This window comes from Haemorhous mexicanus, chromosome 6 (genome assembly GCF_027477595.1).
Source record: "Haemorhous mexicanus isolate bHaeMex1 chromosome 6, bHaeMex1.pri, whole genome shotgun sequence".
Lineage (NCBI taxonomy): Eukaryota > Metazoa > Chordata > Aves > Passeriformes > Fringillidae > Haemorhous > Haemorhous mexicanus.
The window spans coordinates 35,277,553-35,349,641 of NC_082346.1; the positions used below are offsets into that span (position 1 = coordinate 35,277,553).

The 72,089-nt window shown below is 38.5% G+C and overlaps 2 protein-coding genes across 2 annotated transcripts; both read left to right on the top strand.

Annotated features, from left to right (window-relative positions):
• The first annotated feature begins 8,061 nt into the window (after nt 1–8,061).
• Nucleotides 8,062–10,614, top strand: LOC132328401 (outer dense fiber protein 3-like). Its single transcript, XM_059848221.1, has 7 exons — nt 8,062–8,217; nt 8,577–8,790; nt 8,898–9,098; nt 9,325–9,426; nt 9,780–9,901; nt 10,266–10,403; nt 10,500–10,614. The coding sequence occupies exons 1-7, from the start codon at nt 8,062–8,064 to the stop codon at nt 10,593–10,595; spliced, it is 1,029 nt and encodes a 342-aa protein (XP_059704204.1). The 3' UTR covers nt 10,596–10,614.
• A 1,932-nt stretch (nt 10,615–12,546) lies between these two features.
• LOC132328349 (outer dense fiber protein 3-like) lies at nt 12,547–14,559 on the top strand. Its single transcript, XM_059848181.1, has 6 exons — nt 12,547–12,658; nt 12,783–12,983; nt 13,210–13,311; nt 13,664–13,785; nt 14,217–14,354; nt 14,464–14,559. The coding sequence occupies exons 1-6, from the start codon at nt 12,553–12,555 to the stop codon at nt 14,557–14,559; spliced, it is 765 nt and encodes a 254-aa protein (XP_059704164.1). The 5' UTR covers nt 12,547–12,552.
• The last annotated feature ends 57,530 nt before the right edge of the window (nt 14,560–72,089 follow it).

Here is a 72,089-nt window from a genome sequence, read left to right on the forward strand (position 1 = left end):
GCACATTAACAATTTTAGATGAAGAAAAAACCCTTTTTTCCTTGCCTTTGCATTTTTGTTAGAACTTTATGAGACAGAGTATTTAAGCATGATGGTTAATTTTATATCAAATTTGATCCTGCCACCAGTTACCTTCTACTTCTGCAGGCTGCTTACTCTGTCACCGAGTATTAGATGTATTACCCACAGAGCAGTAATTACATTTGACACATAATTATTATGGTTTTGATGACAAGAAGGCCTTTTCTTTTCCTGCTTTCATAACATATACTCCTGAAAGTGCTGGCTGGATGAATACAGTTAGTTTAAAAGCACTTGGATTTAAATTGAACCCTGGGACAAAGAAAGAAATGAAAAGAAAGAGTGAGCACTTTTGAAAATTCCAGATGATCTCACACGGTCGATTTTGAAAAGGAAAGAAAGCCTTTAAGTGTTGTTAATGCAAAAGGAGAAAGAGCTGCCGGGCTGCAGCCATGCCAGATCCCCAACAGGAAAGGAGTGCTTTTAAAGTTAATAAACTGAAGGTTTGGAAAAAACGGAGGCTCCTGGCAAGGCCACATAAACTACACAAATGAGTTTCTAATCTTGCCACATGGGCATTTTTCCAACTCTGCACTCTGAGTCACCCCCAGCTGCAGGTCTGGATGAGCAGTTTAATAATCCTTAGCCCTTTTTTCCCTTAAATGATCAGCATCAGAGTATCATGTTTCTGGAGCCTGGAGGCTGTGTGGTATTCAAATAGGGTAAGTTCTTGAAATTCCTCCAAACCTACCTGCAGCTGCCTCTGCCTCTCTGCTGAGGTTAGAAAAGCTGGACTTACACAATTTGTAAATTGCCATCATCTTCCTCCCTCATCTCCTCTTGATTTCTCACAGTGTGCAGGGGCAAAGCCAGGCTAGGAGGATGAAAAGTGCTCCTCCTGTCCTTTTTTTTAAAAAGAAAAGTTAACAAGGCATGGACGGGGTAATGTCAATGCTAGGAATCCTTCTCCAGGAATTGAGTGGCTGTGACGGAAACCTGAGCAGAAAAAAAATGACCTGACTTCCCTCTTGGATCCAAGACCTGAGCATCATCATCAGGGCAGCTTGATGTATAGGGTATCCCTCCTACTGATGTGAGATCTTCAATCAGTGCCGAGACAATGATGATGGAATTAATGTACTATAAAGCAGCTCTAATTTTAGCCTGGTTTGTTATTGTAAGAGTTCGAAGGGAAGGGTAAAGGGGGAGGTGAAGGCTGCTACAAATGACTAATGCTGCATTTCAGCCTCCTAAGCCATATTTAGTGATTTGGGATATAAACATAAGCTCTCAGTACAATTTTTCCTATTTGACTTCTGCTTCCTTTCTTCTGTTCCCTCTCCTAAAGATAGCTACTGATAGAGGTATTTATTGCGGGTGCTGTGTGGCAGGCGCAGCCAGCCCCTCCAGGGTGGATCCCAGCACCGTGCGCTGTCCGGAGCGCTCCCGAGCATGGCACGGCCCCACGCGCAGCCCCAGTGCCAGGCTGTGCTTCCACTGGGAGCCACCATGGACACACCCCGGAGTTCAGTGCCTGAACTGCCCCACCCCAAGCCTGTAGCCTGTTCAGAGTCACCAGCATGTCGTGGTTGCCCCTCTTTGCCAGTTTTGGCCATTGGACTTGCTTGGGAGTCAAGGTTCGAGTTCGTTATCTGCGTGAGGTGGGTTTCGTGTACCTCCATGGCATTCTGCACATCCTGAATTCTTTTTCTGCAGTGAGTCCACACATATACATTAAACTGCAATTCTCTGGGGCTGTCAGAATTGCAGACCAGCCTGAGGCATGGCAGTATGATAAAGTTTTCAGGCCCTGTTTAGTTAAGGCTGAAAATCTGGGACCCAGCCAATCTATACCACTCAGGGCTCTTTTCACAGTCCAAAATGATTTGGCTTAAACATTTCCAACTGTGATGAGGTCTCATTTCAGTGATTATACAGTCATTCACTTTTCCACATCAACATCAAAGTCATTAACAACTGAGTATTATTGCATTGGCTGGAATTCAGTTAAGGACTAGAGGGATGTTGCTCTTTATTAAGATAAATCATTGCCTTGGTTATGTCACCCATGAAATAATCAATTTACTGTGTTGGTTAATTTCCTCCCTCTTTGATCTGTGAATTAAATTCAGCAGATCATTGTTCCACACAACTGCAGTGGAAAGGATGCTTTAAAATAAATGCACCACATTTTCTAATGGTACAAGTCTGGTAACTGTATAAAACAAGACTGCATGTGGCCTGATCTATTTCAACACTTTCCTTTGAAAGCTTGAGAGGAAAATGAACCAGTAGCACTGATTGGGTTATACTCCCTTGAAGTTCCTGAGAAATGAACCAGAGGAAAAAGAAAAACTAGCAGAACTGATTCTGAGGCCTTCAGAGGAGTTAGACTGATTGCCATACCAAATGAAAATATTTCTATCGAAGTATAAGGCTATTTCCGGATAGCCTTCATGAGCTTTGCTTACTGAGATGCTTACTGTAAGGTTTTTTTCAAAAATCCTACTCATAACAAACCAAATATTAAAAAAATCACCAAAGAAAAACAAAGAAACAAAAAAAGACCTGCACTGATACCAACTGATATTCCAATCTCCTTTGGCAATGTACTGTGCATTCTGAAATTAAACCATGAGTATAAATCAATCCACCTTGACTGGAAATCACTATGACTATCAATGAGAAAATGATGATGAGAGCCCAAGTCTGACTCCTCATTTTGCAGAATTTCACAGCAGTGTGAATACTCACGTCTCACTTTTCTAATATTAAACTCTAACTTTTTAAATTTAAATATATTTAAATAATCCATGCTCATTAAAAGCAACACAGACTTCTTCAGTATTTCTCTAATGTAAGTTCAGATCCATGCCTCTTCTAAAACCTGAGCTGTTCTCACATTTATATCCTTTAAACTCAAGACCATGATCCATCATGAGCTTTGAAAAATAGGAACAGCATGTGATGTGGTTTTAAGGTCAGCATCTAATTTTGTTAGGCTTTGAGGAAAACAGCACGTAGCTTTCTGGTTGTGCAACCAAGATACAGAATTTCTTCCAAATTTTTACATCTTAAAGCTATATTTATATAATCTTAAAGATTCTAGAACATGTGTTGGTGAGATGAAGTGCTATTATTTTGGAAAGAAAATGCATATGAAAATACTATTGCTAAAATAGTTGAACTAAAATTCCTGATTGAACTAAAAAAATCACTTTATTTGCTAACTCCAATTCCCATTACATGAGTAAAATATTTTCACTAATTCTCAGGTCAAAGTTACAAATTAGAGCAATGGAATAAGATATAATACTGTTTTATAATAAGAATCACACCCCCAATTCATTTAAAAATTAATGAAAGCTGATTGCAGATTTGTTTCTATAGCAATTACTTAGAGTGTTTCTCCTCACATTTAACAAAAATTGTGTGTGACTTCATGAAAGAAAAACAATTTGCATTAACAAATTACTTTACTGCATTTGAAAGTCATCTTCACGAAACAAAATATACCTTAACTGAGTATGCAGAAGAATGAACACTAATGAAAGTTCAACGTCAGGACTACGTAGAAATTCGTGGTAAATCAGTCAGGATATTCAGAATATGTGAGGAGGCTTAGTATTGAACAGTTAATTACAACTGCAGCGAACCTGATTAATGCACATGGCAATTCTATGTTGCTTATAAACCTCCTCAGTTAGCAATCAAATTACTATTTTCTAATTAATTGCATTAGTTTCTACTTGTCAGTTGCTCCATATTCATCATCCTTTCGCCATTAGTTTCCATTTCTACATGAATCATTCTAAGAGCACAAACATTGCTATTCCTCAAGCATGATTTCTTATTTTGTTGACATGAATGCATAGTAACTGCAAGTTTCTTCAAGCTGTTGTGGAATATTTATTTTTAAGTTGCCATGAGGTCATACACTTGGAGTTTTAAGATGACAGAAACTCCTGGTGGAGTTTTGAACACATTTAGCTTTTGTAATTCTGCTTCAGGCAGTAGCAGGCAAGTTAAACAATCACTGATTGACTTTTATTAACCGATCTGTAAGGCTGATAGGCTCAGGAATGCAACCTATAGACAGATTCTTGAAATACAGCCGAGACAGGAATCTTACAGAAATTCCAAAAATAGGAGGTAATACTCTCCTCGCAAACTAATTTTTTTTCCTTAGATAATATTCTTTACTTTATAAGATATTATTAATTTTCTGCTTTTTATTTGAAAAGTTCATCAATAAATCTATGATTATTAAAATACCCCAAATTACGTATCACAGACTTAATTTCAAGCCTATGCTATCCTACATGAAAATTAAAAAAAAAAAATTCCACTAAGGTAACAGAGGAATTAAAGTTAAAATGTTAACTGATGTAAAGTTAATGTAATGGTTTCTTTGGTATAAACTAGCTAGAAGCCCAGATGAAGATGCTGCACAGTGAGGCTCCTAATCTGTCCTTGGATTATCCCCTTACTCTGGGGTAAACTGGAGCCAAGCTGTACTTGGCATGCATTTCTTTTCTGAGTGAGCAACTCCGTTCAGCTCAATAAAGGGTTGAGAGGAAGGGGCCAGAGTTACACCTTTCTCTGGGCCAGACACCTGTGCAGGGTGGCTAGAAACACAGAAACACAGCCCTGCTATAGAACACATTCTCCCATCCCATGCTGGTTCTCATAGTTATCCCACATATACCATGACATCTCTTGGAGGATTAGAGCTGTACAAGCCAGTTCCTGATTGTATAAACCATAAGTTACGTGATATCATAGATTTTGATGCCTGTGCAATCTCAATTTTTTGCTTTAAAGCTTTGTTTTGGATTTATTAAATACATGGCATTTATTTAATTACTAGAGATGTAAATCAAATTAGTTTCTCCTATGAACATATAGTTTTCATCTAATATTCTAAGGAAAAAAAATGTAATTAATGATTTGGCATTAATGTTTCTCTTTTATTTTTCATTTTGATGTCAAAAAGCATCTGTCATACTGTTTGGTCCAGCAAGCGTTCCATATGAGTCCCTGGATGGAAGCAGCAGTTCTACAGTTTTGAAGGGCTTATAGAAACAGCCTCAGGACCTCTAAGTGCATTTACACAGTTGACACCAAACACATTAGTGGATTCGATGTCAATGAAAATGCTTAACATTCTTCTTAAAAACAGAGATACAGCAGGGTCTGATAACTCTAGTCCGTGTTCTCTGAACCAAAAGAACCCTCATGGTGGGTACTTCTTGCCACTTCCATGTAATTAATTTTTTGAGTACTATTTCTTGGCATTGGAGCACTGCTGTTAAATGTCCACAGTGGAGTGGAACAGAAAAAAGAAAACCAGACAAATTTATCTAAGCATTTTCATTAATTGTTCAGATGACCTTGATGATGAGAGATAAAGACTCAAATTCTGTCCTTAACTGAATCAGAATGGAAACTGCACAGACATGAAAGCCCTCAAATTTATAGATATTTAAGCCTCCACCTCTTTCAAAATCAAAAGTTGAAAACAGATCAAACTTAATTGCTGACATTTTTATAATTTTTTTCCTTTTATTTGTATAAATAAGGCATCATGTGCTGCATACACTAGAGCTCATACAATTTGATATTTGACTGCATCAGCATGTATTGTGCTGGGAGCTGTGGAGCAGGGATTCTTCACATCACTGAAATTATCTCTGAAGCATACAGGTAAAAAAACTGTTATACTAATTTTTGTTTTAATTAAGCCAACTGTGTCACTTCCTAAAGAGCAGTGTACAAAGATCTTGTAACATGCAGTGAAAATGTATAGGCATCCAGTTATTTGTAAATAATATATCATACACAGTAATTACTGCTGAGGTGTTTAATCGTTTTAATAGGTCTCTTTTAATTCTGTCATCCTTTTGTGTTGATACAGGCTACAACTTCCAGCAACATTCTTCCATACTCTCACTAAACACAAATCAGTTACAGCATATCCTTTTAAGAAGTTTGAAATAAAATATGCTAAGTATATTAAAAATGTGCCAGATATGTTACGCCCACTGCCAGTTTCAATACCAGTAAATTAACCTGTTTTGCAAGTCATTGCCTATTGCTATTCACAGACTATGTGAATAAATTTCTAGCTTTCATTCATTCTAGGCTCTGGAGCCTACTGATGGCAGCTCTGGGAAACAGCCTTTGGGCTGAGGGGTCTTCATTTTTTGAATGTTCTCCACAAGGGATGGTTCAGGGGTTGCAATCAGTATGCTCCAGGGCAAATGCCTCCTTCTTCTGGGGGGCTGTTATCATTGGGCTCCAATTTTAACACCTCCAACCCACTGAAAATCTTTTATCTGTAGCTGTTATCAGTAGGTTTCAAAGTTAAAATACCATCACCCAAGAAGGCTATTTACTGGAATAGTTTTTTTATAAGTCTCCGGAGTGAAAATTATGCCCCAAGTCTGGAGGAGCAGCCATCAGTAGGCTCCAAAGCATCATCTAAACAAAACTTATTTGATAGTTTTGCACTGATACAGGACACAGAAGAAAGTAGGAGGAAAAAAATGGATGTAGAAGATTCAGGTGAATGCCACCAAGAACACAAGAACTGGAACTCATCAACTAATGCTGGCATTTCTAAACAATCCAACAAGAAATGTGATTAGCCAGCTATACTGGTAAAGTATTAACTTCTGCCTCCTCAATATCTGCTTCACCTATAGTAAGAGAGCAACCTCATATACAATTTTGTTAGTGTATCAAAGACTGCAAGTGTTATGAAAACTGTGGGTTATACTGCATGAGTACTTGACCAGTGGGAGAAAATTCCATCTGTGTGTGCCTTTGAAGTTTAAATGCCCTTCACGACACAAATCAGGTTGTGTTAAAGGATTCTTACGTCTTCTAAACTGGTTTGCCACTCCACTATTTGACCTCACCCACAGCATCTCCATTCAAATCACAATTCATATGCTTCAGAATGTATTTCCTAACTGATGCTATATTAACCACAGCCCATGTAGCACAGCAATGGAAGAAAAGCCATAAGGGTCTCAAACCATAAAAACTTGGAGACTGAAAAGCATTAAGGGTCACTAAACAAAGCATGGGTAATGAGTGGTATTACTGACAAAAAGTCAGGAAATCTGGGGAAGGAAAAACCTAGCAGGAGAACTCACAGTGCAGGCCTAGAGATTCACACACTGCTGACAAAATCAGAATAATGAAACTTTGTCCAACCCTTCCAGGGAAACCTTAAAGAATTAGTATGTTTCTGAAGCATCAACATTGCTTCAGGAAAATCCTGTTGACCATGAACTCCCAAAACAACCTGAAGAAGTGGGCATTAAAGGAGAAAACTACTTGAAGACATCAGTAACATCTGAGGAGTGATGCAGAAACTGGGGGACCTCAAATGGAGAGGGCAGAACAACTGATATTATTGATAGCTTTGCTCTCTCCCTCCCCTCTAATAGTAAGCTCAGAGCACAGAGACCTTGGAAAAGCATCAAAAGATACAAAGCACAAGCTGGGCATTGGACACTATCAACTTCCCAGCTCATTTCAGGGGATCTCCCATTGTAAATGACTGCAGGTGAAAAAAATGGCAGTGACAGCTAAAACACAAAATTTTTTCAACACCAAAGAAGGGCATTCTTACACTATTGCTAAATAAGATTAGAAGCTCAGTTGTTGAGCCTGGACTGAAGCTAAGCCACGTCAGCTGCTTGCTCACTCCTTTTCCCCCAGACCGGGAGTTAATGGAAGGGCCAAAGCAAGACAAGGGCGAAGCTTGAGAAAAAGCCTCTTTAATTCTTCCGGTTCTTGGGGAGGTTGTTTTTTCCCCTCTGGCAAACAGGTGATGTCAAAAAGATTTTACCCTAGTTTCTAGGACACAGGGTGAGAATTAGAGTGGGCAGCAATCAAATACGCTTTGAGGCAAAAGCCTGTGTCAGCTCTCTCAGCTCTGCGGCAACCAGCTCAGGCAGACACAACTCATTAGACAAGTGCTCTGTGCTCAGGCACCACTGGACTAGAAAGGGCTGTGCTGGGAACATGGGGACAAAAGCAGGTCTGTGTGAGGACAAACTGGGGCTGCCCCACACCAGACTGAGCCAGTTCCAAGGCAGGCCCATGCCCAGCCCCAGAGGAGCCCTGCAGCACGAACAGCTTAAGGGTCTCAATATCACAGTGGGCTTTGCTCATCACTGGGTGAGAATGGCCCTTTGGGATGTCACCTGGTGATGGACGTCAATGTTGATGGATCCACCTAGCAATGGATTATGATGTCACCGAGAGGCTGGCATCCCTCCCTGCACATCACCTAGTCAGTGCCACAATCCAACGGAACAAGCTCGCGTGTAGACGCGCAGGAGGCTACCTCCCAGCCAGGCCAGCGCTGCGCTTCTCCACTGCTGCCGGCCTGGCAAAAAATCATTGCCTGAGGGCACAGCAGGGAGTTCTTGCTGCATCTTTGCTTCTAACTTGCTGCTTCTCTCCATTCTGTCTTCTCTTCCATCTGCTACTCCTTGTTCTTCTTCACTTTACTTCACTTTCGTTCATGATGCTAGTTTGCTTTCTTCCTGCTCTGGGCTACAAGAAAGCTTTGTACCAGCGCTGTGTCAGAGAAGCCCTTTGGTAGCTCTCCTGATTTTCCTGTAGTTTCTCTGGCCACCAGCATGGAGGGACCCTGGGTAGGCAACTGGAGACCTCATCCTCGACGGGGCCCAATCCTTGCAGAATTCAGCACCCCAGGTCCCAAGTACTGGCTCCCTGGGTTAACAGGTAAACCAGGGGAGGTGATAGCACAGCACAGCATTTGTTTCCACTTAGAAACCTCCTTTCACCAAACAGTTGCAGGCACAGGTCCTTTCACAGACTTTTCTTCCCAGGTCATATGGCTCATGATCCCACCAGAGACAGAGCCCCTGCATACTCATTTCGAGGGACCAAAGCTCCCTCCACAGACAACTGCTCACCAGGTCCTCGATACTTCATCCAGCCATCCATCACCAAGACTGGGAAGTATGTACCACCAAAAGCACTTGTGCTGGGACGTCCCAAGAGCAAGATTTTGGTCACCCCTGGACCCAGTGAGTAGCATTTCTGCAGCCCTTTATCCAGGCCAGACAAGCATGCCTTACTGTTGCCCTGGGCCACTGGGGCACAAAGCCCTCTGCTCATGCCTTGAATGGGCTTCAGACAGTTCCAGACAGAAAACAAGCAAGTCCTCCTGAGCACCTCCTCCTGACTTCTCCTCTTTGGCTTTCAGTTGGGTTCCCAGCTTCACTTCTTTTCTTGTCTCCATCTCTGTCCCAGGTGACTACCTCACAGAGCTTGCCAACAAACATGTCTACTATACCGCACCATCCAATCACATGGTGTTCCGGCCCAAGGACTTAAAAGGTTTTCGAACACCAGGTACGGAACTTGGGGAAACAGACACTCTTACAGCCTGCGTGTCCTCCAGGGAGAGTCTGCAGCTTCTTCAACAGGCCTAGCAAAAAGCCTGGGCAGCAAGACACAGTGTGTGCTCAACAAGCTTTTAGCTGTCCCACAGCACAAACTTCTTCCATCTCACAGAAGAACTGGCAGCTCGGGTTTCAAACAGCCAAGGCACACCACATGCAACAACAGACAGAGGCACTGGGATGAGGGGCAGGATACCATTCCTGCTCCTCACAGCCAGCTTTGGCAGGCTGACTCTATTCCACACAGGCACTGCATTCTTTCCCACAGGACTGACCTATACCATCTTTCTATTCCGTTTGCAGGTCCTGGAGCCTACACCTTGCCCAGGATTCTGGGACCCCATACAGCATATACTCATGCTGAACCCTGCTACTCCATGAAGGGGAAGAGTAAATACCAGAGCTGTTTTCAAGATGTGGCAAAGGTGAGCAGTGCTTCTCGGTTCTCTCACAGCAGCAGCAGAAGTTCAGCGGCTTTGCTCAGGGCAGCAAAGCCCAAGAAGCCACAGGGCCTCTGGCCCTGCTATTACCAGTAACACCAACAACTGCAGCCCCTCATTTTTCCACACCAGCAGCTTTGGCACAGAACAGCTCACTGGCACTAACGGCAACAATCTCCCTCATCCTCTGGGAGATCTACCTCTCTTTCAAGGAGCCCTCATTCCCAAGGCTCCAAGCCTCCCACACTGCTTCTCTAGCCAGCTACCTTAAGCAGCACAGTATTCACAGACACCCAGCAAGAATCCACACTGCTTCTTGTACCCACCAACCTCACTGCTTCTCTTGCAGACACCAGGTCCTGCAGCATTTGCCAGGGTGGATCTGGATGTCTACAAAACCAGGGCTCCCAAGTTCTCAATGGGACTAAAAACCAAACTTGCTGGGAAGGATCGGTTTCCAGGTCCAGCAGACTACAACACAGGAAAGGTAAGGATGCCTCCCAACCATTATGTTATGCTACACAACCTTCACTTGAGGACAGCTCTGGAGGCACCATCCTCACCTCTTTTCTTCCCCTTCTAGGTTGCACTGACCAAGGCCCGGGATCCTGCTTACACCTTTGGACTCCGACATTCTGTTTACAAAGCTTCTTTAATACCTGCAACACATCTTGAATAAAGACAGATACCTGAAGAGATTTTTTTCTATTCCTCCTTTGCAGCAGGGTGTGTGGGTGTGCACCACTGGCTTCACTGTCTCATTTCTATGCCTCAGTCAAAACATGGCAGGATGAGGGTAAGGGGAGAGCAGTGAGATAATAGCATGAGCTAGGCTGACCTCTCCAACAACACCATTTCACCTAACCAGAGCAAAACTGTGAAAGCTTTCCAGTCCTGCCTCTCACACACTCTCACCCCATGGACCATGCTGACCTCAAGGACAAAGCCCATCTCAGTGTCCCCCTTTTCACAGTGCACATAGGTGGCATCTGCCCAAGGCGTGCCCAGAAACACATCTGCCCTGCATCCTCTCTTGCCACAGGCAGGGGCTCATTTCCACAGGCAAGTTCCCAGATCACTGAAAGCTAAGGAGAAAGAACCATTATTCCCAGTCTGAAAATGGAATCACCATAGAATCCTGCAACAGTCCAGGCAGGAAGGGACCTTGGAGGGTGACCTCATCCAGCCCTCATGCGGGAGAGGCAGCCTGGGAGAGACTAGCCAGCACCCAGCCAACCGCACACTTGATTGTGGCCAGTGATGGGACTCTTCTGTGCCCCTGGGGAGGCTGTTTCTCCTCTCTGGCTAAGTGGTGATGCCAAAAGGATACATCCCTGATTGCTAGGGAACAGGGTGGGAATTGGAGTTGGTAGCTCTCGCAGGCGCACCATGGCAGGAGCCTCTCTCACCTCTGTGGCCAGCACTTCAGTCTACTCAGCCTCTTACAAATACACTGATAAAAATATTTCAATTATAAAAAAGACAAAAGTGTTACTTATGATTGCAAGTATAAAACAATGAAGCATATGATATAGGAATGGTAGGTGTACTGTTGTTAAAGTATTCAGCCAGAGAAACCTTACCAAGAAGTTTACAGGTATCCTCTGCCTTGTTCAAGAACCTATGGAAATTGTCATGAACACCAGATAGTGTGCTTGAAAACCCTCTACCCTTCCCATCCTAATTTGAATATCAAGGATTCCAATCAGTAGATCTCAGCAGATATGGCAAATGATAGTCTTAGGGTAGGAATATTATTGCAGTTATATAACTAGTGAAACCAATCATTGTAAAGCTTACACTTAAGAATGGGCAGATGATGCATACTATGTAAAAGAACTTATGTAAAAATGACACAGTAGAAAAAGCATATAAAAGCGATGAATTTTGTTTGATAATCAGAACAAATTTGGAGGAGTTATCCCCCTTGTTCCTGGCACTGAAATATAAAAGTGTCTCCTTATTCATAACAAATTGGTTTTGGATAAGTTTATTTCACACTGGTGAAAAAAGCCCTGTGCTCAGGCACCACTGGACTAGAAAGGGCTGTGCTGGGTCTCTGGGAACATGGGGACAAAAGCAGGTCTGTGTGAGGACAAACTGGGGCTGCCCCACACCAGACTGAGCCAGTTCCAAGGCAGGCCCATGCCCAGCCCCAGAGGAGCCCTGCAGCCAATACGGCAGTGCTGCAGCACGAACAGCTTAAGGGTCTCAACATCACAGTGGGCTTTGCTCATCACTGGGTGAGAATGGCCCTTTGGGATGTCACCTGGTGATGGACGTCAATGTTGATGGATCCACCTAGCAATGGATTATGATGTCACCGAGAGGCACCTCACCCAGTCAGAGCCACACTCCAGCAGAGCAAATTCGTGTGTAGACGTGCAGGAGGCTACCTCCCAGCCAGGCCAGCGCTGCATTCTACGCCAACAATTGCTGCCTGAGGGCACACCAGGAGTTTTTGCTGCATCTTTGCTTCCATGTGCTACTTGTTCTTCACTTTCCTTCACTTTTGTTCGTGATGCTGGTTTGCTTTCTTCCTGCTCTGGGCTACAGGAAAGCTTTGTACCAGCACTGTGTCAGAGAAGCCCTTTGGTAGCTCTCCTGATTTTCCTGTAGTTTCTCTGGCCACCAGCATGGAGGGACCCTGGGTAGGCAACTGGAGACCTCATCCTCGACGGGGCCCAATCCTTGCAGAATACACTACCCCAGGTCCCAAATATGGGCTCCCTGGGTTAACAGGTAAACCAACTATCAGGGGAGGTAGTGGCAGCGGGAGGCACAGCACAGTGCTTGCTTCCACTTAGAAACCTCCTTTCACCACACAGTTGCAGGCACAGGTCCTTTCACAGACTTTTCTTCCCAGGTCATATGGCTCATGATCCCACCAGAGACAGAGCCCCTGCATACTCATTTCGAGGGAGCAATGCTCCCTCCGCAGCAACTTGCTCACCAGGTCCTCGGTACTTCATCGAATCATCCATTACCAAGACTGGGAAGCAGGTGGCTCCATCGGCACTTGTGACAGCACGTCCCAAGAGCAAGATTTTGGTCACCCCTGGACCCAGTGAGTAGCATTTCTGCAGCCCTTTATCCAGGCCAGACAAGCATGCCTTACTGTTGCCCTGGGCCACTGGGGCACAAAGCCCTCTGCTCATGCCCTGAATGGGCTTCAGACAGTTCCAGACAGAAAACAAACAAGTCCTCCTGAGCACCTCCTCCTGACTTCTCCTCTTTGGCTTGCAGTTAGGTTCCCAGCTTCACTTCTTTTCTTGTCTCCATCTCTGTCCCAGGTGACTACACCACGGATCGGGCCAACAAACATGTCTACTATACCGCACCGGCGAACAGCCTGGCATCCCGACCCAAGGACTTAAAAGGTTTTCGAACACCAGGTACGGAACTTGGGGAAACAGACACTCTTACAGCCTGCATGTCTTCCAGGGAGAGTCTGCAGCTTCTTCAACAGGCCTAGCAAAAAGCCTGGGCAGCAAGACACAGTGTGTGCTCAACAAGCTTTTAGCTGTCCCACAGCACAAACTTCTTCCATCTCACAGAAGAACTGGCAGCTCGGGTTTCAAACAGCCAAGGCACACCACATGCAACAACAGACAGAGGCACTGGGATGAGGGGCAGGATACCATTCCTGCTCCTCACAGCCAGCTTGGCAGGCTGACTCTATTCCACACAGGCACTGCATTCTTTCCCACAGGACTGACCTATACCATCTTTCTATTCCGTTTGCAGGTCCTGGAGCCTACACCTTGCCCAGGATTCTGGGACCCCAGACAGCATACACTCATGCTGAACCCTGCTACTCCATGAAGGGGAAGAGTAAATACCAGAGCTGTTTTCAAGATGTGGCAAAGGTGAGCAGTGCTTCTCGGTTCTCTCACAGTAGCAGCAGAAGCTGTGTGCTCTGCTTAGGGCAGAAGGGCCCCAGTGCCTGCTGTATTCCCACATAACACACACTTCCCTGCAACTGCAGCAAAGCCCAAGAAGCCACAGGGCCTCTGGCCCTGCTATTACCAGTAACACCAACAACTGCAGCCCCTCATTTTTCCACACCAGCAGCTTTGGTACAGTATAGCTCACTGGTACTAACGGCAACAATCTCCCTCATCCTCTGGGAGATCTACCTCTCTTGGGCTTCCCAAGGAGCCCTCTTTTCCAAGGCTCCAAGCCTCCCAACACTGCTTCTCAGGTCAGGCACCTACCTATAGTAGCACAGTACTTATGGACACCTAGCAAGAATCCACACTCCCTCTTGTACCCACCAACCTCATTGCTTCTCTTGCAGACACCAGGTCCTGCGGCATTTGACAAGGTGGATCTGGATGTCTACAAAACCAGGGCTCCGAAGTTCTCAATGGGACTTAAAACCAAACTGCCTGGAAAGGGATCATTTCCAGGTCCAGCAGAATACAGCCTGGGAAAGGTAAGGAAGCCTCCCAACCATTATGTTATGCTGCTCAACCTTCACTTGAGGATAACTGTGGAGAATGAGGCACCATCTTCATCTCTTTTCTTCCCAATTTCTTATCCAGTTGTCAGTGACCAAGGCCCGGGATCCTGCCTTCAGTTTTGGAGTCCGACATTCTCTCTACAAAGCTTCTTTAATACCTGAATCACATCTTGAATAAAGACAGATACCTGAAGAGATTTTTTTCTATTCCTCCTTTGCAGCAGGGTGTGTGGGTGTGCACCACTGGCTTCACTGTCTCATTTCTATGCCTCAGTCAAAACATGGCAGGATGAGGGTAAGGGGAGAGCAGTGAGATAATAGCATGAGCCAGGCTGACCTCTCCAACAACACCATTTCACCTAACCAGAGCAAAACTGTGAAAGCTTTCCAGCCCTGCCTCACACACTCTCACCCCATGGCCCATGCTGACCTCAAGGACAAAGCCCATCTCAGTGTCCCCCTTTTCACAGTGCACATAGGTGGCATCTGCCCAAGGCGTGCCCAGAAACACATCTGCCCTGCATCCTCTCTTGCCACAGGCAGGGGCTCATTTCCACAGGCAAGTTCCCAGATCACTGAAAGCTAAGGAGAAAGAACCATTATTCCCAGTCTGAAAATGGAATCACCACAGAATCCTGCAACAGTCCAGGCAGGAAGGGACCTTGGAGGGTGACCTCATCCAGCCCTCATGCGGGAGAGGCAGCCTGGGAGAGACTAGCCAGCACCCAGCCAACCGCACACTTGATTGTGGCCAGTGATGGGACTCTTCTGTGCCCCTGGGGAGGCTGTTTCTCCTCTCTGGCTAAGTGGTGATGCCAAAAGGATACATCCCTGATTGCTAGGGAACAGGGTGGGAATTGGAGTGGGTAGCTCTCGCAGGCGCACCATGGCAGGAGCCTCTCTCACCTCTGTGGCCAGCACTTCAGTCAGACTCAACCCATTAGACTAAAGCCCTGTGCTCAGGCACCATTGCACTGGAAAGGGCTGTGCTGTGTGTCTGTGCTTGGGGAAGAAGCAGGTCCTTCTGAGGACAAACTGGGGCCGCCCCACCGGGGCTGACTGAGCCAGTTCCGAGGCAACCCCATGCCCAGGCCCAGCGGAGTCCTGCAGGCAATGCGGCAGCGCTGCAGCATGGACCGACCGGCGGCTGGCCCCAGCCTCCGGCCGGCAGCGTTCGGGTGCTGATTAACCCCCTGGTTAACAAGGGAAAGGCTGCGTGTGCCAAACTTCAGGGAGGAGGAAGGCAAATTCCCGGGACCGAGACAGAGAGCCCCGCCGCGTCCTCTGCGGACAGGCGTGCCCTGGTAGGCCTTGTGCGGCGGTGCCCAGCTTGAACATGGTGTGTCGAGGAGCTGCAGCGTCGGGAACTTGGGCAGAGCGGGCCCAGGCTGGAACACAGTGTGCCCAGGAGCTGCAGTGTCGGGAGCTTGGGCAGAGCGGGCCCAGGCTGGAACACAGTGTGCCCAGGAGCTACAGTGTCGGGAGCTTGGGCAGAGCGGGCCCAGGCTGGAACACAGTGTGCCCAGGAGCTGCAGCGTCGGGAGCTTGGGCAGAGCGGGCCCAGGCTGGAACACAGTGTGCCCAGGAGCTGCAGTGTCGGGAGCTTGGGCAGAGCGGGCCCAGGCTGGAACACAGTGTGCCCAGGAGCTGCAGCGTCGGGAGCTTGGGCAGAGCGGGCCCAGGCTGGAACACAGTGTGCCCAGGAGCTGCAGCGTCGGGAACTTGCGCAGAGCGGGCCCAGGCTGGAGCACAGTGTGCCCAGGAGCTGCAGTGTCGGGAGCTTGGGCAGAGCGGGCCCAGGCTGGAACACAGTGTGCCCAGGAGCTGCAGTGTCGGGAGCTTGGGCAGAGCGGGCCCAGGCACTCCTGAGTGCGGCTCTGGACAGCAGTCAGCAGCCATGGGAGGCAGCTTCGACTGCTAAAGGGGAGCGGTGGGTGGGTGGTATTGGGGTTTAATTTTATCACTATCTGAATAAATAGCAGTAAATTGCACTAATTTCCTCCAGCCGAATCCGTTTCACGCGTCGTTATCTCAATTCGCGAGCTTTTACACCTTGTTTTCTGTTCCTGTTTTCCTGCTGAGGAGGAGCCGTGGGGACCTTGATTGCCTGAGGCTCCTCTCAGTCCAACCCCGAGCAGGCATCTTCCTTGTCAGGGCTTCAGTGCCCTTCTCTTCATTTTGAAATGCCTCTGGTTAATGGGAATTATTTTAACTAAACTTACATGAAGATCGAAGTGAGTTAGAAAGAATACAGGAGAACACAAAGTTAGAATAGGAAAATATTTGTTAAAAGTTGCTGTTGCAGTGGAGGGACAAAGGCAAATGAAGCTTTGGTTAATAGACTGGATATTCAGTCCTTTGTGGTGCAAGAAAATTTTATAACTTGTTTTTTTTTAATCTACAAAAGTAATTTTATCCTATCTGTATTCACAGATGAGGTCAATGATGCTGTGCTCTATGGGAAGAGTGCTGAGGGAGCAGCGGACAGATTTTGTTCTGGACAGGTTTTGTGCCCCCATGAGTAAAGTGTGCTTGTCTCTCCTGCAAGAAGGGCTGGAGAAATGGTACTCAGCGTGACCTTGGTCTTCATCTTGGGACATCCTCAGATGTGCAGTGCTGGAGCTGAGTCCTTTCCATTCACAATGATACAGAGGTGAATGTAGTGCTGAGTACCTGCAGAGCAGCTGTATGTGATGGAATGTTTGGCTCTTTGCAACTTGAAAGTGTTAAACTTACAGTTTGTTAAGTGGAAGCAGCAGATGTGCTCTGATCCCCCAGCTGTTCTCTCCCCCCTCTGCCCCTGCCCCATCCTTCATTATTCCTAGTTTACCTGTCATCCCAGGGATTGTATAAGTGAATCCCAGGGTGCTGAACTCTGCCATGATATGGCCACATGGGTGATGAAGCCCCAGGTGCCCACCCAGGCCCCACCCATGTTGGTGGCTACAAAGCCTGTGGCAAGAATAGGAGCCTGGGACCACAGTGCTGCCCAGCCCAGTGCCCCAGGAGAGCTTGCTCTGACGGGTCTTCTCCTGTTTTCTCTTATTGCCAGAAGGTTCAAGGGTAATCCCCTCTGCTCAACACTCATCAGGCCTCATTCAGGCATTCTGTCCTCTTTGGGTTCCTGGAGATAGGAGGCTCAGGGTTAGGATGGGAAGGTCTGTGTGGATGGCACTGGTTCAGAATGGAGTAGAGAAGGCCTTGGTGCACCTCAAAACTTGGTGCCTATGGGAAAGGCACCTAGTATATTTTTCTCTTGAAAACACAACAAGCAGAGCTTGATGATTTCTGCAAGGCAGAAACATGCAGTGAGAGAAAAAACAATGTGATTTTTTGTTTATCTAAAAGCTGTATGTTCTTGTAGTTTTGGGTTACATAATAGGAATGCAAATTTGAATGCCTCAGACTTCTGTTTCATGTCTTATTTTTCAGTGGTCCCTTAATTTATGTTTTTTTTCTGGAGAAGGTGATTTGGGCCTGGTGTTTGTAAGCAGAATTTTCTGCTGACGATCATGTTTAGGAAAAACACCTCTATGCTGCCACTTTTAAGAGTTTATCAGCCTGAGCGTGCAAATGAAGGCGAGAGAGGCCTTTCTGCAGAGTGCAGAAGAAATGGAGCAGACTCCTGTGTGCATTGTCAGGTCATGCAAAAAAAAAGCTGGATGCCAGCCACAGATGCAGAGTGTTTTCAGACTTCTCCCCAGTAAGTAAATATAGATAAATTCTCCATATGTTGGAACTACCAGTGTGCTTAGCAATTATTGAAATACTGGTGGGTCTAATAAGTTATTTTCATGTTTAAGTGCATCTTAGTTTTAGGGAAGAGTTATTGATGGGGAATTTGTCAAAAACATTAGTCACAGTGTTATTAGCTCACAGTCTTAATGATGGAAAAGCAAACAGCATGTGCACTCTAAGACACTGAATCTCAACCACCCAAAAGGCAAGGCCCAAGACAACTAACTCTTCCTGAGACTGTGACTTGTGATCAATCTGGGTTGCTGAGTTTTCTGAGCATTAAACTGAATAATTTAAATATTTCCAGATTGAAAAGCTTTTTGTAGTCAGAAAATCTGAAGTGGCTGCCAGTCCTCTTTAAGAGAAGCCTGTGTAGTTCACTTGTTATGGATTTGCTTTTTCTGTAAAAGTTTACAGGGAAGAATCTTTATCACAGCTCTGTTTTGTTTTCTGTAGTTGTTTTTGGACGTGTATGACCAGAGCGAATTGCTCTCTGTCTCTGTTTTTAGACTAAAATGTGATGAGGTGGTATATCCACTTTAATATGTTCCTACATTTGAGGATAAAGGATAAGCTATGTTATACACCAAGAAAAAACCCAAACAAAACCAAACATCCTTATTCCATCTTCATTTTTTCTCTGGAAGGGATTTAAGGACTCTGGCCATCTGGATGTCTGGCAACTCAGTCAGAGCTGTGGCTACTGTGTGTGTGCAGATTAACTGTGTAGCACATGCACAGTAAGTCCAATGTGTCCAGTACACATCAGACCTGCTGCACATGTGCTGCACAGATGGTCCGTGCATACACAGTAAATCAGCTATGTTAAGCCTACTGCGCATAAGCAAACCATCTGTGCATTGCGCATATGTATATTTTTGCATGGGAAATCCCTAGTCAGAGCATGAAAGGTTGTGGCAGAGAGGAACTCCAGTGGTAGAGAGACCGTGAGGGAGTCTGACAGTGGCATAAATTAAAGCAGCTCCTTGCCTGTTTTTGCTCATGTCTGGGCCAAAGCCGCAAATAAGTTCCTCAGAATCAGAAAATGTGACTAGCTGCTTAACAGTTTCAATCTCTGTAACAATTGGCTGCAGGAGAGAATCTGTATCAAACCCATTAGTTTTAAAGGCAGTGATTATCTGCTAGAACTGCAGGTAGTTTGTCAGGTAGCTCAAAATGAACAAGGTCTGGTATTTTACTTATCCAATAAAATAGTGATGCTTATGACACAGGCCTCAGGGGTATGTTTAGCCATTTATCTTTCTTTTATTTCCCTGTAATCCTTTTGCTTCTTATCTAATATTTAGCATTTTTACATAGGCTTTTTGAGCCTGGTGAGGATGCTTACTGGTTAGTACGTAGGCACAGTTTACACATGTATAGAAAAATATTATCTTTTCAGTCTATATACAAGTAACTGCTTATTATGTTTATGGTACATCTTTAAATCCCAGTTCTGACAATGGCAAGTAGGCTCTTTAAATTAAGTCTGTTTTAGGTCTATCTCTAATGAGTTCTAGTGGTCTGAAGTTGAAGAACCCCTTTTTTATCTCACAAGGCATCACTGCTCATCTAACTGACACACACTTGAGGGAAGACATACCTTCACAGGCTCTAGAAGTGGGCCAGTGTGAACCTCCTGAAGTTCAACAGAGCCAAGTGAAAGGTCACGCACCTGGATTGTAGCAATCATCATTTTCAATGCAGGCTTGGTGGTGAATGGATTGAGAGCACCCCTGCAGAGAAGGACCTAGGTATGCCGCTGGATCAAAAATTAGATATGAGCCAGCAATGTGTGTATGCAGCCCAGAAAGCAAATTTTACCCTGAGCTTCACAAAAAGAAGTGTGCTGTTCACTGGGCTCAGGCTTTCCGCCACTGCAGCCCTTAGCACTGTTGTCATACCTGTCCAGCTCACTCTAAATAGCTTGTTCATTTCCTCCCAACCTTCTCACCAAACAAGTCCAAGCCTTACCCATCTGAATTTCCAGTCTCAAATGGCCAGTATATACTTCCTCTAACAAGTCATGTTCCTTAATTAATATTCTCTCCCCTTCCCACTCCTACCTGTCTATGCTTAATGTTATATTTCTGCTTTTATTCCTGATTTCTCATTGAAAATCATCAATAGCTATATGCAGTGAATTTATCCCTACTTTTATTCTGAGAAGAGGTGTAACTTTCTTGGTCAGGAACTTCCAGAAAAAATCAGCTTCAATACACTCAAGGCCAGGCTTTACAAGTTTATTAATACAGTAATAACACTAATGTGTAGTAAATCTTATGAAGTCAATGCTTGAAGTGCTAGATTCCACTATGCTGTAAATAACCCATTGAACCAAGGGGAAATACCCAAGTGAACAAAAGAGACAGAATTTTTCTGTAATACAAATTAGAAGCATATACTTCAGAGTTGGGCTGATTTTGAAAGAAGATGCTGGAAATGTGATAAAAGTGCAACAAACAATAACGTGTGACATATGCTGATCTGTCATTTCTAGTCAGAGTTCTAGCCTCAGTAAGCTGCAAGATAGATGGAGCACTAAAAGAGAAAGAAAGAAAGCAAAAAAAAGATAAAGAAAGGAAGGCCCTAAGGAAAGGGGGATAGGGATAAGGTTAGGAAAATTGTAGATTATTTGCGGCCATCTCCTTGACCCTAGCCTACCTCCACTGGTGCAACCACTGGTCAGGGTGAAGTAAAGCTGACAATAGCTATTCATCATACTATAGACATGAATGTAAAATGAAAACCACAACTACCTCATATGATACAAGTACATACAGGAAGGAATTAAATCAATGAAAGATGTCATCCTAAAGCAAAATAGGAATTCCTATTAAATTCGGCTCTTACTCTAAGGAGTGATTTTTCTCTGCCTTAAGCTACAAATACATGTATGCAATACCCCCTTGTAGTCAGGTGTGTTGAAGTTCCGTAGGAGTTTCTTGACCCACCCCTCCAATTAATTTTGTCATCAAGCTGCATAATGTTCCCATGAATGATTTGCTTTCAAAGATGAGCAAATGATGTACAGTGAGGAAAAATAGTAATTATTTGCTTTCAGAAAGACCGCTTGGTTTTCCCATCTTTGTTTACTTCAAAAGCTGGTGATGGTTTTAATGTTTTTTGCCTGAACAAAGTAATGAAAAAGGTAACATCCTTAGAACACCTTGCATTTCTTCCTGCAAAATTTTCTTCCTTGAAAGGCGGAAGTACAGCAGGTTATCGTCAGGAATTTCTGCAGCTGGGCTGATACAGGAAAGTAAAAGAGCTCCTTTATTAAAAAAACCCAAACACACCTCTGTTCCTCCTGTTTTTTAGCATCCCTAAATGAGGAAAATTCAACATCAAGTGTCACAGTACCTTGATGTAAATATTTCGAACCAGTCTATTAATCTCGGCTAACAAAAGACCCATTTTTCAAATTTCTCAAGGCTGTGCTGCAATCCTGGGCCATTCTGGGAACATCTTAAAAAAAAATGTGTGCAAATGTATGCACACATTCTTTGAATGACCCCTTCATTCTTCAAAGAAGAGGATTGTCCATAAATTTCTGCTCTTTGTACTAAAGTACAAGAATTAAAAATATCGGGTTAATGTTACCTTGCTATTCTCAGACCTGCCAAATGGATTATCCATATACAACTACAGCTTCTCTGTTTAAACTAAATCTGTCTTAAAATAACTGCAACGCCTTCTCTTCCTTCCTTTAGCCCTAAAAATAACAATTGTCACAACCAAAGAACACAGCAGTTATTTGTCACAAATCACTCACAGACAACAGCTTCAGTTCCTTGTTATAATTGGACAGTGAAAATGTTGAAGGGTTTCTAAAATAGAGGTGTCGGCCCCTTTGATTGACAGGTACCATGGAACTGCAGTCTGTCCAACCTTCTTCCCAAAAGCTGTGATCTCCTTCAAAACCTTAGGAAAATTCTATACTCAATGGAAGTTGTTTATTTAAAGCATTGGTGCATGGAAATGAGTTATAAATCAATCAAGGTTTGCCATTGGTCAGCAGGTGGTGAGCATTTACATTGTGCATTACTTGATAAGTTGTTTTTCTTGAATGTTATCTCTCTTTACTTTGCTGTTATTATAATTTATTTTCGTTTCAATTATTTAACTGTTATCACAACCCAGAAGTTTCATTTTTGCTTTTCCCCCCCATTCCAGTGAGGGGGATGTGGAGTTTGGATCCATTGCTGAACAGAGGTGCATTCTTTCTTTGTGAGAGATCTGACTTTAAATAAAACTATTCTTCACATCCAGATACAGGTCCAAATTTCTTGTTGTGGCCATCTGGCTAATATTAGCATCCTTCTTTAAAACTGTGTTCTTGCTAGCTTCCCAGACTTGCATCAGTCTTTTGAAAAAGTTTTATTTTTCATGATTAATGATTCACACATTCAATTTCAATCAGGAGAAACAAACATATTTCACCCTAAGCAGTGAGCTAGCAACAGAATATGCAAGGAAATGCTGCTTTATTATTTTGTTTGTGGGCTGTTTGGTTTGGTTTAATATTTTCTGACCAAAAAAAAAAAAAAGATTAAAAAAAAAAAAGAGTAGAAGCTAATACGTTGAGAACTGGTGAACTGAATTTGTATTTCTCCTGCTGGGAGCCAAAAAGTGGTGAGAAGTAAAAACAGCCAAGCTAGGGCTCTTGGACCCCCTTGGAGTGAGTAGCACAGGCAAGGTTGGTAGTCCATAAGTCACTTTTTATCCCATGATGGTCTGAGTCAAAAGTCTGAGCTCTTGGGGCACACTTAGCACTCAGATTACCCAGACACTCTTGACTTTCCCGGTAGCACGTTTCCTGGTATCACATATCAAGAAGCATGGAAGCCTGCAGAGCTCTGACTCTTGGCTTTGGAAACCCTGATGTCTCTGTAGCTACAACCTTCCACATATATATTAATTAAACAAGGCTGGGACATGTGTTTGGACATTGTTTAGCAATCATTTAGACTTTTTAAATGTAGACAAGATCCCTGACATGGTTTTAGTCCAATAAAACTGCAGTTTCTAGTAAGGATCTGGGTAAGGTTCAGGAATCACATTAGGCCAGGGAACAGAGAGTGTGCTGGGCATTGTGGTGAATGAGAAATTATTGTGGCAGAAGAGAGGGAGTTTGGTTTCATAAGCACACACCATGCCATGGTGTTGGATTTAAAAGCCAGAGAACAGTTAAGAGTTTGGTTTAATAATGTATCATAGCCTCCAAGTATCCTGTCACATCTAGATTTTACAGAGTTTGCCTGTCATGTTTTGCAGGTATTGTGGTTTAACCAAAGCCAGGATGGCAGGTTTCCAGGATCTGCAGCTCTGGGTTGACTTTGCCAAAGGCGCTGCCACAGATTTAGGACAGAAGTTTTCGCTGTCTTGGGCTAGATTGCCTGTAGTGAAAGCACTCCACATAACAGGGTTGTCCTAGGGCTATGATAATCCAACATTTCAAATGTATTCTTGCTCTCCATACAAAGTATGACCCAGCTGATGCTTTGTAAAATGGTACTTTGATGATGCTTCTTTATTTATATCAGAGTTTATTAAGTTAATTCTTTGATTGCAAAATATGAAGTTCAGATGTAAGGACTGAGTTTTTTATGGGATCTAAACAAAATGTCTCATTTTCATAAACTTCAGCATGCTATACTAACTCTTATCAAGACTTTCACACCTGCCACATAAGGTGTTTAGTTTATCTTAAGAGATGTGACTAAATATGTATAATTTCAAAAGGTTTGGATAAAGGTTATTTTTGCTTTGCCCTTCTATCTGCCTTTTTCATTTTCAAAAAACAGAGAAAATTAAAATAAGCCACTGGAATATCCAAATTCAGTTAAGCAAGTGAAGGTCAAGGTTTGCATCCCTATAGCATTTTTGTTATATAAATAGACATCTGTGTTTATAATTTATTACCTGAGGAAAACATCTCGATATCTTTTTCTTTAATCTCTTCGTTCTTTCTACTAAAGGTCTGAATTTTGGACAGTACAGTAAAGCTTTTCAATATAGTATTTTAAGACTCTGCAATCCTTTACTTGTCTATCTCAGTCAGTCTTGGCAGCTTTAGTGTTCATAGGACATAGTGGTAGTACTACTTATGTGGTCCAAATCCATGGTTACCTTCATAAGATTGTAATATGGTGCTGTGGATTTAAAATGCATTTCACATCCATAAAAGGCAACATACTCATCTGGCAGGATTTTAAGCTAGGGCTATTTGTCTGGTGTGTAGTATATTCCCTGTGATATTTGTGAATCTTTAGAGGAAGATTGCCAGAGTTCGTTCTTAGTAATGGAGGTAGGAATGAGTAAAATCTTATCCCAAGGCTCAGAGACATTATTTTATACCATATGTCTAGTAAGACTCGGAGCAATCTAGTTATCATTAGAGCTGTTTTCCCATGAGAGTAATGGTACTCTGTCACTTGCACAGACTCAAGAACCCTGTGTGTGAGCTTTGGTATGCCTAGGTACACCATTCAAAATATAAAATGTGTGATAGAGCCCACTATGTATGTTCTTCACTGTGCCCCCGTTTGAATTTATCCAAAAACTTCATGTCAGAAAATTTCCAGTCAGCTACTGGACGCTGCAAAGCAAGTACTATTCCTCAGGTCCTTGCAGCCTCAGCCAGCATAAATAAACTTTGCACCATTTATACTTATGGAAGTTCATCCATTAATTACCACCACTTGAAAATTTGTTTCACCTTATTTTTCATGAGTGGAAATTCAGCAATAAGACCTGTTTAAATCATTGTGACTTGGTTAGCACATAGCCAGGGTGTAACTGGAAATGGGAGCTGATGTAGAATAGTGAACTGTATTCTGAGATGTTCAGGCCAAGTTTCCTGTGATGAGAGACTAGCACTTCCAAGATGTTAGCACATCAATTGGACTATAAGTAGAAAACAGAATTTAAAATATTCAAGATTGCTTCTTTTGTTTATGCTACTGTTATAGCTGCTTTCAGAGATACAGAAGGAGGAAAGGTAGGGCTCCTGGGAAGAGCTTGAGTAGAATATGGCTTCTTTTTCTTCTGATGTTTGCTCCTAGGCAAGGTATTAGAGTATGTAAGTGAGATTTTTTTTTGTTTCCAGGGAAAAAAGTTAATTACTTTTCTCTGTTTTAAATAAATGAATTTAAAAAAAAATAGTGTTATTTAGTATTCTGAGTCTTGAGGGAAGACTTGTGTTCTTACAATGACTTACTTTCATTGACCGAGGTTCTTTAATGGCAAGTGAAAATGACACAATTTTAAGGCAGTGTTTCACAAACTATTTTGTGTTGCCTCCACTTGCAAAGGAACTTCTATTCCCCATCAAAACATGCTACTTTCTTATCAGAAAATAGGGCAAGACAGACAAGCCATATCCCATAGTTCAGAAAATCCTGGAACATCCTTTTAGACTACATGGGACATTATCTCATGATAATGACCATTGGAGTGAAAAAACTGGTCTTTCTAAAAACCAGCAATTTTATTTAACTGTAAAAATAACTAGAGTTTTTGAAAGTAATGTACCATACTGTTTTATCTTTAAAGCAGAGGGGAAAAAAGTCTGATGAAGTTGGACATAACCTGTGAAATTAAATAGAGTTAGGAGAATAAAGTTAAAGTATTAAACTATCTCCTTGAAAAAAGCTACTTTGAACAAATGTCAGCTATAAACTATGCTTACAGGCATTTAAACTCACTAGCAGATGCTGACATGATAGACTGTTACTTTTGCTGCTTTAGTCAACACAGGAACAAGTTACCATGGCGCTCTATGTCTTTGATTCCTGTCTTTGCTTTGGTGTTGATAAGGGTTTAAGCTCCCTGGGCCTCTGTTCTTAGTCATTTTATATTAATTCATAGCTTCCTCCTCATTCTTTTTGTAAGTTTAATTTGATATTGTGTTAGGTGAAATTTGCTTTATGATAATAGTGGTAATAAAGACTGATGGCGTCTTTACTTAATGGAGCTATTTTGTGAATCTGTATCAAGCTTTTCTCATTGTGCCAAGAGCAGAGCATCTGTGATTATTGCAGCGTAGTTTGAAGCATTCAATTTGAGACAGAGAGACAAGTTCTGCTTTTGGCTGCCTAAGTAAAACTCTCTTTTCACTAGAAGTCATATATCTGCAGTGGAAAACAGTGTTTGACCCCACAACATTGGGGCTGACCATCAGGACCAGAACAAGAAATTACTTTGAGAGGAACTGTGCATCAGTTAGTTCTCTTTTTCAAGACACAGTGAGCTTTATGGTGGAATTAGTATTTTCAGATATTCTTCTGCAGTGTTCACGCAATAGTAGCATTTCCAATTCTATAAAATTGTGTCTAAGTACATTCTACTCTGCACTTATATGAGTGCAGTGGAAACTCAGAACTCAGGAAAGGAGGCTGTAGTTCTCTAGGCTAGAATTTGTCTAGGGAAGCAGGTTTAAAGACATGTCCTGTAAAAATGGTCTAGGAGCTCTTCCTTACAGATAGAAACTTCTCCTTTCACTTCATCTAGAATAATAGTATTCCATCCTAGACATCTCTACTATGCTAGGTAGTGATTTAAAACAGAACAATGTGAGGGTCCCCAGCAATATCAAATAGGTGATCTGATGTAACACTTGGTTTTATAATTTATTTTAGCTCATTTTCCTTCTGATGTAAGTGCAGTGTACTGATGTTACTGTCTAAATGAATATTAACAGTAAAATAATTATTGATCAATGTATTCCATGGCACATAATTTTCCTATATTAATAATATATTCTAAAAGCAAAATATATTAGACGTAAAAATAAAAAAAGCAATGCTAAATTCCCCCCAGAACAAATAAAATACTTTATGGACACATTATTAAAATCTCTCAAAAAGTTAAAAGGATATATTTTCATGTCATTCTTTCTGATTTTTTTTCATTCAAGTAAAAGAGACCTTCCTTAGATAGGGTTTTTTTTTATTAAACAAAAATTGCAAGATGATGTTTTTAAAACATCGGTCCTCTTGTTACAAGCATTGTTTAGCTGAAAGAGATCAGTAACTGCACTAAGACAACCAACCATTTAGTGAGGAATCTTCCAAATTTGCTCTGCAGTACAGGAAATGATATTAGATAGGGGCTTTGTCCTCTCGATTTGTAGCCCTTTTCAGGAGAAATCATGTCATTACTTATGACAGTAGATGGTGGCAAACATGGCTTTATGTCACAGAGGCCCAAGATAAACAAGAGAACTTGACCTAGCTTTTTTTTGCTTTGCTGTGCTTCTCTTCCCCCCCCCCCCCCCCCCCCCCCCATTTTTTTTTCCCTTCCCCAGAATCTTTGTGCTAAATGGGTTGAAGTAGATTTGGTTTGTACTTCTAAGAGAGGATTCAATGTGACATGTTATGGGAAGCTCTGGCAGAAATATGTGGTAAGTAGGTCACAACAGCTCTGGTGATTAGCATATTGGTGATTTAAAACCACAGTATCAGTTATAAAGTGGTGGATGGATAACATAAAATCTTGCTATTTACTGGGAGAAGGAATTTTTACAGCATGAGACCAAGCTGAGTAACCATGCTGTACTAGCACTATATTTATTTTTCTTAAAACCATAACCCCCTCATGAAATGGTTTTAGCCCTCAGCTTAGCCTGAGGCCATATCCAAGGAAAGTAGCCTAAAGCTCATGATGAATGTTTACTGACTTTTGTGGTCAGTGTTTCTCAGGAGTAAATTGTAAAGAGCACATGAGCTACACTTTATGTTTCCAGCTTCAGGCTGTGGAAAGGAGTTGGAGGAAAAGGTATGCCATTTAAAATTACCCCCGAATTATGTTCACAAAATATACTTCACCTTTTCACAGCTGTGCATACTAAAATTACTTAAATATTTCATTCCCTACTAGGAAGTCAAATACACCTACCTCAAGTGGTTTAAATAAAAAAAGAAGCAGGTTCATTTAGCAAACAAGACAGATAATTCAACATGAAAATCTAGGAGCTGAGAAATTATCTTGGGAGTTTCTGGGTGAACCACAAGATTTGGCGCAAGGTAAGTGTGCAGCAATCCCTTCCCTAGATTACCAGCAGGATGTGCATTGCCTTTTTCCTACTGTCTTTATTCATGTTTCAGCAGCTTGCCGCAAGCAATATGCCAAGCTCACGCAAAAACCTGTGTAGCACACAAATGTGTGTATACAAACACACATACACTGTTCATTTCAGAAGATTCCATGTAATCTTAATAAAAAACTCCTTTCTGAAGTAGAGAATGTATGGAGCTGCACTTGCACAAGCTCTTTGCTGAACAGAGGAATTTTACAAAATACAGTTACAAGATTTCCTGCTATGACTGCCATGGTTATGATCTATTTCCATAGTTTGGTATTTTTCCGTATTCATTTTAGAGTCATGCATATAAAATAAAATGTCAGTAGATGTAGAAGTCAATATTAATAATCTCTTTCCACATAACACCAATATGTATGCATGTTATACTTACTTGTGCAACACTTTGACAGAATTTTCATAGCATATCAGATTGGAGGTGAATTTGAGGTTCAACTATGATAACTCAACATTGATTGGCTGAATACAAACAATCTTATTCCAAAGAACAGTGAATTTTTTTATTAGATGTCTATCAGTGCAAACTGTCTAGTTTTAAAATTATTAAATTTTGTTCCAAGGTCAACTGCGATAAAATTCTAAATATAATTTTTGAATCCTTTTAAATCATAATTTCAAAATGTACATTTTTTTAAAATTTGGAAACAAGAGGCAAAACAACAACTGATATGAAAGCTGTAATCTGAAAGCAAATAAATAATGTATTTTTTTCCTTTGCATCAGGTAAAATCAGAAATCACTTCCAATCAGTTCTTCACAGATGAATAGCACACTCGTCTGCATAACTGAGAAATAAAAACATTGACATTAATTAGAACTGGCTTTTGGCATTTTTTTATTTTTAAGTATACAAAGCAAGAAAACACAGAGTACTGACCAAAATAGGACCTTCTACGTCTTTTTAAATCATAATTCCAACACTGGAAACTATCTTACTCAAATTTGACGGAATGGCAAATGTTAGCATACATTCGGCTGCAATGTGTCTGTTCCCTTTAAAAAAAATTTCCTTCTCAGACAGCTAAAATTTTACCTTTTCCTGTGTATAATATGACCCAATTCTGTTTTTCTGAGTGAGCAAAGGGTAAACACTGGGCTCCTTCCACTGGCATTCTGTCTAGTAGAGCCTTCTAAGCAAGTAGCAGAAGAAATTAGTATAATAGTAGTAAAGCAATCTTCAGAGTTAATTGCAGGTCAGTTATAGTACAGGGGCTCAGAAAAAGAAAATATATTTTAACATACATGCATATATATATATATATATACCTGCAAATGCATATTAAAAATATACTTCCATGTATATGATTATTTAGAAACTCTTATTGACTACTTATGAATCCTCAATTTTTCCAATTCTCTTTGTTATTTTTTAAAATAAATTTATTCTTGTATTAATACAAAATCAGGAGTATAATCTTAATTTTTAACTTCTTTAGCCTCACTCCATTCCACATTTGCAGATACAGCTGTGTGATTTTTGTTTGGTTGGTTGTTTTTGTTTGGTTGGTTTTTTTTGCTTTAAATATTTGGGAGCATTTGGATAGTTAAATATTTTGTGAGTTTGTAAGTCACCCCTGTGGAGTCCAGTGCAATCCAGCAACATGTAAGCATTGGGAGAGCAACCAAATGCATCCTCAATGTGTAGTGCCTCATTTAGCTATGACTGACAGGTGCAAAATGCTACTGAATCAGAAATGACAGTCTATAATAATGGCCAGTACAGGAGATTCACAAACCAGTTTTTCCTGGGAGCATCATCTGCAATGGATGTTCCTATATACCTAATATGGGAATATCTAATTACAATTTTCATTTGTTAAAACAAGGGAAAATATTGATAGAATAAAATAGAAATCCCCAAAGAAGAGAGCCCAGATGTTCTTCATGGTGATTTTAGCCTGAGGGAAGTTTGGGGAACAGAAGTGACTAGAGGCTATGGGTAAATTTTCTGGGTGGTATGCAAGGAATTACATATATAATTCCAGCTGTTCTTAATGGGATGGAATCATGATTATAATAATGATTCCTTATGTACACGGATGAAAAATTGCCCACAAACTTTCAAAGAATTTACTTTCATATGACCTTGCTTCTTCAGGTAGAAGCATTCCATGAATTAGAAGCAATCAAGACAGAGTAGGTCTTTTTTACCTACTTTCAGAACAGCAAAAAATTTAAATCTACCACTGTAATGTTGGCAGCATTCCATTATCCTTGCCTAGGGCACTGTTTGAATAAGCAAAATTCTAACTAATTTGAGATTTTTGACCAGACAGAGATCACTACAGGCCTACTGATTACATCTTTTTATTTGATGAGACATAGCATTTGAAAAGACCTCCTAAGTCATTATGCCCAGTTCCACTTGCTAGCACAGGCAAATATGTCATATAAAATTAATGTCAATCATGTAATTCAAAAATCTTTTAATATGCAGGGGTTTTATTTGCCCTCCCTGTGATATAAAAATAGCACAAAAACAAGAGTTAGATCTTGAGAAAAAAGTTGCACAGAACTGTTTACATTGAAATAAAGAAATCTGCAAATACAGATTTTCTCTCTTGGGAAAGCACTACTGGGATATAGTAGAGAAGCACAAACCCACATCTGTACCTTCCATTTCTCTCTATTATTTGTCTGATGTGCAAAGGTGTTTTTCCTGATCCTTCCGCTTCTGTTGCCATTAATTTACATTCTGAAAAATAGTTTTTGCTGAAAAGTTAGGGACCATAAATTGGTTCTTTATGACCCTTCTAGTCCATTTGGTTATGGAGTGAAAAAAAATTCAGCCTGAAAGGGAAAAGCAGCTGAGAGTGACAGTGAATTTCATAAAGGGCATATAAGAGGCTGCAAGGAAGAGCCTGAATCCTCCCCCATCTCTGCTTCTGAGTTATTAGGCCACATCTCACTCAAAAGATTAAACATTTTATCTCACAGGTCATTCCATTTTATTGCAGTGTTGCCTTTAGCAATGCTATAGTTAAGGTTCTGTCATTGTTTCTATTATAGGCCCCTATTTTCTGGAATTTATAACTTAGGGCTAGAAATTCCCTCTGGGTTAAAACTCGGCAAAATCATAGGAGGTATTTTTTTCAGCAGAGAATTTTCCCCCCATACACTCTCCACTTTTTAGTCTGTTTAAAGCAAATGGGAATGCAAAAAAAAATTCCTTATAATTTTAAAATAAGCTTCTACCTGAATCGAATGAATTTCAAAAAGTATTTATTACTTAATGCAAAAATGCATGGCAGTGTGATCTGAGAATCAATGAAATACCAGAAATGCAAAATGGGCACTTTGCATGTGTGAATGCATGAATGTGTGTTCGTGTGAGCATCTGTGCATGCCCATACAGTCTTGGATTTTTCCACAACGTTTTACTGAGTGCTGTGTTTCAAATGAAGATTCAACAGCTAATGAACTCTTACTGAAATTAATTGCACACTATTGCATGCACACATGATATTCAATAGCTATTGCATTCAACTACATTCAGCAATCCACTCCTATGAATTTAAAGTGGATAGTCTTAATTTAAAACCATTGAAAATCTCACCGAAGAACAACAAAAAAAGAAACTGAGGTGGCTACATAAATTGCTTGCAAGAAATTTCTCTCAAGATCCAACTGAAAGCAACGAATCCAAAATGACCCAGAAGTAAGGAAAAGGATTAAATTGAGCACACAGTTTAATTGGTTTGCCTCTTTCTTATGTTAAGACTTGGTTTATTTTTTAAAAAACTCAGTAAAAGGTCAGCTGCTGAATGGTGAAATGAGTAATGTGTTGGGGCAGCCAAGACGTTGTTATTTGATATATATCAATAACTTCCAATTCCCACAGCTGCTGGTCTGTGGGCAGATTCTGTCTGGTTTGTGTGAGCTGCTGCCCCTCGTTGGAGAGACTGAACTGCTGCAATGCCTTAGGGGTGGACTTTGGTATGGGAGGTGAGTGCCACAGGCAGGGCCAGGGTTGGCACTCTACAGGAGGCCTGTGTGAGCTGGATGCGGATGCCCTCTGCCCAGACTGGGCAAGCCTGTGTTTCCCCTCAGCAGCTGTTGCTGCCATATGTGAGTATATGGGTCTCCTGATCTGGAAAAGCTCAAGCAGTGTGCCCATGAGGTTTAACAAGACCACGTGTAGGGTGCTGCACCTGGGTTGGGACAACTCCTGGTATCCGCCGAGGCTGGCAATGGCCAGATTGAGAGCAGCCACATCCCTGGAAATGCTCAATGCCAAGGAAGGAGCTCTGAGCAACCTGTTCTAGTGAAAGGTGTCCCTGCCCATGGCAAAGGGGTTGAAACTGGATGACCCATAATATCATTTCCCACTCAAACAATTCTATGATTTTCTGTCAAGGTCCTTATGAAGAGCTGCACAGCGCATGAGTGGAGAAGGTAGTGCTGGAAGAAGAAAGAAAAGGTAAGGCAGCTCCTTACAACTCCTACAGCTCCTTACTTTTATTAGCAGCTGTAGTCATCACATTTTTAAACTGAGCTATTCTTCATGATAAAAATACAGACAAAAAAGGGGAAAAAGGATGTTAAAGGGGGCTAGTTAAAGAAACTGTGTTCCTTTCTATTTTTAGCTTAGTGGTTAAAAACCAGCATAGAATCATAGTGATTGAAAATTTTTTCCATCTGTTCTGTTTCATGAAATCTTCTGATGATCCTGGTGCATTTACTACTGCACAGTTCACCACACCATGAGCTTCTTCCACAGCTAACACTAAGCGACAACTTTGAAATTTCAGAAGATAGGAGAACATGAAGAATGCACTAATCATTCTCTTGATCCCCTGGTGTTGCCTGAGCAGAATTGAAACAGATGGTTTGGATGGTGTAAAAATTTATATTGCTGGTGCTCCCACTTAACTCACAATAGGCTTCTTATTCCAGCATCTCTTAGGATAATTAAAGCTGATATAAAGTAAAAGAAAGATGATGTGGTGAGTCAGGAAAGTCCTGCTATGCTAAACCAAATGCATTTTTTTAAATGGGTTTTACTTTCATATGTTCATTCATATAGTTGTCTACCACCTCAAAGGGATCCTCTGGCAAGGGACTGCTAGAAATGACAAGCACCCTGCAATATGGTTTGTCCAGAGCTTCCATTATTTCTCCTGTTCTCAACATGCTTTATGGGGAGCTATGTCAATTTTTTAACAAAAAGTAAAATACTGATGGGTATGTCCATCTTACATCCTTATCTCAGGTTCCTATATTCTTTTTACACGTGCTTTGTTTTACAAAATCTCTGTAAGAGCATTTTAGAGATTGTTTAAAATGAACATTTTCCTCCCTCCAGCACACTTTCAGGATGCCATTACTCTTTCCATTACAAAAAAAAGCTGAAGTGAAGAATAAAGAAGACAAAAATTGTGCAGTTATCTTGCATAACATGGTACATATAGCATAGTTTTTAGTCACTTTTATGCTGGTGTATGTTAGGAAGAACACACTGAAATCCAAATGGTTTTTCTACAGCTTGAAACTTGTGGAATATTTAACTGAAGTTGTTTCTTTCCTTCAGAACATTTCATTAAAACAAAAATTACTTCCTCCCTCTTGATATTGTGGAGTCTCACACCATGTAATTAAATATCTGTTTTAAAGCACTTTTCTCAGCAAACACAGGCTTCTAAGTTGAAGACTTCATAATAGAGGTTATTAACTCTACATATAAATAGAAAATATGACTTGTAAAACATTAAATTTGCTGAATGAGTTTGCCTTTTTCCAAAGTCTTCTTATTAATGACTCATGAGTTTCTTTTCTATTATTTAAAAATAATGTAATTGTGGACTATTCTGGAATAATTTGATGTATCTTATGTTCATATCCAAACCTATTAATTAGAAGAATCATAAGTATTTATAATGTGCTGTATGCTTCCATTATTCAAGCTAATCCTTTTAATCCTATTTAAATTGGAAGATAAAAGTTAATCCAAATAACATCTCTCTACAAACAAATATTAATAAACCTCTCTCAGTCTCTCTTGTCACCTGCTCTGAAAATGATGAGTGATTTGTCTAATTTGCTCTAGATAGTAAACAATGGAGATGAAAGGCAAAGAATGCAGAACTGCCACTTTGTATCTAAGGCCTCAGTAACAAAATGTGGAGTAAAAACACTGTACAGAATTCTTCTGTATGATGTGTCCTTAAAAACAGATTTTCTTGGTGATTCTTCTAAACTCCTGAATCATTTTGATGCTGCAAACTGACTCTAGACTTTTGCATAGAGAATATCAACTGGGTGAAAGTTTTGGTGTGCCATGTATTACAGGCAGCATTTCAATGTCATGCTGTAGTTTACATGACACTGGTATCTGGTAATTTCTTTAATTTTACTTGGTTTTTGGAAACCAGCAACAACTTAAGGAAGCCATGTTGAATGAGTAATTTTGGGTTTATACCATAGTACTATGATCTGTGATCTGCACATGTGGCCAGTCACCAGGAACTGGAATACTAGCAATTGTTTTTTCCCTGCTGTGAGCAATGCTTTTGAACATAACTCAGTATTTTCACACTGGTTGTTCTTCCTTTTGCCCCAAAACACAGCTACAAGCTGAGGGTGCTGCAACTCCTTTGGACCAAAGAAAACCCTGATGTGTCCACACAAACCTGTTAGTCCATTTTATGTCCAAGCACACATAAAATATGACCAACCTGCTAGAATGACATTTTGCTTTGTTAGGTGAATACATGATTCATTGCAGTTGGAAAATTAAAAATATATTGAATGTTATGGATTGCAAAACACAAACTAATTTTCTTTTGGAGGCTCAGACTCATATTTAGGTTAATTATTTCCTCCACTTTCTTAACTCAAAACACTTTAAATAATGCTTCCCTTGAAGCGGAAAATCCCTAATACCAGTGACACAATTGTATCAAAATAAAAATTTGAATATAGATGTAAATTAGAGATTCATTTGTATATTCTCTGTGGATTCTGTATCTACTAAAGAATACCTGCATTAAAATCAACAAAGCAAAAACTGTGAGTTGGTGATCTGAAAATTGAATAACAATGACTTTAAGGAGGATCAAAGTATTGAAAATTATAAACTTTATTGATAGAGTATATTAAGAATAATGTTTGCATTTAAGAAAAATTAGGCCTGCCAAGGATTTAAAATTTCAATTGGGAATGTACTGGGTCAAGCAGATCTATTAAAGGAAGAAAAGTACTTGCAATGGGATACTGTACCTGAAGGAATTCCAAAGTATTTTAGGATTGAGTGGTTGCACTTCTAACATAAGTACACAGTATTTGATTTAAACTGGTCACTATACCAGAAGATTAGAGGGTAGCAGCTTTTTTTCCTCCTGTAGCTGAAGGATGAATCATGCAGGGCGACGCAGATCCACACCTTTTTCAGTACCAGGAAAATTAAACCAAATAATATTTTGGAATACGAAGACAAGCAAAATTAATGAAGAAAACTTCTTCTCAAAGAGAATGGGTTAGAAAGTAAGTTATTTGGAGTTTTTAATTTCTTACAATAAAATCTTATGGATAAGCAATTCAGAAAAGTGAGTAGGTGGAGAAATAGAGTATGAGTTGCAACAAACCGTTGAAACATGAAAATATTAAAATCATATCTCAGGACTGATGAAAATGGGAGAGGACTGCCAGTGAAGCAGGAAGTTTTTTATTTGACACAATGTTTAAATGGGTCAAAAAAGGAAAATAAAAATTGAATACCCTGGAAAAGATCTTCAAAAGATAATGGTATGCTAGGGTCAGTGCAGTGTTGTAACATAAACATAAAACATACTGAAAAATGTAACAAGTGCTGGGCTTAGTGAGCTTTTGAACTAGCAGTGAGTGCTCTGTGCAATCATTTTAATAGCTAATAGAAAGTATTCTTTATACAGTGAAATTTTTAAAAGCAAGCAATTTATGAAGAACTACTTTTCAGAAGAGAGAAAAATTGTAACAGTAATACTCAAATAAATAAATAAAAGACACAGCTTCACACTAAATAGCTGTGTCTGGAAACCATCCTTCCTAAAAGCTAAAAAAACAGGAAACATTTCAGCAAAATTCTGTAAAGACAAAGATGTACAGAGATGAACAGAATAGGGAGGACATACCAAACACTGCTTAAAACCAGTAACAAGAGGATTTGAAAAACCCTTAAAAAATATTACTTTTTTCCAGATTTGTTTCCTAAATTTATATGTTTAGTATTTTTGTGGAAGCTTTTTTCTAAACATAGTGAAATGCTAAGATCTGTGAGACTCATTTTCATGGGGAACAGTCTTTAACTTAGTAGAATTCCTAATTTGTATATGCATAGATAATGGGTAGTAATGGGAGGGATTCAGAATGAGTCTGTGGAACCAATTCTGCTGCTGGATTTTTAAAAAGAGGTTATTCTATAAAAGTAATTGTATTACTTTTGAATTAATAGAAGACTGTGACTACTGCAGAAGCAGAACACCAGCCCAGAGGTACTCTTTTCTGACTAATACCATGTCTTCCTACCATGGACTTGAGCCTACCTTCTGGGAATAATTCTGCAGCATTAAAAGACATACAATAAACCTGCATAGCAGAGAAGATGACTTGTGTGATGTGTGAGGCATGACAATAGTGAAAGCCAGCTACCAGGTAATCTGGCTGTGGGCTTGAGCTGGACACTTGAACACCATGCTGCACAGCCAGCTGTGAAATAGAGAGCATTTGCTTTCATTTGCCACCCACCATTAGAACCCAGTGTTACAAATGTGTCTTGTAACACAATTCTTCCTATTAAAAGCTTCTGAGCTTAGAGAGTTAGCTCCAAACATGCTTTTATGCTGAAGAGCTGTGGTCATCCAATACTGAAGTTTGCTTCCAAGTCTCCCCTACCCAAATAAACTAGAGGCTAGAAGCAATATAACACCTACTGAGGTGCGAATCTTCTAAGGGGATTTGATTTTTCACTTCTCATCTTGATGTTAAAAGCCAGCATTTCATTTTTTCTACATTCAGGTATAGAACAATGAATTAGGACAAGCTGGCTTTCTTATTTGTTTAGCAGGCAGGTGGCTTGCCCATGATTTCCACTCTAATAGTGATGGATGCCCTAGGCAAGGAAAATTTTACATGATTTTGAACAGTGAAGCTTTCTGTCAGCGCCAAGTTCTTATCTTCCAAAGCCTACAAGTGTGTGTAGGTTTGCCAGTTTACATAAAGATAGGTTTCATATTCTTTTAATTACCCTTTTGGAGGCAGGAGAAAGGAAGTCATGTTCACAAGTGCTAAAATGATCATAGTGACGCAAGTCAGCGTGCTGCTGCTAGTCTGCCTAGCCTCAGCCTCCAGTCAGTGGTGACAGACAGGTTATTCTAGACAATGATTTAAAATATAAGCTCCTGCACTATTTCTTCTAAGGCAGGAGATCTCTGTCAAGTGATGTCTCCCTATTTATAGTAGAGGGAGCCTGGAGAGATTGTCCTTTCTAGGCTGAGGTTAGCCTTTGGAAATAGTCACAGCAGGGAGGATCACTTCCAAATGGGTTATGTCAATTTAGTCTTTCCCTAAACAGGTTATACTGCAAAATATACTACAGAATAATCCAACTGTAAAGCAATGGAAGAGTGCTTGGCACAGACTACCATAGTATTTACTATGTAGATTAAATCAATTCAAGAGATGAAATAGTGACAGAGGCCACTGTATTTGAAGAAAGATCCTGTGTATAGCCGTGTTTTTCCAAGAAAAGGTCAACTAAAGAAATTTTGAAAGAACTGTATTTTGTCCATTTCATTAATTAGATTTCTGTGTCTCGTCACTTACCGCCACTACTCATCTTAATTAATCATTACAAACACATGATGCACAAGTGACTTGGAAGATACAGCGAATATTGAGGAAATTAAATTGCAGACAACACACATAGCTTCTGATCAATCATCTCTTAATTTGTAAAGTCTGCCAAGAGATGCCAACCCTTTATGTTTATTTGTGCCATGGTGATAAGAAGTGTTCTTAATGGTAGTTCCCTTGTGTTTTGTTTTCTCTCTCCAGGGCCTTGTTGTAAATAAGAGGCTCAGTTTTCATGTGTTTTTATGATGAAGCATTGTAGCTAAATGAATGCCATGGGACACCTCTTAAACAAGTAGGCTACAGAAGAGCAAACCTGTTAAAAGAATATATTTCCTCTTCATATAGAAAAACAAGTCCTGTGCAATGAATGCTTCTACTGACACTTTATGCACTTAAAGTGTAGTTTAAAGAAGTGTTACTTGTTAAGGGAAATTACCTAAAAAAATTCTTATACTTCAAGCAGCATTACACCATAGCATACACTGGGACCTTTAATAATACACACTAATTACAGATTTATATATATTTTAAAAGAATTGCTTTTTTGTCCACTTTAGAAGGCCCTTATATAAGCTTCAACTGTATGCTTACTAAGGATCTATGGAGTAGTGTGTACAAGAGCCATGTGTACACAGCTGGTTATGCGTGCATATAGAGGGATGGAGTTGTCACTTGAAAATAGTTTTGCTATGGCCCCACCATGCACTTTAACTATACAAATATTTAAACCTTGAAAATAATCAGGGCCAGAAGAATCCTTCAAAATTTAGAATTTGCATTGACAGTATGAGTTTCAGGGACAGGAGAAGCCCTCTAGAGCTCCTGAACTGTTCAGGGCTGTAGGAGACCCTAAGAAGCCAGGGGCAGTCGGACACATTATGGGGCCAAACACTGAGGGCTGCCTGCAGCAACATCTGCAGCTCAGTGAGGTTTTTAAGTCCATCATTCATTCATTCATTCAATGAGTTTTGGATCTGGACCCCAACATCTCAGCAGTCGGTGCAATAGGAAATGAAAAAAACACATCTATAACTATTTCTATAGTATATCGGTGAAGATAGTCCAGATGTTTAAAAACACATATATGCAGTTTTCAGAAGTATAAATATGTTATATCAGAGTTAAAATTTTTCAATCCTTACTCACAATTAAATTACCTTTTTAGAATAGTTAATATGATTTTTCTGGTTTTACATTCCATCCACACCACCAACAATCTGTTATTTTTCGCTTTGCCAATGAATGAAAGTGCAAAACATCCCTGCAGTAAGTGTAGTTTGGTAATTATCCTCTTGCCATACAGCTCCCAACTGGTTGTCACATTGCAGAAGTTATATTTAAAGAAACCGTATTTTATTGAGTATTGCCAGAAGACAAAAGAACCGAAAATAGCAGAAAAGAAAAATAGTCACCCAGATATTTACTGCTGAGGAATGTGTTCTGTATTTCTCACTGTTCGCTGTATTTATTGAAAAATCAATGGTAGGTCTCCTCCAGTGTGACTCTTTTGTGACAGACTTTTATTATAGGCTAACATTCTATTTCACCAGTTCATTTGTGTAAAACTTTTTGCTAGAGTGGCAAATATTGATAAGATTTCAGACTGAAAAGCAAAAAAGAGAGCTCTCTTCAAAACAGAAGAACATTATGTGCAGTTCATTAAAAGGCTGGAAACAATGTGTGAAGCATGATTTCTAGTAATAAATAAACTAGCGTTTCATTGTTTTTCAAGGTGCAAACATATCTTTTATTCACAACTGTGGTAGTTTTTAGCTCATACACACGTATGCACACATGCTAAAAACAGATAATCCACACACTTAATATTTAAATTTATTTATGCCTTCAGTGGAAATGTTTTTAACATTGAAATTCTAATATTGTGGAAAGATTTTAAAGTGTTTTAATAGCTTCTTTTCAGCTGGGGTGGCTGTACATTTTTAAGCTTTTTCATCACAGAAAAAGTGTTGAACGGCAATGTGGTAACTCATGTATGTGTTTAGTCTGAACTGTGATTGAGTCACCCAGCTTTCTCGCTTAGCAGGAAATTGTTGATGTTACATCAGCCTTTGTTGATGTTAGCATTTACAGAATCAGTAAGGAACAAAATGTGGACGTGGAGGTGGCTCACTTTATGTCCATGGCTCTTGTGGGTGTATTAGGGAGTTCCACGCAGCATATTGAACTGTCTTTAATATTCAACATTCAGCTTCATTTCTGACTTACACTGAGCTTTCAAACTGGTATCCTCCTGACAGTTTCAAAGTGGTTTTGACTGTGTTCAACTCCTTTCTCTGTAGGGGTTTAATCTCATAAAGATTTCAGCCACACAAGTACTAGTGTCAGGGGTATAATGATCACTTTGAAGTTTGTTTGCTTTCCAGTGCATTTAAACACTTTAAGTGTTCCAGAAATAGGATTAGATGCCCCAGTGAATTCATTTCATTTACCCCCAGCAGTGGTTTTCCAATACTATATGGTGTTTACATGGTATCAATTTAGTGGCATGCTGATCTCCAAGATTCATCCTCTCCCCTACCAATTTTCTACCTCTTGATCCTATTTGAAAATTGCTGTGATATGGGTCAAATAATACAGGCAAAAGGAATATTTGGGTTCTGGTATTTTGTCAGGGAGTTTTTTGTCACTACCAAAGCTTTTTGATATCCTAAGAAAAGGAACTTGATGTGAATTTACTGAGGCAAAGGACAGCCCTACTTTTTTTCTCCATGTATCTCTATCAGATTCTGAATGTTTTCTTTGCTTTTTGCCAGAGTGAGATTCTGTGCTTTCTCAAGTCTTAGATTTTGACACTCATTACGGAAGTATTTGCTACTGCAGTGTCTGTCCCACTTTTCCTTACTCTTCTCACTCTAAGTCCTCAGTGAGAACTAGTTGATGCATCTCCACACTTCTTCAACTGCATCAGACTTCATTTTCTGGGACAGAGCCTTTATGCTTTTTAATGACTGACCAGAAAATGAAACTTACCTGAGACTTGTTATTTTTTTCACTTTTATTGATTTGAAATGGTAATTTAGCATACTCCCTGGTGTTCATAAAGAATTAAAGGAACAGGGAGAAAAGGTCTATTATCAATTAGAAAGTGGTGGGTTTTTTTTCTGCAGCATTTAATCTCTAATTATTTTATTTTTTCCATAATAACACATTCCATGCTGCTGCAGAATGAGCTAAATGCTTTATATTTGGGGCAATAAAGGTTTTTTCACTTCTATTACCAAAGGGAAATATTAGAGAGGTCTTTGACTGTCCATGCTGTATGAGCAAACACCACTTAAGCCAGACTCTGCTTCCTAAACAAGTATTTAATCTCCTCATTAAAGATATATGAAACTAGAAATCAATGAGCACTGGTGGCTAGAGCTTTATAGCGGAACTAATGGCTACACCTTGTCTAACATAAGAAACTTCACTTGTGGTTTACAACTGCTACACATGGAGAAACATGAACCTAAAAGGCAAGGCTTTCAGTTATGCTAGTAATTACAGTAATGCTTCTAGATAAGCAGGTCACATAAATGTGTTGCAAAAATCAAGCATTTTCATTTCGCATATCATTCCCTTAAAAAACACTGCGAGCTCTTACTATAAGGTTTAGATAAAACCAATAAAAATGCTGCTCCTTGAATAAAAAACTTCATTCAGTTTGTTATAAATACCCCTACAGCAGAAACAATTGCAAACTTAAAGTGCTGGGTATTGGGAGCAGCATGAACTGGAGACTGCATGACAAGATTTAAGTGAATATATGCAGTGCTAATAAGATCTATTTTGTTTTCAAAATCAACAATTGGCAAAAAATTAACCCTGTGAACAGAAAAGAGCACATCGCTGATGCACTATTTCTGGTTCTATATCTTCTTTGCATCTAAAAGATTTGCAGGAGGAATAATGCAAAATTTTTCACACACTTGAATATGCCTGAAATAATCTAAGAAGACACCAGAGTGTAAAAGAGTACTGTGGGATGCATTGCCTGTATTTGGTGGAGGCATGAGGATGTATGGCATTCAAAGAGAAAAGCCTTTTTGTACCACTGGTGCAAAATTTTGCAGTTGTCCATCACAAGGAACCCCACTTATTTCACAGGAAAACAGTTTTTCCTGAACAAGGACGTTGTTTTAATTTTAATATTGTCTAACCTAAGCTATGGTGGGATATTTAAGAAGAAATAAATGACACAATTCTGTCCCTGTACCTTGTACATTTATAATTCCAGAATTAGCTATTATGTTGAGGTCAAGTGATGCTGTTTCACCTGGATACATAATGTCAACACCATGGACAAAAATTCAAATGTAAAGGTTGTATATTTGCATAAAATGTTAGCATCTTTGCAGACCTTCAAGCACAGATCAACGGACTGGATGCATTCCTGATTTTATTTAAGTTGGAACAGAACAGCGCAGCTGGAGTGGTAATCACAAGCATCAGAGATTACAGTGTTTGCTGTTCCCAAAGCCTGTGTCTCCCTTCGTATACATCGTCAAGTAAATAACTTGAAAACTATTTATGGTTTGTGGGTTTTTTTCCTTAGTAACTATCTTTGAAGGTGAGAAAACTCATGGAGGTGCTCTTCTTGAACCACTGGACATTATAAAGAGATCACATAAGGAAATTATTTTTTAATAATTTTCCATTACATACAGCTTATAAAGCTTCCATTATGCCCCAGATTAACCTATGATGCTTCTATATGGTTTTAAAATATGTATTCACACATTACAGAGAAAGACAGACAGAGCAATAGAGTAGTAAATGCTAAAAATATGTAGCTCTTCCTTCTTCCCAGGCTTCACTTTTCCATAACTTGTACAAAAATAGCACAAGTCTAAATAATGCCTCTCAGTGGCCTTTCCCTATAGTTTTCTATGGTTCTTAGTCACATTTTCCAGGTTACTTTTCCTCTGGGAAGAAAGCTTCAACCTATCTTACCCTAATTTTATCTGTGCTATTATTTGCTAGCTCCCTTTTCACATATTTGTCTTAAATTTCATAATCACTTCACATTTTCCCAAAATAATGCATTATTTAATGTATATTGTTTTTGTAGCAAGCCATACACTGGAAAAAGTCATCAGTTTGGGTAGGAACATTATTATAGATTATTATAGATTTTTTATTTTTAAATGGCTTCCTTGATATTTTTGGATACTATCAGCATAGAAAAGCTAAATGGAGAATGGGAAAGGTTTAGTGATTACTTCCTAGAAATGGTAAGTAAATCAATCCTGCAGGCAGGGTGTGTTAGTCACTTAGTGCCAGAAGTAAAATAGCTCATGTTAAATTTCAATTCTTGAAAGGTATTGCCACCCTAAGCACTTTTAGTAAAAGCCTTGAGAGGTGACACTGGCCAGTATAGAATAATGCAAGATGATGTGCACCAAGGCCAAACACAAGTACAAGTCATTGATACCCCACCTGATGCACAGATCAATTGTATAGCTGGAAAGGAATGATACATTTCAGAGGAAGAAACTCCATCATTATGCATAAAAATGCACAATTTGAAAGGAAGGGATAAAAATTTTGATTTAGCCATGCTAAGAAGATTGTAAAGAAGGCAGCAGCAAGAAAAAAGGGAAACAGAAAGAGATTAATTTGGATAAAACATAAGGAGAATGAAACAGGATTATCAGTTGTTAGCATAGATGTTATGCCAATTAAAAAAAAAAAGCAAACAAAATAAGAAAGGCAAACGAAGGGATAGAGAGAAAAATTCTAGTCTAAAATGAAGTTTTATACTACATTGAAAAATTTGATGTCGAATGATGCCTTTGTTTAAAGTAGTTTCTGACTAAAGGTCTATAGCATACATTTCATATAATAACAAAATATAAGATTTAGATATATGTACTGGAATAAATGAATCTATATGATTTAACAATAATGTTGTAGTATGATAATTATAGTAATAATAATAAGTAGCTATTTATTTATTTTTTACATTCCTCTTATGCTTGTGAATTATGAAAAAGAGCCCTTCTTCAGAATTTTAAATACTTTGAATTTTCCTTGAAATTTGCTTTTACAGCTTGACTTCAGCCATTTAAGTTCTGAAAATCTTCTCTAGGCAGAAACATTACAGATTACATTTCAAATAAGCACAAATATTATATGTGCAGTTTTTAGGTAATGCAGAAGCTTGTGATTCTTTCATAAGCATTTACTGCAAGATGGAGCAGTGATGCAAAGGAATGGACAAGAATTTTAATTTTAGGACTATTGGTAATCCAAAGCAGTGCTTATATGTCCTATATTTTATTTGCAAAGACTGTGAAATCGTGTTACAATTTCAGAGATCTGCAGACTTTCTGGTGTAAAGTGCTTTTGTAAAATGCTGCCCAGTTTTGTCAAAGGGGACAAGGTTTCCTGGTATTATTTCTGATACCATGGCTATTTTGGAACAATTTGCTGTCACTCATAAAGGAAACTTAGATTTCATGTTAAATTTAGATGTCACATACTGCTCCAGGGCTCAATGGTTCAAATGGACTTAAAAAGTCTAAAATTTTGAATTAGTGAATGTACCTGCTGGCACAATCCAGAGCATATATATATATATATGTAAAAGCATGCATAAAATTTCTGATTTTACACAAACAGAATTTCATGTGTAATCACTATTGCAGCATATTTGCAATTAGTTCTTCACTGCTCATAGAATCAGAACTGACAAAGAGAGGATTTCCTACTTGGCCTTAACCAGTGGGGCGAACCAACCAGACTGAGCCTCGAGAAAATCAGTGGGACCTGGAAAGGGAACTAGCCTAGTTCTAGTCAACCTCCTTTGTCAGACTGTGCTGCTTTTTAGTCACAGGGTTGTCTCTCCTGACTTGATCTGAACTCAAAAAAATCCAAATAACTATGAAATTTTCCTTACACCTGGATTCACACTTTACACACATTATAACTGGCTGCATTGAAACGTGTCCCAAATGCATGGTCTGTTGACTAACTTCACATGTCACTTGTTTCTTCATCACCTGTTAAATGGTACAGGTGTATGAGTAGTTTGCAGAGCTTATGAAATTAAGTGGAGATCAGGTGAAGTGATTACAATCCCTTTTCATATGCTGGGTCTGTCACTTCTGAGAGCTTGTGCTGCTTAATTTAATCCCTTTTATACATGGTACATATACGCTCTAAAAGTGTGTTCAGTTTTATAAAGCAAATCTGAAGATCTAAAAAGCCTTCTGCACTGTCACAGTATGGTTACTGTTTTAAGACTCATAAGTGGTAATAAATACTGCTGTTGATGTCTGTTACAAATATTTGGCAAATCTTTGACAATTATGAATTTATGGTATCATTTGGAAATGCCTCAATGCCAGATTTGTAAAAATAATCTATTCTAAGAAGGTATTTCAAGTTTTGTTTAGTCATGTAAGTATTAGCAGTTCAAATTTGACAAAGAATAAGTTTTTTCAGCTAATATCAAGCAAAACCTCTAGAATAATTTTTGCTAAACAAAAGCTGTAATATGTCTTAATGCAAAATGTGCAATACTTAGATCAGTATTATAAAAAAGCCCAAAAGTCCAACCCATTTAGGGTCCTCTCATAATAGGCCAGGAACATCCTTAAAAAGAAGAGTTTGTCTTTCTTTAAAGTAATATTTTTAAGATCAACAAAAAAAAAAAATTAAAAAGCCTGGAGCTTTCAAACCACATACCAACATAGATCCACAGGCTTTCTGCAGGTCTAGGATAAAGAGATCTGATTCTAGAGATAACACTGAATTATTTTAAAGTTGCACTTTTTTCTTGACCCTTCACTTAATCTCCCATGCATCATGGGTCCTTAATCCAAGTCTCTCTCCAAATAATATAATTTGCCTCAATTGCATGATTTGCTCTGTTTGGTTATTTTAATGCAAATTAAGTCAGCTGAGGCTTCCACCTTGTTTGAATCACTTCTGCTATCTTCCATGACCATTCATTAATTCATATCTACCACTGTGTGAGGTTTTTTTTCTCAGTTACTGAGCCTGAAGTCATTATATCATTTCTCCATTTAAATTTATAGTTGGAATGGAGAAATCTGGAGCAGCATTAAAATGAGAACAAAAAGTTTAATTTGTATCATATACACAGCTAGTTTAGACAGAATGGGTAAGTCTTTTGAGGCTATTAGAATTACTGGTTTCCTGTGGATACACATTTAATTTGTGAGGAATATGCTTTCTATTTTTCTATCTCCTCACTGGTTAAGTGACTAAACTAGGAGCTCTGTGTTGGTCTTACTGGCTCTGTATCAACTGCATTATACCACTAGATCTGGCTGGAACTAAGACATGACAGGGAAATGGAAAACAAAAAATAAAGCAAAAAAGAAGCTAATCTATTAACTCAGTGTTACAAAGCTAAAATTGCTTTCCACAAGAGAGCAAAGAGGGAGAACAAGGAGATAAAGGTGTTGTACCTTTGCAGGGATGATCAAAGGATTTTAAGATCCTGGGCTAATATTCTTAACATTCCTAAAATTCTTCTTTATTCAAAACCAGACATGCTATGAATCATGCTTTTGACAGAAAATACAAAGAAAACCCTGGAATTTTTCTTAGAAAAAAAAAATATGAGAAAGAAAAATCCTTTGCTTTTTTTGCAGCTGTTTCTGAATTTTGGATGTTCAGGGAAGTAAATCCAAACTTTTCTGCTCCACAGAATAATATTTAAAGTCATGAATCACAGTCAACATAACATTCTACTAGTTTTCCAAGTACAAAAAGTACATATATTGATAAATATCTTACATAACAGTTCAAAAGTACATACAATGATAAATATTTTCCATTAGTCATGTTGGAAGCAAAGAAATGGAATTAATTTATGCAAGTATTAACTTCTAGGTTTATTCTATTCTATAATCTATATAAATTCAGATTGAGCAGTAATGGAATTTGTTGTATTGTTCAAAGAGGGTGAAAGGTTAGAATGACACACTGAAAGAATGGTTTTTCATTTGAGATTTGAATTGTTAAATTGCTAAATAACATTGATTATTGTTATTTAATCTTTATGGTAAATAACACTGATTTATTTCATTTATTTTCAATGTGAGTTAGATAACACTCCACTTTTTACTCTTTTTCAAACAATTGTCTGATCTGGGTCTCTACTGTGCAGGGTTACATGCCCTCAAAAGTGATTTCTCCAGATTAGGATTGACAGCCCAGTCAAGTCCAGTGCAAACCTCTCCCTAAGAGCTGGCAGACACTGCAAGGCTGGGTGTTTGGCCAATGAACAGGACAGAGGATGCATAGGGACCTTCAACAGAGGTAGCTGTTTTAGGTGCAACAGCCCTAACTGCCCTCACAGCCAGCTAAAAGGTATTCTAAACAGAAAAATAAACATTTTTTTTTCTTTATATTATAATATTGCTCTAGTTGTTACTGTTTGCTTCAGTATTACATGAAATATGCAAATGTAATTTGCTTTAGTGTTTGTGTCTGAGAGAACAAATAAAATATTTTGGAACATAAAAAATGTAAATGTAAGAAATGCAACAGAAAAAGAAAGCCTAGTATTGATGGATAAAGGGTCAGTATTAATGTACATCACTTCTTAAGAAATTTTTATTTTTAAATTAAATATTCTTCATGCCTGTTTTCACATGCACTCACGCAAAATCACAGTCGTACTGACATGTTCTTGTCCCAAGTAATGTATATGCAATGTGCAAGAACTGTAGCATGAAAATAAAATATTCTTTCACATGACATGGATTTCTCCCTGTGAAGGATTATCTTTTACTTGGTTTCTCAACAACTTTATTCAGCCAGTATAATTTCATTTATTCTCCTATTACAATCTTATTTCTGAATTTTAAACTGTGTGTCAAAACACCCCAGAGATTTTGTTTTCCCAGTACAGAAGTATTGTAAATTTATACAGGACATGATTGTGTGCCCAAGGGAAAACCAGATAGCTTAGAGTGATGTGCATAAAAGAAAAAGTAGTTTGATGATATTAAATTCTGGTACGTTGTACTCTACATGACTGATCAACATCACTGTTTTGTGCCTTTGCAAACAAGTTTCTATCGACCAGAAAAAGAAAGAAAAAGAAGGAATACTTTTCCAATTTCAATACTAAAGGGATGTCAAAAGGTAAGCAAGGCATTGGAATCTGTTCCAACTATCTATCTATCTATCTATCTATCTATCTATCTATCTATCTATCTATCTATCTATATCTATCTATCTATCTATCCATCTATCTAGCCTGGACAGGAAGATTTTAAAGCCTTTTACCCCCAAATATTGAATTTATCAAATTTTGTTAAATGGCTTCTAGGACAATACATATTTTCCTTGGGTTCAATCTACAGACTGCAGTAGACACTTGCAGGATGTCAGCATTTTTTTCAAGCTATGCAACTCAACTGTAAAACTTGGGAAATAATTAAAGACAAAAGAGTTTGAAGTAGTACCATTCCTACTCCAGTGAAGTTACCATATATTTGGCCTTCACACATTAATTTCGCCTGTATTTTTCAGAACTGTAATTTCATCTGAAAGTTTTGTGACTCACTTAAAACACTTCAGTGTACTGGGTGTTTTAACTTAGGTTTAGACATGATTTAATGCCCTCCACATTTCACAACACATTCTCATTTCCAGGCTTACTCCACAGAAAACTTTCTGCAAATAAATCAATTTTCTTTCCTTCATCCACATCTCCTGGATTTATCTCCATCTTTGTCCTGCTTTTACACAATTTTCCATGATGAGTCAGTCTCTTTGATTTATTAGAAATAATGAAATGAAGACCATAAAATGAAGTGAGAGCCATATAGAAGAACAAAGTCAAGAGTTTTATTGGTGATAGAACAAAGGGCTTGTTTGACACATATTTGGTTTTTAGAAACTAGAAAATCTTTGCTTCTGCATTCTACCTGAGACTGTTTGTCTATAATGAGGCTGCTAGTGTGCACCAATCTGCTGTGTATATTTACTGCACATTAGACTCAAGAAATTAGCCTGTGTGAGCACTCTTGTGTATTGTGTAATACATTATAGCTCTCAATTAGTGTAAGAAATATCACTATGGAAGTCAGCTCACTGTTTTTATGAATAAAAGGGTACATGATCTTCATCAACCACAAATACTGATACTTTGGAAATAGTTTTTAATATGTCACCTGAAAACATAGACAAGAGAAGCCCACTGGAAATAGATACAGTGTGTCTTTACATCAATGTTAAACGTTCTTGGTTCAGTCTTGATCTGCAGGAGTACTGATTTACAAAATAGTTTTAGCAGGCAATGTTCTGTATTTTGGACAATAAGTATAGATAATGTCCTCACAAGAGCAATGTGTAGCTGCCTTGCTAAATAGATAAATATTTTTCTGCCTAGAGAAAAACGTGAACTGAATATTTCTCGTGAGTCCCAAAGCCTTTAGTTGTTGTTAGGTTTAAGTTGCAATGTGATGAATTGTGATTTTGTTTCTAGTCTCACAGAAACAATGTACCTTATGAGAGGAACAGAAGATGGCAAATGATCTTAAACAGCATTACAAGACTGTGTGGTGAAATATCAACTAACAAAACCTTTGGTCATGGGTAAAATACAGAGGGTATAATTAGAAAAGGATTACAATGCATTAATTAATATGTGCCAGTGAAAGGCCAACACTGCTTTTGTAAGGAGGTGTTACACTTTAGGCTATCATTAAATGTTTGAAGAAACACAAAGAAAGCAGTGAAGAATAATAGGACTGTTAAAGTTTTGTTTTTAAGAAAACACCTTTAGATAAAATCTCTCATTACAAATTTTTGCAGAAAATAAGTTGTCATAAGAAGGAAGGTAATCTCACAGATTGACAACATACTAAATTTAGGAAGCAGATTTAGGAAGCAGAGACTCGGAATTCATTAGCAGTTCAAAATGAAAAGAGGTTTCCCAAGCTTTCCTGTGTTTAATTTTTTTGCATATAACTGAGAAAAATTATTCTGAAAGAGACAAATGGATATCTAATTAAGCAAGCCAGACAGTTCGTGATAAATCTTCAAAGAACTGCTGAAGAATTTAAAAATAATTGTCTAAAAAACAGTTCACATAAAAATATGTAACCTAATTATGGATAAAAGCGATATATTAAAAAATACTTGTTGCACTTCTATATGTTCTGGAGTTGTTTCTCAGCTTACATAATCTCAATTCATGGTGTAAAAAAGGTAAACAGACTGTTGTAAACTACCTTAATAGAAATAAACCCCAAATATCATTACTATAGAGTAACTGGTATATCCATGTTTTGAATACTGTGTGCAGTCCCAACAACCTCAGGAATGATAGTACAGATGCTTATTGTGTGTTCATAAAATAATCAGAAGTTATTATTAATAATAGCAGTTTAAGCACTTCTTAACCCTAGGAAAATTGTTTTTGTTAAAATTCTTACATACGTCCCAGCACTGATGTATGTTTGTCTCATTTTTACAAGTCTTGACAGTTTACAGGTTGCACCTTCTAATAAGAAGAAGTCTAATTTTAAATTACCTGTTTTTCTTAATATATGTTCCTTGAATTTGAAGTGAACTGTGTGTTTAACTATGTTGTTAGTGAATGAAAAAATAAACCCTCTGTTATGAGCATATTAGACAAATGTTTTCATTTTGCTATCAATTAAGGGCCAAAAACTTAGGTTTTGCAAATAACCTGATTTTCAAGTTCAAAAGTATGAAATAAAAAGAAATGCTGTCTTTCATGCTTTGATTTCTTATCTGGGTTTTCTTGTGCTGTATTTGAACATGGATTGCTCCAAGTTTGAACATGGTAATTGATTCTTCCCTATATCCTATGAGGTTACCTTAGATAGCAGCTATTAAAGAGCTTATAGTTGTCTTCTTTAAATTAAAGTATTCATTCCAAAAGAGATGTGATATTTATTCATGGCCTTTTGTTATTAAATTTACAAGGGTTCTGTTTTATTCTTCCTTCAGGATAACAGCTGTGTTTTAGAAGACAAAAGTTACATGGAGAAAGGATAAAGCTATTACAAGTATGAGTGATAAGAGGAAATGAATACTTTTCTGTTCTAATTACCTGACAATTCGCTTGAAAAACCCTTTCTATCACCTGGGTTTTTGAAACAGAAACAACCATAACTCAATAAGCTGTTAGTGGCATTAAAACACTTCTTTTCACTCCCCTCTCCCCATGCACCACCTCACCCGATTTTATCTGTGCCGCATGTAGAGACCATTTATAAGAAAAAAAAAATCAGGAAACGGATATTACTTACATAAATCTAAATATAGAATCATCTAAACTTTTGCACAACATCTGCCATGCCTCTGAGGACGTGCACAGCCATGACTGTTGCTGTCTGGCCTCCCCTGGGGCTCCCAGGACCCCTCGTGTCAGCACCCCTTCCCTGTGGAGCTGGCATTTCCTTACTTACAATGATGGCTCAGGAGGGGTGCTCAGGGGGCTGAGGTAACCGTGTCTAGGGAAATGTGTGTCTTGGGAATAGGAATAAACTCAGAAGAGCAGCAGATTTAGATTTAAATCAGCTAACATAAACACTGAGTAAATTAAATTAATATTGAATTGCTTCATTCCTAGAGTGCCTCCATGATATTTCTACTTATTTCCTAGTTAGTAAACACCTGCAGCTGGATCACAGTATGTTCTCATATAATTCCAGCATCCAAAACATGTGCTACTAATAAAACATCTGTAGATGTATCCAATATGGGTCGCCTCTTCATGCCAGTGTAAGATGAATGGAGAAGTTTATGATGAAAGGTTTGTGGTCTGGCAGGGAAGGGAGAAGTCTGGATTAGCCACTGAATGCAAGATGTTTTCATAGCATGTTACTAGGGCTGAAACTGCACTCCAGCTATTTATCAGCCCTGATCTACTTGGTGCAAGAGGTAAGCTATATAAAGGGCAGGCACTTGGGTGAGTGGTTACAAGTATTTCCTCCTTTGATCTGTGCCTTTCATGGTGGGTTTGATTCAACACATCACTATACCAGCTCAGAAACTCAGAAATGCAGTGGCATGAAGCTGGTCAAATGCATGGGAATTAGAGTGGCCCCGACCCAGCAGTTGGTGCAGATGCATGGTCTGAATCCCCAGTCTCCCACTTGCAAATCATCTCCATGCATGAAAACCAGTCTAGTTCAGAATCAAAGGATCCACCCAGATACAAGGCAAAGGTATTTTAGCACAGTTTAAAATGAATGCACAGATTAAGAGCAACCAGTTCTTTAAACATATCCTTTACCAGGTGTCTAAGTGCTGCTGTCTGGGTGTCTTAGATGAGTGCAATCTTTAGGGAGGAGAAGTCCACAGGAAATGAGGAGGATGACAACAAAAGGTCCATAAACAGAGATACTGAATTACAAAAATGGTTTTATTTTCCTTGCAGCCAGATGTGCCACTTTTTTTTCTTTTTTTCCTTCGCATCTCCACCCACCCCCCATTCATTTCATTTAACTGTTTAGTGTCATAGGTAACTTCTGCTGATAGAGTCTTGGAGATAAAAGTTATGCAAGAAAACATTTTTTGGATATTTTCATTGTGGAAAACTAAGACCCTGTATAAGCTCTCTGTGCTAACTGAACCCTGAAGATTATGTCAGGCTTCACTAAGCACACAAAGCTCTGATTTGGTATCATTAATGCCTAATTTTCTCTTTTAACTTCTGTTGAAAGCATTCATCCATAACCAAAGCTACCAGAAAAACTAGAAGCTACTAAGTCAGTAATAATGCATTCTTGCTTAAAAAGCCTTTAAAGGATGGATTGGATTTCACAACTCAGCAGCAAAAAGCTCATATACAAGGAAAGTAAGAAAGATTATTTTTGAAAGTAACTTAAAAAAAAAAAAAAAACAGGTGACAAAGATGCAATACTCTTTTAGTTCTACCTTTAAAACACCTTAGCTTTAAATTTTACTTTGGGATAAAGTTTATTTTCAGAGAACAGAAGAGTAAATATTTTTCAGTGCTGAGTCCTAAAGAGAAAATTCTTAAATGGAGCAGAATGAAACAGTCTCAATATAGCGATGGTACCAATTTGTTCTGGTTTAATGTCTTCTTCTTACACCAAAACTCTCCACTGAATTCAGTAGTGGATTATATGAAAGGTAATTTCTATATTTACAGGTTTTGTTTACACTTTCATTATACCTCTACTGCATTCTCTGACGTCTTGATGCAGTTTTCAATCTTATAGCCACTTTAATCTGCTCCTGCACTCAGCATATCTGAATGAGTTTGTTGGCATAAGGGAATTTTGAAGGTTATATTGCAGTACATGAATCAACGGAAAATGAAATGCACTTGAAACGTGATCAGCCAGTTTTAATTCATTGCAGAAAGTTACAGATACCAAAATGCATTTAATGTAATCTGATGTCTTTATTCATACTTGAATTTATGAGCAATTCAGCGGGAGGAGAATGACAAGTTTGTTTTTAAAATAGTAGTCTATATTGAATGCCATTTTAATGTATCTCTGACATATTTATATCTAGCAGGTAGAGAAAAGTAGAATCTTTGAACATAAATTTCTATTTTCACAGGAAAAAGCAGGGGAATATAATTTTTTAATTTCCTGCAATATGATGAGTCATTATAAGCCAAGTCAGCTTAAAAATAAATGTTTAATAAAACCTCTGCATGTGGAGTCCAGTAAACAGATTAGAAGCTTGCTAAATTGTTCATATTGTACTTTAAGAAAGACGTGAATAACACCAGTGTTGTGTAAAAGGCTACTTTGTACCTGCAGAGCAAAGCTGTGCTTCAGTCCTGTCTGGCTGAAGGTTCAGGGCTCTGCATGTTAAGAAATAAGACTGTACAACTGATTTTCTTCCTTTGGAACAGGCCATAGCTGACCATATACATAAATTGGGTGTGGTATTGTTACACAGTATTATTTTGCTAGCTATGCCTAATCTTAAATCCAAACATGACTAGTAGTGTTGTGACATGGCTTGGGTACCTTTCTTGGGAAAAGTAGATTTTTCTGTAGAAGAGACCATCACATGGATAAGAGAGATTAGTTAAGACTGAAATAAATTCTGGCTTCTTATCTTCAAAATAGTTGATAGCAGTTTGCTTAAAATTTGCACTGAGATTATTTGCAATTCCTTACTTTCCTTATGGAACTGAGAAAAATCTACTGATTTTGGCAAAATGTGATCATCTAGGTGAATGCCTATAAAAACACTAAACCCTTTTTCCTTATATAAAGAAATAGATAGCAAGCAAGTACAGTCTTGTTTTTGATGTATGATTTAGGGCTCCTAATATTATGGGAGGTGAAAGTCTCCATAATAAAGGGTAAATCTCAGTATGTCCACAGATGGAATCCAGAGGTACACAGAATCCATATGTAATGTAGAAATCCATATAAGCATTTAAATTATCTTCTTCCAACAATTTAAAATATAAATTACAAGACTGTGAAAATCAGACTTAGTCATATAGGTGAAATATGCAAAATACTAAATACTATGATCCCTGTAAAGTTGAAGCTATCAATACTGTGGAAAATTGGATGTGTTGTCATGTTAATACCAAAATAAGGGCCAGAAACACTGAAATGCAAACTAAGATCTGGAGTCCAATTCAAGTGGCATTACAATACTGTGGCAAAGCTTTTGGTCATAAATTAACTTTGTCTATATTTAAAAAAAACTTGGGAAGTTCCCAGCAGAGGAATGGGAAGATTTTGATGACATGTTTTGATTCATGTTTTGCTAGCTTTGCTATATTTGTGTTTAGATTCCTCCATGCATAATTGCATGATTATATATAGTGGCACCTGTTGGTTTTTTATGCATTCTGTACCCTTAATTCTTTAATGTTGTATGTGCAGGCATTTCTCTAAGATAAATTTGCTCATTAGGAAGTCAAAGAATGTGTCATTTTTATGTCTGTTTGGCCTGTCAGGATACAGAGAGTGGGGGCAATGTGGCAGTGTAGGGTTCTGTTGTGTCTCTAAGCAGCCCAGAGGCACTACAAGAGAAAAGGAAACATGGCAGAGCTGAAATAAAGTTTCCCCCTTGTCTGGGGGAACCCAAACTGTGCTCTTAAGAAACGAGTAACTCCACTGAAACCTCTGACATGGTTAGAAAAGTACAAGATTATGAAGATGATCTTTCTTTAAAAATGACATTTAAAGGTATGCTTAGAAACTCCTCTATGTGAGGAAAAGAAACCAATGAATATCGTGATTTATTACTGCTTTAAGAAAGAAGGAGGAGTTTACTATGGAAGAAATAAAGAAAAATTATTGGGGCATAACTTGAGAGAGAAGGAGAAAGACTAGTTGAGTGGAGATTTTGTTGTTATTTGCTACATTTTTTTTTTCTTTTTCACTTGAAAGAGTGTAATCCCTGCCATAGATTTACCAGTGTTCTTCAGCAACATTAGGTTATTTGAAGGAAAGCCTATGGCTTTCAAAGCTTGGAAAAACACCACATCTTTTCTAAAGACACTATTCAGGGATTATTACCATTCTACCCACAGCCCTTCCAGTGTGTATATTTTCTATAAGACTGTCTGTTTTGCCTCAGATATGCTTCTTACCTTCATTTTTTGTAGAGTCATAGAATCATATAAAAGTTTGGTTTGGAAGGGACCTTTAAACATAGGCAAGCAGGGACATCTTCAACTAGGTCAAGTTGCTCAGAACCTTGCCTAACCCAGCTTTGAACAGTTCCAGGGATAGTCAACTCTCTGCCTAGAGATATGTGATTAAAAAAACAAGTTAACAGCTGAATTAATAAAATCTGTCCACTAATTTGTAACTTAGGATTTCTCCATGGCTTTGTACCAATTCAGTGACCAGACACATGAGACCATGTTGCAGGTGCTCTAAACCCATGCCCAATATTATTCCTTGCTGCCTCTTAGCTATTAATTGGAATGCACTAGAAATCAGAATTTCTGCTTAGTTTTCGTTTTTTATTTTGACAAGAAAACCAAGCGAATGCAAAATTCTGGTTGACTGGTTAGGCAGGCCTTTAGTCTGCTGAAGGGCAAGAGGTAAGATCAGAGAAGTCTGTGAGAAATATCAGCTGTGACCTGCCTTGTCTGCTTTTATTTGAGGAAACACAGCAGTCATGGTATCTGTGTCCATTAGCCACATCAGACTCAGCCCCTGTATAATGTAGGGAGAGCCAACAGTGACAGAAATTTCCTTATTTCCTGATTCCCCAAAGTGCTGTATTATGGCCAGATTTTATGAGATGGAACAATGCATTCAGATATTGTAAGCCACTGTGAGATGACGAAGTGTGAGGGCTGGTTGGCTGGCTTGTTTATTATTTCACACTTCCCCCTGTTTGGCCAAGGCAGCTTATTGTCTTCAGAAGCAGAGTGAGGACCCTGTCTCAAAAGATATTTTGGTCTAATCCTCCATAGGAAAATGCAGAAGCAACAGGAGAACAAAAGGCCAAAGGAGGGAGAGTGGTGATGGTATTAAAGTAAGTTTATTGACTTACTCAGTGAGGACACTCGAGTCACAGCAAAAGCCTATCTGGATAGCAGTGAATTGGTTTAGTGGTTTCTGTGTGTCAGGATATTTTTCATCTATATTTTGGGATAAAATAGCTATTTGAACTTGTTTCATGTCATGTATTTCCCTAGCAAGAAGAAACAAAACTGTTGTTCTTATGCTTTGAACTTTGAAAATGTATTTGAAAGAGAAATTAGTATTTTAAGTTCACATTGCTTGATTTTTTATATTATTTAAATATACAATTGAAAATTCAAATTAGACTTCAAAATCCCGATGAGTACAATAAATATGCAAAGATGTGATCCCATTCTAGAGATATATTAAACTACATTTTAAGTTAAAAGTGTGTACAAAATGAATAATCAGCTTTTTTTGTCAGTTTGTTTCCCTCTTTGACAGGCAGTGTCATAGGCTGCAGACTTAAAAAGTAGTTGGTGCTAAATTTGAATAAGCTCAGATCTATTTTCTTAAGTCCCTTAAAAAATCTTTGAAGCAACCAAGCAATCTAAGGCACATACAGGAAACAGCACTTTTTATTACGTCTCCAAGCAGCACTACATACATTGATATTTTGTATTCTTGAACATTATTTTAATTTCCACTCATCTTAAAATGAACTGATCTCAGATAAACTCTACCAGGATTTCACCAAGGCATAAAAAACACCCTTGCTGCTTGCTCTGTTTGGAAATGCTCCTTGTGAGACCCTCAAAACAGAGAAGTGGGATCAAATGTCAATCTTTTTTCCCCTGAGCAAAGCATTTACTTCCACTGCACTTTCTTTAGATCAGTGGGCTTTACTTCAATTCTCAATACTTTATATAATACAAAGTCAGCCCTGGAGTACAAATAGCTCTAGGATCATCCTAATGTATTAAAACAATTAAAAGTCTCTTACCATCCTAAATTATTTTCTTTATTCTAGTTAGGGAAGTCTACTGGTATGTAAAAAGTTCTAACAGCCAGGCATTCCAGATTATTCAGGGCATGTTCAGCCTGGACCTTGGTGATAATTGTTAGTGTAATCCTAGAGTAAATGTGAAATCTGTCCATCAGTGCCACAACAATGTTTTCATTAGTATTTTGTTACACTGGACTGAGGCATTATATTTGCAAAGAGCTATTGCTTTTAGTCATTCTTAATTGTCTTTTGCCTGTTGGAGCTTGCACCTTGAGTTTTGATCTTCTAATACAGTGTTTTTATCTGACATCTCCAGGTAAGTCTATGAAATCAGATGCCAGTCCTGAAAAATAGTTTCCCATGTGGTTGCAAATATCAATAGCTGATTAACACATAAACTGCTCAGATTTACTCAAAAGCATTTCTTGTGAATATTTTTCAATTTGGGAAAAAAAGCTAACAACTGTTCTAAAAATGAAAAATTATGTTGTGATGCACACCCAAGGTTGTTTATAAATGTTTGCTGAGATGTATCACATGAAGGGATTAGTGTAACACATTGCACATTATTGAGGCAATCTTTTATTTCTCTCAGGTCTGTGTATTTGTATGCATGGCTTGTTCAGAAGATGTATTTTTATGTGCCTGATAGAAAGAGATGCTGAGCATCTGTAGTTACCACTGAATCCCCCACTGAAGTGTGCACAGCACAAAGTGATACCGTAGTAACACTGATGACCACTTTCAACTCTGTTCTGATTATATGTAGAGCAGATAGAGCTCCAGAGGCTTTTGTTTATACCAAGATATTTCAATTTTCCTCTTCCTAAAATAAAGCCAGTGTAGAAGAATAAGCTACAAAACTTTTTTATGTCTAGTACAGTATATCTTCAGACCTTTGGGAAGATTAAAATGTTCTTGGGGTGTACCAACCCAAACCTGTATTATTGTAGATGATGATCACTTAGTTTGGGAAATGACTCCTCTGGTTTGATCATGAGATAGCAGCAGCAGATGGTAGAGACTGAGATCAAACAAGTTTTGGTCTGTAGGGATTTGGGCAGCTGCAAATTCCTGAACATTGACACTGGTTGTGAAAACTGGCCTCACCTTTCTGCCAAATTGCTGAGACTGCCATCAAACCTGCAGAGGCAGTTGCAGACTATCAAAGGCAATTTAGCTCGTGGCAGACATGGTTTCTAAGAAATGTGCATATTTAGAAGATGCTATTTCAAACTCATTCCCTATGCCAAGGAAGAGGAAGGGTAAAGCTGAGGCAGGTGTCATTCACTGAGTCAGTCACTTATTCTATGCAGAAATTTTCTGTTGCGTATCAGCTGGAGGAGATTTTTTTCCTCAGTAAAGGTCTCACAGTAAGACAAACCTTTTGACATCCAAACAACATTGACAGGCTTTTGACAAAAGGTAAGGAAAATAAAGTATTTTTTATAAAATACACTGTGCGTAATGATGGTGTAAAAAAAAATGATGGTGTAAAGAAATTCAGATGTCCATGTAGTTATCCAATATCTCTACTGCTCACTAATATTATCAGAGATTAATTTAGAGAAGGCTTCCTTAGATTAAGATGATAAATGCCCTATAGTTGAAGTGCCATTATAAAGTTTACTCAAATGTTTATGTTAAAATCAAGTGAACAACACATTTCTGCCAGTGTTGCCTGCCTCCTTGATGCTTAGAAATTTTGGCATTTTGTGTAAGAATCGGATTCCCCATAATAATTTGGCAGAATCAGATCTCCACAGTTGCTAGAGCATAGGTATCTAACCTTTGCACTCAGTAGAACAATGTTCTCTTCAGGTTGTCCAAGCCACGGCGTGTAAAGCATTGAAGTATTTGTGTATTGATTAGAATACAGCTTAATCAATATTGCTCTCTGTTTATACACCCACTGGAGGTACTTTCTACCATGCCATTTTCACACTGTTTTTACTTGTTATGGATTTTTCCCCTGTTAGATTTGTATTTACAAATATTCTTTTTTCTGCATCTATTGAGAATTTAATCTCTCTAAATCTTTTTTATCTTGCTTCCAATATTTTACCAGAAAACTTTGTGATGATGATCTCAATTAACAATGCTCAATTTTACTGAATAACTTCATTTATTTCAATTGAGAATGCTTATCTGTTGTGGCTTTCAGGAGCTATTTTGTCTCTGCTCATACTCCTGCACAGAGAATAAAGACCAGTTAAACACAAATACCTCTGTGTCTTCAGCACAGAACAACCTCTTATGTGATATTGCTATGTCAATGCATCTATAGCTTGGGAAGACAGCACATATGGCCCTTTTTGATCCTTAATCAGTGAAAGTCAGCAAGCTGAGAAAATCCTGTCATCTACTCAAGATCTTGGAGGAGTATTTATGCCTAGTATATCCTGGCCTGCTAATTCTTCAGGGAGGACAATTTCTGCTCATTCTTTGTTCCTAAGAAAAATGCAATGAGCATTCAAAACTACTATGTTATATTATAGTTGCTCTATGAAATACAAAAATGTAATTTATCACTGTTTTTATTCTAATTCTTTTCAAAATATTAAAAATATAGTGACATTAGCAGAATATAAACAATACATTGCAAACAACTGCAAAATACACAAATGATCACTAAAGTTTCTGTTTCTTGTTTGGATTATTATTTTCAAAATATTTTGGTTGTGTTACTAGTTTTCAGAAGGGTGGATTAATGAGACTTGAGTTTGGTAGTCAACTAAGCTGGGGAAGATAAAATAGATTTCTGTTGATCAGACTAGGAATCTCAATTTTCCTACATGAAATACACTTACATGAGCTGATCTGACAGGAATTGACCAAACTCTTTTAGCTCACTCAGACGGGAAGGAAGCTTTAGCAATTACTGCTGTTCTCTGCTGCAAAATTTTCTTAAGTGAATAGTCTTCTCCTGTGTATAATTTGTTGGCTATATCTTACATAATTGTCTGATTCTATGTGAACTTTCTTTTTTAATGCTTGATTCTTGTTGGTTCTTTATCCTGTGAGACTGCTGCATATGAGGATGTTGAAAATATTAATTGTTTACACTAGCTGCATTCCATATAAAATATAGGAAAGGGAACTGCAGTTTCACAATTTTCCTACATCAGCTACAGGGTACTGAATTATTTTAGTTTTTGTAGGTTGCCTTATTATTTGAATTTCAGCAGTGTATTCTCTATAACCAAACAATGAATTGCATAATGGGAATTGAGGTAAGGCACAATTCCATGCCCCTGGAACCTGACAGAGTTTTTAACAGTGCACCAGTGCTGAAGTGATGTATTTCTCCTGAAAATCCAGTGCAGACCCACAAGAATTGAAGGCACTCATACATTTTGTCAGGGAGCAAGGCTTTTATGAGTACAGCTTGAGCACAGCTGTGTCTTTTCCAATATGTGGCCAAAAGACAAAATGCAACATGAGATTTTTATACATTCCAAGGCCCATCTGCCATGAAAACCCACTTATCTTTGTGGCTACAAGTTTGTTATTGATCCAAAATGGTAAGGGGAAAAAAAGGAAAAAAAAAAAAAAAAGAGAGAAAAAAGAGAAAGAAGAAACAGCACAAGAAAAAAAACAACAAAGGGGAAAAATGCAGGGGAGAAAGAACCATAAATTCATTCTTTTGTTGTTCTTCCAGCTGCATCTGTGAGCAATTGTCACAGTTACTAGTCAAACTGTATTTGACTTGTTGCCAACATGAATTTTCCAAAACCTAAATGTAAACAAACTCTGCAAGTGCTTCCTCATTTGCCAAGCCAATAATTATTTACTTTGTTTGGGCCTAGCATTACTGTCAGTTCAGCTTTGCAGTCTGTAATGTGTTTGCTAATGAAACCATGAGGTCTAAAGCTATGCATTAACCTTGTCACCCTTCAATTTTGAGCTCAATAAAGTTGCACCATGGTTTTGTAAACTAGGGTTGAAGGATAGGCAAATGATTAATTATATTTTCTGTTTTCCTTTATCTGAGTAAATTGTTCATCTTTAAATTTGCCTTGCATTTAAGGTTAACTCAGTGAATCTGAAGCGCTGGGAAGTTGCATCATTTGCAATGGTTATAATTACCATTTGTACTACGTATCTGAAAGCTGGCAAACATGCATGACCATGACTTGATAAGTCATGAAATCATTTCACAATGGTAACTCAGAGAGGGTGGAAGTATAACAATTTGATGGGAGGCACTCAGCTGGGAGAACCATTGGAATATTTCTGTTGTGTTTGGGCACTGCATTTTCTCTTGGGTCTGAAGGCTGTGCAGGTATTATGTTTGCTTGTTAGGTTTTCAGGATTTAGGAGAATGAGTTCTTTAATTATGGAATGGGATATGTAATTTAATGGATGAGGATAGCCTATCCTTTTAATAGATGTCACACTAAATACAATTACTTTTACTTAAATCCTTATTACTCCTAATTTTTACTCTAAAACACTGTGGTTTTGTTATGCATTTTGAGAAGTTAAATTCTCAAACTGATTTGAATAGAAGCAGGCCTGTTACCCCACATGAACAGAGCAGTGGAACAGAAAACGTTCAAGTATCATGTGATGTGTGCTGGGATTTTGTCACTGTGATTTGTGATTTAAACACTTTTCCATAAGGTGTCCTTCTTGTGGAGCCCAGCACAGGGTAAATAAAGGCCATTTGATATACTGTATATGTATATATACAATGTTTTTAACAGCTTTGATATGCTCTAACATCAGCCAGAAGTTTGTGTGTCACAGTAATCTTTGCTGGGTCCCTTTTCCTAGATGGAGTTGAATTTTTTCCTGAAGTAGTAATAGAATGCTAAGATATAACTGTTGAAGTGCACTAATTTTATTTCTTTTGCAAACATGATCCTAACAAAGTCATTTAGCCCCTCAAGGGTTGTTTTATCAAAAAACTTAGTACTTTAGTTGAAATCTGATTTTTTTCATAAAAATCTCCTTTTCCTGCCTATGTATTCAAATCTTATGCAAGATTAAATGTTATTAATAAAATCTTGTACATAATTTCTGTCTCAAAATGAGGTCCAAACCTCTACTCAGAAACATTACACTGAAAAGTTTGCTGTAATTGCCAGTAGAAAATCCTCTGATATTTCTTAGGATATTTTTTCCATCAAATAAAATATTAGAATAAATGTGACTTCAAAATGCTTGGGGACCATGGGACTAAAATCATGTGGCAAGTCAGAAGTTGTAATTAATTCCAAAAGGATTCCAGAGGAAAACAAAACAGTCTTGTTCTCATGGTGCTCTGCAGATATTTACGGTCAGTGTATTTTGAGGAATCCTCACACAGAATGTTGTAGACAAAAACTCACTTGGCCTTCTCACTTTGTGGGGACATTTAGAATATACAGAGGGCTACAGAAAGGTTCTTGGTCACTTAGTCCTCAGCTGCCAGAATAATTTCTTGTTATAATATGTTTAATGAAGCCTGAAAATATAAATATCCAGAGGAAAAGACAAATATTCTAGAAAGCTTTAGTGGGATAGAACCAAAGATCTGATTCTGTGTTTCTAGCTCCACTGTATGTGGAAGTAATGTCAAAAAATAATACATAAACAAGTACTTAACCACTGGAAAAATGCTGATTTGTTTTAAGTCCTAGTGGTTTTTGTCTTGGAATTCCAAATTTTATGTCACTCTACCTCAAATATCCCTCAGTCCTGTTATATTTGCATGAAAAATTTTACATACAATCCTTTTCTTTTTTTCTTTGATGAACAAAATAAGGAAATTATGTTTTGAAGATTTAATTTAAAATAAGGTATTGAGGTGAATTTTGCTAATTTCTAATCATATTTAGCTATATGATTAGAAAGTGGGGGCTTGAAATTTTTTTTGGATCATACAGCCCTGTCTTATGCTTTTACTGTTTCATTTCATGGGTTTCTTTTGGAGGTGTTTTTGGCTTGTAAGCTGAAGTTTTACACTTGAGTCATACAAAAAACCCTCCTCTGCAACACAAGTGTACACAAATCGCTGGCAGAGTCTAAATTGTGGATAATTGGATTGAGCTATGAGCTTAAAGATGAAGGGGACAAAAGCGTGTCCCAAAGCTGCATTTGATAGTCTTAGAGTCTTATCTGGGGATGTTTTACACCAGGCTTGAAGACTGCATTTGTTCATAGTGATTTGTACAATCTACAATGACATTTTATTTGAGCTGGAGTCAAGCAGACAAACCATAACATGTATTTAGCTCTTTCTTTTTTGGTTTTGATGAGATATCAGAGCAAAACCCTCTGTAGAAGATTGCTTGAAAAACGTGGATTTAAAATGTTGAGATGAATATTGTAATGGATGATGACAAGATGCTGCAATGAGCTGCAATGTTAATATTTTATTAGAGGTAACTCACAGAAAACGTGTTAGGAATCATGTCCTTTTACAGGCTACTGTAAGCAACACTTTGAACTTGTTTCTTACATAGAGAAAATATTCTTTAATTTAGCATGTATACTTTGCCAAATAAATTTGTAAACTTCTTTAGGAGATTCGATTATTTTTTGAAGCCTCGTTATTTGCAATAAATGTTCCTGGAAAGTAAAGACTGTTTTATCTTGTTTACCTGCAGGTATCATTTTAAAAGAAATTACATTGGAGATTGAAATATTCCTGCTTATAAATTACTGCACTTTACCGCCACAGTACAGAATGTAACATGGAAGGAATTTCTCTATATGGATATTTCTCATGGTTATATGCCTCTGACTTTTTTTCTTCTCCTCAGTGTTGCTGTCAAAGTTATTACTAGGCCAATTAGTTAATCAAGATATCTTATAAAACGATATGTCTTCATGATAATACAAAGTTGTTGTCATTGAAGTCAGTGGTACAGAATTCCATGAGGCAAAATTAAATTCCATGTCTGTTAAATACAGTGTATATATAGGTGAACAGACTGTAATATTTGTATATTTTGTCCTATTCTGACTAAAGATTCTGTTTAAGATTTTTCATACAAAATATTTTTGGAGGACATCAGATAAGATGCTAATGATTCACAGGAAGTTCTTAGTAGTATATGTATTTCCTCAAACTAATGCAGATTTTATTGCCAATTTAACAGATGATAATATACACACCTTACAATGGCTTTGTCTATTATTGAATAAAAATATTTATTTTTGAATGGTTATTTCAAAGGAATCCAGGATATGAACTGCATAAAATGACATTAATTTTTTGAGTACCTTTCTATGGTTCAATGCTCACAAATGTCTTAACTTAGTGATCTCACAGTGTAAAATTCTCAGATGCCATCATTAAGACTTACCAATGGTGCCTTATGCCAGATCAGAAATTAACACAAATGTGGACTGTTTTTCATATGACAGCAGTTTTATGTGACAGGAGAAATGTGGAACCAATTTATTTTACTCTCCAGATGGATTTTTTGTAGATTGCTTTTTAACTGATCAAACCTCACATTACAAATCCAAATGAAAATGCCTATCTGTCTTAAATGGAGCATCAAAGTGCTTCTATTATTGTTCCAACTGTTAATTGTAATTAATCATACTGAAGAAAGCCAAAACCTAGGCAAGGTCAGGGTCCCACTGTGTCAAGAACTGTGCAAAATATACAGTAAGAAATAACTTCTCTCCAAGGAATTTATAGACTAGGAAAATGGCACTGACAAGCAGGAAAAAAGGGAATTAACACTATTCACATGATAATGATCTGAAGTATGTATCCTTGAGTGATAGATGCAGAGTATTTCAGTAGCTGAGATACTTCTCAGGGACTTGGTTTTCTGACATCACTGTAATATGAAGCCTGATAACATCAGGAAACTCTAGTTGAACAGACAAAACTCACTAGGCTGTTTTGAAAATTCTGCCTTTTGCAACTGCCCTGTAATCTAAAAAGAACTGTGAGGAAAGAGCAGAACTGTACTCTGGTATTTCCAGACCTAAAATGATCTCAAGCCTATTCTTGAATTGTGTCCTCCCTCTGAGGCTGGGAAGTCTGTATTAGAAGACAATATTGTGTTTTGACCATTTGATCAATTTTTTTTTAGCAATTTGCAAGTAAATACATTTGTGTACCTGCATAATGTCATATAACAGTAATTTGTATCACTTTCTCAATAGCAAACACTGTTAAGTAAAAAATGGTGTATTCTCTTCTGCCTCCACAAATTGTGTGGTTATATTAAACTTAAACTTTATCTGCCTATTAAATCTAATTGTGACTTAAATTACATGTGCATGAGAATGTGATCAGTATAGAAACAGAATTTTTGAGTATTTATCCTTCCCTGTATTTTAAATATCAGAGTTGACAATGAAATGGAGTTCCTTATTTGCATAAAGTAGAACTTCTCTATTTATGACCTTGTCAGACGGGACTGTGTACAGACTATGAACATTATTCTCAGAGGAAACTTGTTCTGGGAATAATACAAAAATTGTTGGATCACAGTGTTTGGTTTATTTATTTATTATGAAATATCCTCTGATTTCCTAGAAAGGTCAGACATGAAGGAAAATGCAGAGTGGGAAATTTCTAATATTTTGAATCAAGAAACCGTATTGTGATTTTGATTGGGAATATTACTTCCTGTCCTTAAAATTTTTGATTGGACTTTATCTATATGATAATAGAAGTATATTCCCTTAAAAATAAGATTTAATACAAAAAATGCATACAAGGCATGACAACTTAGTAGCAATTTAGACATATATTTAAATAACCAAGAATCATCCTCAGAGGTGTTACAGAAATAGGCTTTTATTGATGGCAGAATCTCAAAAGTACAGATACTTGGATAATTGTGATTCAGCTTGCTAAAATTGGGGTTGTTTGGAAGACTTTTTCATTAGTTCACGTTATAAGAACATTCTTATAAGTCCCGGATTTGAATTTGGAATGCTCTGAGATGTGACATTGTTTATGATAATGCCAATAGTAAAACTAAGCAGAGTTTTACAGCATTAGACTAATGGTGCAGGGAAGCCTTGAAACCTTCAGAGAAAATTGGTTTTTATTGCAGTTATGACAGGTTAAAGATATGAGAAAATACAGTGGTATGTCAGATGGGTTGGAATTTTCCCTACAGGAACACTGATTTCTAGGTGGAATTTCCATACATGGATACTGCATTTGGAAATTATGAAACTGAACAATCATGATTCTGAACTGTCTGGTTCCTGATAAGGTTCAGAAGTGTTGAAGAGCATTTCTCTTTCCCCTGTCTCTTTGGGCTAAGGGAAACCAGCCAACAGGAATGGACAAACCACAGAGCATGTGGCACAACTGTATGGGTGTAGATGGAAAGGTTCTGGGAGGAAGTGAGGATTTCAGGGCTGGCTGCTGTAAGATGGATCATGTTGGACACAGCTGGCTCCAGACAGCTCCAGAACAGGCCTATTGCAAGCCAAGGCTGAGTCCATCATCCAGGCTTTTGGCCCAGATAGATCCCCAAAGGGACTGAGGCCCATGGATGAGCACACCAGAATGCAGAATTCCCTGAAGGGAATGCAGACTGTGCAGCACCCACACTGGAGCATGAGAAAAAGGTGGGATGGAAGCAGCAGAAGAATGAAACTACTCTGTCCTGATTGTACACACTGCTGACTGTCTTGCTGAAGGGACTGAGTGTAACCTGTGGTGGGATCAAGTGCCAGAAGATAGGTGCCTATGACAAAAAATATGAGGCTGAAATTATGAATGAGGAGGAGAGATGCATGAAGATAAGCTGAGCATGGTAGTAAAGCTGAGACAGAGAAAGAGGGAGTAAAGGTGTTTTCACTAAATGTGTAAATGTTTGTTTCCTTTTGCTATTGGTTTTGGGTTTGGTTTCCCAAGACCAAGTCCAAAAACATATATATAAATTTTCAATAAATAAAATTCTCAAAAATCTACTTTACTTTAAACTGTAGCTGACAAGTGATCTTGCCTTAATTTGGACGCACAAGAAAACTCCTCTGGGTGCATTACCTTGAAATTTTGGGATATGAGCTGGTTTGGGCTGGGGTAGAGTTAGGTTTAATTAAATATGTTAAGTTAATTTATTAAGTTTTAGTAAATTAGTTTCAATTTTACTTGTAATAGATCATGTGGTGCTGTGCTTTGGATTTGTGACCAAAGCAGTGTTGATAAGAGGGGATGTTTTAGCTATTGTTGAGCAGCACTTGCACAGCATCCAGGTCTTTTGTGTTTCTCACACTTCCCTGCCAGGGAGTAGACTGGGGGTGCACAAGGATTTGGCAGGGGACAATTCAGGGCCGCTGGCCCCAGGTGACCAAAAGGATGTTTTGTGCTTTATGACATGATGCACAATGGAACTTGGCAGAAACAAGGAAGAACAGTTGAAGTGGTGGTGTTTGTTTTTTCAAGTGGTGGTTACATTTCCTGGAGCTCTGCTTTCCTAGGAATGGCCAAACACCTGCCTGGATATGGGAAGCAATGAACTAGTCCCTTGTTTTGCTTTGCTTGCATGCAGGGCTTTTGCTGTTCCTGTGAAACTGTCTTTATGTCAGTCCATGAGTTCTCTCACTTTTGCCCTTCCATCACTCTTGGGAAGAGTGAGCAAACAGCTGTGTGGTCCTTAGCTGCCTGCTGGGGTTCACCCATAACAGGTCATCTCTGAGCTACCTGTCACCAGCACAACCCATTGCAAAGCAGCCAACAGGAGGCACCACCTGAGGCGTTTCTTGGGCATTGCTGATTCCTGCTGTGTGTAAAGACTGGGCTGTCTCCCGGACTATAATGGGAAAAACACTGTTGTAAATCATTATCATTCACCTCACTGTACTTGTAAAATGCTTTGATGTTATTTGCCTCTTTGGCATTCAGCCACAGCTCTGCTGGATTGGAAATACATACTGGTTCAGCTGTGCATATTCTGCCTGAATTTGCTTCTGTATCATAGCTGCAGACAGCTCAGCTCATCCAGTCTAAGCTGTGCCTGACATCCTATTTGAAGAAAGTAAGACCTATGCCATAAAATGACATATAATACTTATGAATTTGGCAAGTTCCCTACATGAAATTCATCCTGGTTTACTGAATGAAAGGTTTTAAAAGGAACCAGAGAAATGTTCTTAGAGAAATAACTTCAGGAATTTAGTATATTTGATCATGATATTTGAATTTACTTTTTCCTAAATAATCCATTTACTTGTGAGTCCTAGTGGGTGTACTTTTTATTGCATGAACACTATAAACCAAAAGATTTTTCTGTGCTGTTTTTCAGACCTTAAAGAGAAAGGGGAAAGAACACAGGAGTCAAGATGAGCAGAGTGGGACAATCCCCTGCCTTGCCCTGCTGGTGATGCTGTCCCTGAAGAGCCCTAGGAGATGGCTGGCCCTCCTGGCTGCCAGGGCACTGCTGACTCATGTTCAGCTTGCCATCGACCAGGACCCCCAGGTCCCTTGCCATGGCACTGCTTTCCAGAGTTTCATTCCCCAGTCAGTAAGTACATCCAGGATTGACCCATTCCAGGAGCAGAATCTGGCACTTCATTGTTAAATTTCTTATGGCTGGTGATTGCCCAGCCCCCTAATTTGTTTAGGTCTTGCTGCAGGGGCTCTCTGCCCTAGAGTTAGTCAACAGCTCCTCCCAATTTAGTACCTGCAAACTTAGCATCCCTTCCTGCATCCAGGTCATTAATGAAGATGTTGAAGAGCACAGGGACTAGGGTAGAACCCCACTAGTGACAGATAACCAGTCTGATGTCACCCCCTTCACTATAATCCTTTGCACTTGGCATGTGAGCCAGTTGCTCACCCATCACATGATGCATTTATCTGGCTGTGTGCTGGACATTTTTTCCAGAAGGATACTGTGAGAGACTGTATCAACAGCTTTACTGGAATTCAGAAAGATTACATCTACTGGCTGTCCTGGATCAGCTATGTGGGTTGCCTGGGTGGGTTACTGTAAAAGAAAATCAGACTTGACAAGCAGGACTTTTCCCTGGTGAAGCTGTGCTGGCTGTGACTGAAAACTGCATTGTCCTTCAGGTGTTTTTCAATATTTCCCATAATTTTACCCACTGTTGAAATGACACTGACAAAGCCTGTAGTTTCTAGGGTCATCCTTACCCTGCTGAAACACTGGCAAAATACTAGCCAGCTTTCAGTGGACTGGGACCTTCAGCAAGTGAAAAGTTCTGTGCCTTTTGTATCATTGGAAAATAACTCAAACCTGAAGAGACAAGGCCAATGCTATAAAGAGTGCCAAAATATCCTAAAAACATTCTCACAATAGGTAGAACTTTTCTAAAATACTTGTTAGAAGATCTCAGTCCCTCCTACTGAAGTCAATAAGAGAGCTTTTCCCGTTGACTTTTTGAGGTTCATGGGCTCAGGACAGCAATTAAGACATTCAAAAAACCATCCCAGTGTTTTAAGCAGACTGAAAAAAGAGTATGACATTCTCACAAGAGAGGCAGCTCTTCAGAGGTTTCCTGATCAGTGTTACAGATCTGAAAGTAACTTAAAATAGCCCAGATAAGCTTTTGCTAACATTCAAATGTTTAAGAAATTGTTCTTAGTCTTTGAAGATTTTGCACTTCTACCACCATTGGTTACAGAGCTATTTCTGTTCCATATACACATATGAATGCTATTCTGTTAAGTATAATTTAATGTGATGCATATGAAAAATACTAAAAAGAATTAATTTTTAGCAAGGGTGGTTGTCCTTTTTCTTTTTCTTTGCTTTTTCTTCTTGTCTGTAAAAGTTTATTCCTTCAGTAGACTGGGTTTTGTGTCTGTTGTTAATTTTTCCTATTTCTTTCATATTCAATTTTGTGGCTCAATACATATAAAGTTTTAATAAGTCTGTTCCAGTTCTTGACAATTACCTCATTTTTGTATCCATTGTGGTAAAGCAATTATACAGTGTAATCTGGATGATTCCATACATTGAGATAACTATTATCACAGTGACAATATCTGTGGAGATACCTTGGCAAATTTAGGAAATTTTCTTTGCTACTTCATTGCTTTCTTCTCTCATCTAGTTCCACAATTATTTTTGCTATGTATGTGTCAGAAATTTGTGCATACCAGCTAAAGCATGGTCATCTGGAAGATGTTCTATTGCTTACAGATCTCTGTTCCAACAATGAGTTATTATGTTTAGCATTGGCCTTTTCCAGATGATCTTCTTCACTTACTGATGCTTACTCTGCTCCCTATAGTGTGACAGTTGATATTTCAAAATCTAAAGAAAAGAACAGGAGGTGACACAGTAATGCCATATTCCAGGATGGCTATGGAAGCAAATTATTTACCTTTTGTCTTATCAACTCAAATCTCAATTTCTTCTAAGGTCTGTGCAAATGTCATCATATAGAATAGAAAAGTCTTTGTTCAACAACAAATTTTTCTTAGTGGAAATTTCTTGTCCTAATTTCTCCATCATGCATTGAGTCTGTGAAGGGAGGACCAATATCCTGGATGGAAGGTGAGACAGAGACAGCAGCACAGCGCTCATTCATGCTGCCAGCTGAGTGCACAATAATATCACTGCTTTAGTACAAAATGGATTGCAAAAATTTGTACTTAAAACTATGGGGAATTAAGGAATACTAATTTTCTAGAGCTGAGCCTTAGAAGAACTTAAATTCTGCTTGCAATATTGCACCTTAACTGTGGATCTTTTTTGGTAATAATTTTATTTTTACTTGATATAGAAGTTATTTTTTTCTCTTCATTTAGGTAATTAGAAAACATGCTTTTTCTTTCTTTGATAGTAATTTTTCTTTTCATTCCACTGCTCTGTGAGGTATCTTTGCTGTAGCATCACCTTTGTCTTCCATCCTAAACATGCTAAAATTGCCTCTGTGCACGCCACTGCAGAAGAGGCAGTAGTGCATTGCACCTAAGAGGAGGTGCATGCTGTCTCTGCAGACACATGCTCAGTGTAAACTGTCTGCATCCTTAAACCTGCTATAATACTTCATGAATTTCGACACAGATTGTTAAGGTACAGATTCAGTTGTGATAGTGCCAAAACATGCCCTCGGGGTGCAGGCTTACTGAGAGCAATTTACACTGAATGTTTCAGTCCTCAAAATGAATTTGTGCCACAAAAAACAACATAGGACTTTTCTCCACATCCTCCTCTCAACCACATAATCTGGAAGAAAGCTAGTAGAAGCACTTCCATATGGAAAAAAGATAGCTGCAGCCAAAACAAGTTGTTCAGCTTATTAGAATCAGTATGAATAAGTTCATTGAAAATTTGGCATGTCTTTATGTTATTTTCTAAAGAAATGATTAAATGCTGATCATATTTATCATTTGAATGAGATTTTGAACAAATGACAAAATATTTTGTGCCTCAGGGCATAAATATTTTTACTATGTGAAAGTTTAGATTGTTGTGATAATTTCCAAGTTTGGTGAATGGCAGCATTTTAAAGCTAGTAAAAGCAAGACATAATAATAAGAGAGCAAAGTCCAAATTAGAAATTTACATTTCAGGAAAAGATGCAACGGATAATTAATTTTACTCTTACTGGTAAAGTACAAAAGATTTTTTAAATTTACAATCAAATCAAGTAAGTGTAAATTGTGTGTTAGGCAACACAGGTAATCTATTTGTGCCTGTCAGGAAGGCACAGTGAGTCTTTGCTTCCCTACA

Excerpts from the sequence above, each read along its gene's own strand:
- LOC132328401 (XM_059848221.1), top strand. The coding sequence starts at position 8,062 with ATGGGGACAAAAGCAGGTCTGTGTGAGGACAAACTGGGGCTGCCCCAC. Across the intron at positions 9,902-10,265 it reads GTTTTCAAGATGTGGCAAAG|ACACCAGGTCCTGCAGCATT; the intron begins GTGAGCAGTGCT and ends CTTCTCTTGCAG. Across the intron at positions 10,404-10,499 it reads CAGACTACAACACAGGAAAG|GTTGCACTGACCAAGGCCCG; the intron begins GTAAGGATGCCT and ends TTCCCCTTCTAG.
- LOC132328349 (XM_059848181.1), top strand. The coding sequence starts at position 12,553 with ATGGAGGGACCCTGGGTAGGCAACTGGAGACCTCATCCTCGACGGGGC. Across the intron at positions 13,312-13,663 it reads AAAAGGTTTTCGAACACCAG|GTCCTGGAGCCTACACCTTG; the intron begins GTACGGAACTTG and ends TTCCGTTTGCAG. Across the intron at positions 14,355-14,463 it reads CAGAATACAGCCTGGGAAAG|TTGTCAGTGACCAAGGCCCG; the intron begins GTAAGGAAGCCT and ends TTTCTTATCCAG.